This window comes from Rattus norvegicus, chromosome 1 (assembly GCF_036323735.1).
Source record: "Rattus norvegicus strain BN/NHsdMcwi chromosome 1, GRCr8, whole genome shotgun sequence".
In the NCBI taxonomy this organism is placed as follows: domain Eukaryota; kingdom Metazoa; phylum Chordata; class Mammalia; order Rodentia; family Muridae; genus Rattus; species Rattus norvegicus.
In genome coordinates, this window is record NC_086019.1 from 21,489,247 (window position 1) to 21,561,335 (window position 72,089).

The following is a 72,089-nucleotide window of genomic DNA, read 5'->3' on the forward strand; positions in this document are numbered from 1 at the left end:
ATTGCTCCGAAGCTTTAAGAAACTGCTGTCGAACACAGGCATCAAAGCAAGAGGAAAACCCAATGGACAGCATTATACTTTATAAAAGGAACTAGGATATGTTTTGGTATGGTGATGTGGGAGGAGTACCTCAATGGGCCCTTGCTGAGGCATCCCTTCCCCTGGAGGTACCAGCCACACGACCTGGGTATAGTATAGAGTTTATTTAGGGATAGGAAGGAGAGTATTTAGGAAGGGAGTAGAGGCAGGGAAAGACAGACAGGAAGAGAGAGAGAGAGAGAGAGAGACAGAGACAGAGACAGAGACAGAGACAGAGACAGAGACAGAGACAGACAGAGACAGACAGAGACAGAGACAGAGACAGAGACAGAGACAGAGAGAGATAGAGAGACAGAGAGAGACAGAGAGAGACATCTAGAGAAAGACAGAGACACAGAGACAGAGAAAAGAGAGGCCAGCCAGAAACATGTGGGGAGAAAAGGAGGGGGCAAAGGAAGAGGAAAGAGGGAGAAAGGGGTCAAAGAGGAGAAGGGACAGAGAAAGAAGAGAGCAAGGCAGGGCCAAATGGCCCCTTTTATAGCAAGTCAGGCCTACTTGGCTGTTGTCAGATAACTGCTGGGCGGAACAGTCAGCAGTGGGCACACAGACAAACACCTGCTCCACATCTCTGATGACTGGGGAAAGGCAAGTATAAACCACCAAGAGGTTTCAGCCCCCAATTGCTAGGATGGTCACCACCAAAAACCAAATAAACAACTGAATAAATAGGTAAGAAGACAAGTGTTTCCAAGAATATGGAGAAGGTGGATGTCAGGAGCATAGTTGATGTAGAACCATTGTGCAAAAACAGCATGGGGATTCCTCAGTAAAGTAATAATAATAAATTAAAATAGAAACGTAGAACTACAGGATGATCCCAGAGTCCCATCTCTGTGTCTACGTCCAAAGGCATTGCAATTGGTCTGTATAGGAGGATTCTGCACCCCTGTGCTCTCTGCAGCATAATCCACAGTAACCAAAGGTAGAGTCACCTTCAGCAGCCACTGGTAAACGAGCACATGAGGAAAGAGCGATACATGTGCGCAACAGGCCAGTACTTGGCCTTCAAAGAGAAGGAATTCTACGACGGAGACAGCATACGTGGTGACCCAGAAGGGTATTATGTAAGAAAAGTAAGTCGGAGAAAAATAAAAAAACAAAACAAAAACAAAAAGAAAAAAAGAAAAAAGAAAAAAGAAAAAAGAAAAGTAAGCCGGGCACAGGAAGACAAACCTGCAAGATCTCACTTGCAGGATAAAAGAATGAGTTATCAGGAAAGACATCAAGGTGATGTTAGTCAAATTTTCTAAGGTTTCGGTTCCAAGAGCAGTCAGTTCTGGATCCCTGGTCTGGAGCGCAGTGGTTGCAGGTAAAGCTGTGTGTTCTATGCTGGACGTGGTAACTAGATCTTATGTGTTCTCACTGGGAAAAGAATGAAAGAGGAGAGAAAGAGAAACAACAGTTGGGGGTGGGGGGATGACTGCTTGCTATTTTAACAAAATGTTCGTGAACTTCCCCTGGCGTGCAACTCAATATTCTTCTTGAGTCTCCTAGCCATTTGTTGCCAGAATCTAATAGACCAAATGCAGACATAGAAACAGGAATCCTAGTGTTTTCTACTAATCCGTACATCAGAGACATCTCCCAAAAGATAGAATCATGTTCTTCCTCTTACAACGCGTATATTTTTGCTTTTGAAAATTGTCACTTTTCTTAGAGTATCCAACACTAGCATAGAGCGGGCTGGTCCTTTTAATCACTTCTTAACTTCTCAGAGTTAATTTCTCGTCCATAGCTTGGTAGGTGTCGCTCAGGAAAATAAAATCCTGGTGAGGTTCTTAGTAATTGCTGAAAGGAGCAGACGCCAGGCTTTGAGAGCCTGAGCCTGCATGCCCATCCGAGAGTTGTGCTGCACTGACATCGGTCCATGCTCGACCTTTTTCCCTTGGAGTGTGAACGACCGAGAGTAAGCACGACTATTCATCTGTCAGTGTAATCTGAGAATCGCACGTGGAGCATAGCAGATGACAGATGCTTAAGAGACATTTTCTTTCTATATCAGGGTTCAATGTATTACAGCATCCCTGACCTGAAGCCGGGGGGGGGGGCGGGGGGGGGCAACACGGCTGGGCCACGCATGCCAAAATGGAAAGTTTAAGTTGCGATTTGTATTAAAGTGCCTAGCAAGTTCTAAGATAAAAGGAAGGATGCTTAGAAATCTGTGAAACTTAAGAGGTCTTATGAAGTGGAAAAGTTTTCTGGAATGTGTCATGTGATGCAGCGTCACATGGTGGGAGGACACGTGATGTTTGAAGAGAGTATAAATAGGACTCTAGACAGCGGTGGGGCTAGCCCTGCAACGCTTCGTTGGTCTCACCTCTTCACTTCACTGGGGAGACACAGCCGAGATCTTTTGGCATCCCAGCTGGTCCTGGTCCCCCCCTGATAACACCGACAGATTCTGCAGAGGTCTGGCAGTTTCTGCTGAGTCGTGCCACCACTACTGATTGGTGTCTGGTATCCTGACACTACTGAATTGAACTGCTAGTAAGTTGACAAACAGAGATGGCAATTGCCCCCAAAGAACTGCTTCTAAACAGGTTCACATCCCCTTGTCCTACTTACCATTTTTTCTACTCTACCTTTGGATGGCGGGCTAGACGTGTGTGGGGTGGGGATTCAAAGCTTTTGAGAACCCTTATTAAAGAGAGTCTTGAAATAATCTGAGCCTACAATCTTGCATCTATTAAATAAACCTGTTTTAAAATTCCAGAAGGCCACGAAAATATTTTTAAAAAAATAATTACAACAAAATTTCCACTCTGAAGAAATCAGAATTTTATTTCTTGATACAATCTTCTTATCTTTTGATTTTTATTTATGTGTATGCCATATGTGTACAGATGCCTTTGGAAGCTGAGAATTGAACTGCGATCCTCCGGAAGAGCAGCGAGTGCTCTTAACCGTTGAGCGAACCCCACCCCCAGCCCCTCTCATTAATAAAAAATTATATGTGACTTCAAGTTGTAAAGACGGAAATGCTGCTCTCTCAGATCACATGCAGGATACTAGTTCCCAACCACAGTAAAATGAGGGATATGCAAGGGAGAAAATGTCATCATTTAAATGACCTGTAAATACTGAGTGCAATACAGATGGCAACGGGGTTGCTAGGAGGTTGTGGAGGCGAACATCTAATTTTACAGCCCAGAGAGTTTTATCCCTGTATCGTGTTTACTTTCGTTTTTTGTAACTCTGCTATGGGGCATCAGCACTGGAAATGGGACTTGGAATTTGTACCTGAGCACACCAGTCCACTGTTCAGGAGTGAGATTTTATTTAAAAAATGAACAAACAAAACCAGAAAAACAGTGGAAGTGATCTTCCACGGGCCTACGATATTTTTGCTGGAACTAACCATTTAGTCCCAAGGCATACTGCAACCAGAACAGGTCCAGGATCCTGATAATTTCAACAGGTGTTTCCCAGGCTGCCTGCCAGGAACCGCAGGGGTTCCTGCCAGGAGTCACACTCAGAAAGAAGAGAGTCACCAGCTGGTTCCCTGGAACTCAGCCCCCCCAAACCCCTGCTCCTAGCTCAGAAAAGATCTAGCTGGTTCCGCACCTGCTGCCTTCCCAGTTGCTCTCTCCCAACTAACACTCAACAGTGCTCTGAAGGCGAGTGTGATTGAAACTCTGAGACTTCCAAATGGGGCTGCTTCCCTACTTCACCTCCAGACATTGAAGACAGATGGGGAAGTACAGGGAGTGAAACAGGAAGTGCGTCTGACTCAGTACAGGGAGTGAACCAGGAAGCACTTTTGACTCAGAAGCACGTGACCTTCCTAGGAGTTGGCCAGGACAGCCTGCTGGCTGACATAAGCTGGTGGGCTCGTACTCTGTTCAAGACAGTTTTTTTCTTGCTGCCTCGCTTTCTTATAGCCCTTCTATCCTGAGAAATCTTAATACCAAAAAGTGACAGACTTCAGAAGAGCCCAGTGATCCTAATCAGGACTGAGTTCCCTTCTGGTTCAATTTAAGATGGCTGGTTCCTTGATTTTTCCAGCTAGGGACTGACTAACTTCGCCCCAAAATTCTGAACGCAGTGATTCCATTTGGAGAGCCTTCAGCTTAGGATCTGTCTACTTCTTCATCTCAAGACCAGGGTCATAGGAGTTGTTCTGACTCTCTTCAGCTTCGACTAATTTCTAATAATTCAATTTCTGTCGCTATAACAGAATACCCGAGACGAATCAATGTATGAAGCACAAAAACTCAGGTTTCCGCTCACAGGTTTTGAGTTTCTAGTCCCTGTTTGGTGGGCCCTGTTCCTTTGGGGCTGTGCTATACAGAGAAAAGTCACTTACTCCACGGTTGTGATGTAGAAAAAAATAAGGCAATAAAAAAGGGGTTAGGGATGCATGCACCCCTTGGCAGGAAAGACTCACCTCCGATGATTAGTAGACCTCCCACTGGTGACACCTTCTTAAAATATCCACCAACCCCCAGTAGTCCTCAACTGGAGACCAAGACTACAGAGCATGCGCAACTAGGGGAACATGTGAAAATCTATCCCACAGCCGTTCCAGTTCTGGTCCCCAGACATACGTCTATCTTGACTTGCAAACAACCCTGCCCTGCAGGAGACTCCAAAACCTTCACTGCTCTGGCAGTATTCAAAGATCCAAGGTCAGTATCTTGTTTGCAATGCCAACCAAATTCAACTGTGAGCCTCTTCGAGAAAAATCACAGGCTTCCAAGATGCAACGGCGTAGGGTTAAGTGTCCCACTCCAAAAGGGAGGAAAAGAGGGGTCAGACTGGAGCAAGAGTGTTATCTTTACAGCCCTCAGCATCAGAGTACTGTGGAGGGCTGCAGATTCCCTAAGGTTTAGGGAGTTCATCCCTGCAGCTTGCTGGCTGCACCTCACCTAGCTATTTTCTGGGAGGGTAGTTCTACTTGCTATCTTCACTTCCCAGGTCCATGCTGCAGCATCCGTCTTCCTGGGGTCCCTATTACAGCTTTGGCCTTCATTCCCATTATTTAATACAGCAAGGGTTCTCAAACTTCCAAATGCTGTGACCCATTAATACAGGCCCTCATGTTGTGGTGACCCCCAACCATTAAATTATTTCATTGCTACTGTATAACTGTAGTCTTATTACTGTTGCAAATGATAATGTATGTATCTGATGTGCAGGATATTTGCTTTGTGACCCACAAAGGGGTTACAACCCAACAGGCTGAGACCCACAGGGTTAGAGCTTAGCCTCTTCTACCCATAAGGCCATAAACAAATTATCTTTCCACTTTAACTTGTCTATAAAATGAGGAAAATAATAACCTCCCATTTCACCCCTCACAGGGATGAATGAAAACAAATGCAGGTTAGGTGCTGTGAAGGCTGGTTCTGGGTCCAGTTGTCAGAGCTGAGGAATGCCCAGCTGGCTTGTCAATGCTCCTCTCGTGTGTCTGTGAGGCTATCTTTAAAGAGATCAGCCCAGGACACAGTAGACTAAGCAAGGAGGCTCCATCCTCACCCATTCAAGTGGGCACTGTCCAATCAGCAGAGAACACTAGGAGGGTGAGGATGGATAGATTCTGTCCTTCTTAAGCTGATGGAGCCATGTCCTTCTCGTGGACATCAGAGCTGCTGATGTCTCAGGCTCTCACACCTGAACTGGGACTTACACGCTCAACTCTCCTGGCTCCCAGGCCTTCAAACTTGTGCTCCATCACACTCTCAGCCTTCCTTGGTCCCCAGCTGGCAAGGGGCTAATATAGGACTTTACATCCTCCGTGATCTCCTAAAGTAATCCTCATCATAGATTTTTGTATAATACACATCTATATTCATATTAGTCCCTACATAGATGTATTTGTACGTGCCTATGTATAGAGCCTGTTGGTTCTTTTTCTCTATAATCCAGGGCCCAGAACAAGATGAATTCTACTACCTTTAATAATAATCACGTGTTTCCACACATACTACTCTCATCGGTGGGTTCAGTGGATGCCCAAAGAGTAGCTGAGAACTACGTTTCTATAGTCTCTGGTGTTTCAAAGAGCACTACCTTTCATCCTGAAATTTCAAGGGTAAATACCAACTCTAGTTTCTGAGAGAATTCTACACTTTGTCTAGCACTGATGTGAAAATCAGACCACAGGCTCAGAGCACTTTGCAGCCTGGTTTCTACCACTACTAACAGATCCATACACCTGAAGAAAAGCAGAGCTTCAGCTGACGAGACTCCTGTAGCTCCCATCTCTAAGCCTTTGAGTCTCAAAACCAGTTCAAGGTCTCCAACTTCCCATCAGCTATCTACCACAGGGATAAATCTATTGAGAAGCTGCTTGTGGGCCTCAGGGAGGGAGTCCAGGCACCAGTAGACTTAGCTACAGGACACTTGAACAATGCTTCAAATACATACTTTGAAAACCAGAAAACCAGAGCTTTTGAAATACACGGCGGAAAGCATACGTCTGAAAAGAATTTGAAATGCAAATGTATTGTAACAAAATAAAGTGCTAAGACATTGATGGACTGAGTCCCACAGGACACCCCTGCTGTGACTTTAATGCTGAGAAGACTTCACAAACACCCCTTTAAAATGGGAGAGCTCACTCCTCATTGTCAACCTGAGCACCCGCCATCTCTGCCTCCTCACCAAGTTCATTTACTTACAAAATTGAATCCTGGGTAGTGGAAACGCTACTCTAGAACAGGCTCCCCGGAAGGCTTTCCATCGAATGGCGTTCTTAGATCTTTGAAGGCAGACTTAGAATTTTCATGTTTAACTTTGCTTACATGAATACTGCACGGGGTAAACTGATTTAAAAAAAAAAAACCATGTATACATTTTAAAAACAATATGGAAAGGGGAATTCAATTTCCCTCTCTTCGCCTTAAGGACTGAAACCACTGCTAGCATATATTCATGGATGCCGCTTTGTTAGCACAAGATGAACAGAGAAGGAAGCCAAGGGATTGGAACATCATGTAGCGCCCTGTTATGGTCGCAATTGCCTGGGGGAATGGATTTAGGATGAGCAAAGTTTTGCTTGGTTTGTTAGGAGGTTTCAGTCCATGGCTCTGTCACCTTTAGATAGCTAGTCAACGAAATACCATGCGGGAGCCGGCGGAGGAGTGATGCTCGCTTCCGAGCAGGAATGGTAAAGAGGGAGAGGAAAGGATTAAGGTTCTACTGCAAGTAAGCCACCTCTAAAGTTTTGCCCAACTTCCCAGAGTGCCAAGCGAGGGACTGGGCCTCCAACATCTGAGCCTTCCAAGTCCCAGCTATGGCGCATTCTGGAATTTATGACAAGTTTTAACTACCACTTCCTAAATTCTATCTGAAATTTCTCATTATAGATTTGCATATGTGCTTCTTAAGCTCTTCCCATGTGCCAGCCCAGCTGATAGGGATGCCAAGGCACACAAGGAATCGCTAGACATTTCCTTTCTGGTAGGAAATGTCTGCATGGAATTTCTCACTAGTTTGGAAACTGACAAAAGAAAAAAAAGAAAAGAAAAGAAAGGAAAAGAAAAGAAAAAAAACTCAATGCTGACATACAAAAAACCTTGGGAAATATTTCCTAAGTCAAGTAGTCAATCGAATATGACTATCCAATGGTGATACAATAAAAATAATAGTTACTGGACAATAGTCTTAGAGAGTAGACCACTGAAGACTATCATGGTTGCATCTGCTATAGGCTGTGAGATTTACTGTAAATAAATATAAAATTATCTATTCTGTTTTAATCATATAGCTACCACAGTATTAAATATCAAAATAAATATTGTAAAGAAAAAATCTTGCTTATTGTCAGCATTTAAATTTCCATGGCTTATCTTCCTATGCATAGTTAAACAATTTCTTCCTAACAGAGGTAAAGGGGGTGTTATAAACAATATTTCATGTTAATGGATAATCCTATCCCAAGACACACTAAAATTCATGATAGAATAATACAAAAATGCTCTGGGTACAATTTTCTTCACCATATACGCTTATGACTAACTGTGATCTCTTGGCTAAAGTAGTATTTATACAGCCTGCTGCACTTTTGAAATATTTGCTTATGTATATTCATGATTATAAAAAGAATATGCTGGTTTTCAACAAACAATATTATGTATTAGCTTAGTATTTTTATTAGGTAAATAATCATCATTTATCCAATCAGCTTCCCTTTGCCATATTTGACAGAATAGATAAAACTGAATCACCGAGAATAAAAATAATCTACAAGAGTGGCTTCTGAATCCTCTCAGTTTTACTTAAATTGTAAAAGTGACACCTAAAACACAGATTCCCAGTGCCAGAATCAGATCATCTGCCCCTATACCAGCACACACTGTTCAGCTCTAAATCATGGGCTGAACAGAATGAGGTAGCATTGTGGACCATGATCAATATGTCAGCTTCCCCCTCCCCACCCTCTCCTCATTCTACAGTGATTGACAGCTAGGAATGCTGAACCGGGATGGAGAGCTCATCATCAGAAGTACCCTTCTGGAATGGAATTTAATAGCATCATCTGAATAGTGGTTCAGTCAATCTCAGTTTCTTTGCCTCTGGGGAGACAACACAGATGCATATAATTCTGTAAAAAAAAAAAAAAGCATGATTATTTCAAAGCCCTATGTTAACAAAGCACTCATCATCACTATTATCTTATTTCTTTAAAAAGAATCAAAAAGCAAGCTAACTTTTCCATGTTCTGTACAAAGCAGTGATCAGAAGCCACCTTGATCTCTAGAAGTTTCCTAGTGACCCAGAGAATTACGTCCTGGGTCTCCTGGTCTTGTCTCAGTTCTCTGAGACACTGTTACTTAGAGCTGCTACCATTGAATGTTGAGAGACTTAGAACCAACTAAGGCAGGGCTCACCAGAGTCAAGGAAGACAAAAAGAAAACCTCAACATCCAGATGCCCTCACCCCAACCCCAAGCCTGTCAAAACAAAACCCCTGAGAGTGAAGTGGCCCTGACTTTACTGAGAGGACAATTCAGATGTGTCTGCAAGAAGATTTTCAGGGAAATACTTTCCTCATCCTCGGGGATGAGGAAGTGGATGAACCCCCTCCTTTACTCTCTCTCTCCCTTCTTCCCTTCCTCCCTCTTCTGCCTTATCACACAGCATCCAAGTTTGCTTGTTGAGGTGGGAACAAACAGGGACACAACACAGGCTCCATTCCCACACCTCAGGGACCATCTTGTTCTGTTAGATCCTTCCTTCCCACACCAGAAGCAGAAAATCACCGAGACTGGGGTTTCTAACTGCTGCCACCAAAAGTATAAATTTTCCATTCAACTCCACACGCTGGGGAGGAATGAAATGGCATCTGCAGGAAGGAGTGCAATGGAGTGAGAAAGGAAGAAACATCCTAAAATCATCTCAGCCTCCGTCCGGCCCTGTCAGCAGAGACCTCGGGGCCCTTCTAGCACATTCTGAGACACTGGATACAAGGTATACAAGGTTTTCTTGGCAGGAAAAAAAAAATATGCTGTCTGTTTTCTAGGCACGAGTGAATCACTGGAAGAACTGAGCCTGGGGATACACTCCACTTCCTAGGGAAGGTCCTCACTTCCTGTTCATTTCCTAGTAAAGGGCCTTCCCTTCCTGTTTACTTCTCAGTAAACAGTTCTTTGCTTTACGTTGTCTCACTCATGGTATTTTATAAGAGGGCTGTTCTCTCAGATCTACCACCCACACAGTCAATTTCACAGAAAGCAGTGAAATTTTTTCACTCTTTTTTTCAGGTTTGGTCCTGGTTGGTCTCAGGCCATCCCTGGAGAAAGGAGCAATGCTCAGCACAAAACCAGAAACAGATGTAGGAAGCCAGATGTGGACCAGCTCAGGGAAATAAGGCACAGTCAATGGTATAACTCATGAGAGCTAAAGAGGAAAAAAAATGAGTTTAGATGCAGAATTGAACAGACTGAGAGGAAAGAAAAAGGCTTGTCACACAGTCTTGTCTCTGTCAACCAGCAAGATATTCTAACATTTCTTTAAGGTTGAGGAATTCCCTCGTGAAGACTGTGTGTGTGCATGCATGTGTGTATGTGTGTGCATTTGTTTCCGTGTGTGTGTGTGTGTGTGTGTGTGTGTGTGTGTGTGAGCGTGCACGCATTTGGTGTGTTATCTGCTTTACCCAGAGAGGCAGGATAGCCAAGGCCCAGGAAGGACGCAAACCTGATGAAATGAATCAATATTTTGGCCTCCTCTGACAACCACATGAACAAATGTAATCTGAAAAATATTATTAAAACCCATAGCCCCCAGACATTGTAAGTCTATGTGGGCAAAAGTAATTACAGAACTAATTCCTTTGTGTTATTGAAAATGCCTTTGGCTTGGTATTGATATGGTAAGAACAGCTATCTGTGAAAACAAATGCAGGCCTCCTATTTGCTTTAATTTACTCTGGTCACAATTCTTTCTTCCTTTGTTAAATCGCTGAGTTTTGCCCAGAATGCTCAATATGATAAAGGAGACGAATAGCCTGTGTCATCTCTGTACTCAGGGGTTTCTATGAGATAGGCACATGGCCTAATGGGTACTATTGGACAAAGGATATCTTCAGTTCTAAACCACCTTTGCAGCAGACTTGCCCAGAGAGCCTTTTAAAACGGCAGGTGCCTGCTCTCCACCCCAGAAAGCCTAGTTAAATTCATCAACGTGGATCAAGGCATTCATATATACTCAATCTGAGTCCATTCATTCAATAGCTATTCACTAGGAACTTAGTAAGAACCTATGATCAGTCAAGTTTCTTAGCACGTGAGAGTAAATAAAAGGGAAATGGGTTTGGAGAAACCACTCTTTGGGTAAGAGCACTTGCTGAGCAATCAAGAAGACAGAAGGTCGGGTCTCAGCACCCACAAAGTGAGCCATGAGTCTTGCACAAACTCTGAGCTGTAACCTCCAGCTCAGGGGGACAGGGACAGGAAGATCCCTGGGACTCACTAGGCCTCCAGTATGCCAAGAGAATGTGAGGCCCAGGTTCAAGGAGAGACCCTGCCTCAAAGGAAAACTCAGAGACCGAAATAAGACACTAGACTCCATTTTCTGGTCTCTGCGTGCTTACACAGGCACAGGCATGGAGTGTACACACACACACACGTGCACACACACACACACACACACACACACACGAACGCACACTCACAAATAAATAAGGCTAAAGAAATGTCTGCTCTTGCTGGGGTTCAAAGTTCATATCTAGCACCCACAGCACGTAGCTCACAACCACCTTTAGCTTCACCACCAGGGAACCTAATGCCCTCTTCTGGCCATTGTAGGAACTGAATGCTTGTGATGCACCTAGAGACAAACAGGCACACACACAAATACACAGAAAATAAGAACAAAAACATTTGAATAAAAAAAAAATAAGAAAACAAAACCAGCCATTGCCTTAATGAAGCTGACACCTAAGAAGCTCACAAACACTAAGTATAGCATGACAACAGTGGTAAGTCATGGTGGAAAAGGAAGCAGGAGAGAATGGGCAACTTAGGAGAGTTAAAGGGAACAGGATTTTTAATAGGATAGCTGGAAAACTAGAGTCATAGAAAAGAAATGGCTGGGGATTTAGCTCAGTGGTAGAGCGTTTACCTAGGAAGCGCAAGGCCCTGGGTTCGGTCCCCAGCTCCGAAAAAAAGAACCAAAAAAAAAAAAAAAAAAAAAAAAAAAAAGAACCAAAAGAAAAAGAAAGTAAGCCACAAAGCCACATAGAAACCAAGAAAAATACAGTTGAATGAGCATATATTAAAATCCTGGGCTAGGAAAATGGCCAGTCTGTGTTTGAGGAACAATGTGGAAGGCAGTAGGGTTGACATGAATGAAATCAGAGAAGAATTGTTGATAAAGGCCAACAAGGAGGGTCCCTGTGAGTCAAGACACAGACTTTAGGGCTGGAGAGATGGCTCAATGGTCAAGAGCATTGACTGCTCTTCCAGAGGTCCTGAGTTCAAATCCCAGCAACCACATGGTGGCTCACAACCATCTGTAATGGGATCTGATGCCCTCTTCTGGTGTGTCTGAAGACAGCTACCATGTACTTATATATGATAAATAAATAAATCTTTTTTAAAAAAAAAAAAGACACAGACTTTAACGTTTGCTTTGGGGAGACTTGAGCAGAAGTATGATCCTAGTTGAGCTTTGTACTGTCAGCCTCTCTACTGCAATAAAAACAGGCAGAGAGAACCTTGAAGGGAAAGTAACAGACCCCTTGGAAATCAGTTGGTGATCCAGTCCACAGTGGCTCGGGCCCAGGATGGCAGCCTAGGATGGGGAACATAGATCCAGGGTGCATTTTTAAAGAAGTACAGACAGGATTTGCTGATGGACTGAACTGTGGGTGTCAGAGAAACCAGGGAGCCAAAGTTCCTTCCCAAGCCAGAGCCATAGATAGAGAAGAGTTCCTTCCACAAGGGCAGAAAGAAAGACCCGGGGAAAATGCTAAGAGCATTTTGTATTTCAGATGTGTTATCTTTGAGTTGCCTGTTGGAGGAAGTGTTAAAATAGGTGTGGGAACAGAGCTCAGAAACACGTCTATGCTGGAAATATAAATTTGGCTTCAAGACGTACATAATTTAAAGAAATGAGTGTGGGTGCCATCACTAGAGAAGAATTCAGAATCTGCTTCCTGGTTCATAGATGAGTCTGTCTTTCTCTGTGTCTTCACAGGATATTTCTGTTCTGCACCATAAACCCTTGCCTTCATACCATGGTCAATCCTAACGTTCTCACTCCTGATACTAGGAAGAAGGACCACAATTGAGGAGTTGGAAGGAATGTAAACATCAAATCCACTGACAAAGGGCTCAGAGCAGATGGAAGTCATAGTTAGGAGGTAGAGCCCAGTGGCCTGGTTTCCAAGCTGGTTGTTATGCTTGGCACCCAAGGGCTCCTCAAGTCACCTCCTTTAACATAGACTCTGTATGGCATGGTAGACCCAGCACCCTCCTGAACTTCTTACCTCACCCTTCTGCCATCTGCTGGGAAATGCAGCTGTCAACAAACACAATGTGTTTGACTGATTGTTTCATAGAATCTTTATCAAAAACAATCAAGGCCCTCAATGGCTGCAGGCAGAACCAAGGTGGTTCATCTGTCTTGCTAAGCTCTGAAAACTGTCATGACTTTTTATGGAACTGAGCAGTAGATTCTGATAGTGAGACTCCATTGTTGGAGGTACCACATACACGAGTCATAGAATGTGAAGACTTCATACTGATAGGATAAGCTCCATCCCTACTGACTAGCCTTCACAGTGCTGAAGGATGCTATGCCTACCCCTGAAAGAAAAAGGTATTAGCGAACCCTGAAAAGTTCCAACAACCATCAACCTGGCAAGATATGCCCACTGGTATAATACTAAAGCAAGCACTTTCTGATTGGCTTTAAGGCCCACCTCACAAGATAAACCCATCCCTAACACCATTTTAGGAGCAAAGAACCTATGACTAGATAGATCTTAGACCCCAGGAAAGAATCTAATACTATTATTCTGCTAAGTAGACGTAGTGTTACTCCAACTCCTATTGGCTTATTGCTACACTCATAGGTCACTGCGTCTCTCAGCTCTCATCAGAGAAGTCTCAACCTGCTTGTAGTAGATGGCAGTTAACCCAGAGACCCGCAACTGGTCAAAGAGCAGAAAAAAAGACACTGTGGATTGATCAGCTCTAGATGAGACAGGTATATCATTCCCTCCCTCTGAACCATCAGGGATCATTGTGGAGGGTCAGGTGAAAAGGTCATAAGAGCTAAAAGGGGATGGATAATTACAACGAAACAGTGTTTTCCAGACACAGCAAAGCAGGTGCACATATAAACGCCAGGAAATTCTAACAGCATGCACGAGACCTAGACAAATTCAAGCCAAACAAAATCCCAGGGAGGGTAGATGTTGGCACAAAGTTACACCCCTAGCTGAGGAGATCTTGACAACTGGTAGCTACTGGGAAATAGGGTTAGTTTTGTTTAAGGATGTGGTGCCTGATAGGTCAACCATGCTCCATTGAATGGCCCCATATACAAGAGTTTGGGGGCAGCACAAATTGTCCTCTGGATTTTTAAAGTAAAAAGAAGACATAAAGCTGGCTGTGTTGGGAGATAGGAATGTATCTACAAGGAGCTGAGGAGGTGAGTATAGTCAAAGCACATTGTATTAAATTCACAAATAATTAATAAAAAATATTGCTTTGAAAAATCTACTTACCCCAAACCTACTTGTCATTTTAAGGTGCTAATAGTTCTGATTTATCTTAGTAAGTTTGAACTGGGGACCAGCAAGATGGCTCAGTAGGTAAACGTACCTTGCTGCCAAGCCTGACGACATGGGTTCCATTCCAGACCAAGGTAGAAGATGGGAACCAGTTTCCATATTTCTCTGACTTTCACAGGGGCACTGTGGTACAAAGATGCAACGTAAATTATGATTTGAAATACATGAGGATATTATTAACTGTGGTTACCATGCGGTGTAGTAGGTCTCAAAACTTATACACAATGTCTAACTGAAACTTTTCACCTTGCACCAGCATCTCTTACCCCTAAACCCTTTCCACTCCTACCCTCTGAGCATCTCCTCTCTCTTCTCTACGTCTATGAACTTGACATATTTTCCATCTCTGGTGTAAATGGGTTCTCTCAGTGCTTACGGCTCTGATCCTAGCTCATTTCACTTTTAAATTATATAATAATATTCTCTACATTCTTCCATGGTTATAGTTTGCTGAATGTCTCCCAAAGGTATGTGTGTTGAAATTCTGGCCCCCAGGGTTGAATAATGGGTTCTGTTGGGATCCATGGGGAAAGAGGCCTAAGAGAAGCCCTTAGGCCCCTAGGGGTGTGCTCTTGAGGGAGATTGCAGGACCTCAGTCTTTCCTTTCTCTTCTGCTTTCAAGGCACAAAAGGAGCAGTTTACTTCACCCTTCCAGCATTGCCACATAGTACATCCAACAAGAGCCTCAACAAAATGGATATTAGACCTCCAGACCTACAAACAAGAATCACCTGTTCTCATTATACGCTGCCATCTAGACTGTTTTGACTATATAAAAAGCTACCACATCCGCACTGCTACAAACTTCAGAACGTAGTCTTCCTAAGGCTACATAATGTCCCACAGTGTATAAATAGCGCCATCTTTGTGTCCATCCATCCATGGGTGGACTTTCGGGTGATTACGCCTGGCTATTGTGATTAATGCTCCAATGAGCTGGGAAGTGAAGCTACCTCTTTAGCATGAAACTTCCATCCCTTTTGCATACTTGTCCACCGTTGTTTTAGCTTTTGAGTCATGCTCGTGCCCTTTGCATAATGCCTGCATTCATTCTCGTTCCCTGACGATGTGCGGGTTTCTTTTTCTCTGCATCCTTAACACTTGTGATCCTTTGTCTTTTTAATAGTGTCTCATTATGGCTGCAGCTTGCACCTCCCAGGTAAAGAGCATTTCCTCCTATCACCATTGGCCCTTTGTGTGCCTTCTTTTTCTGAAATAGCTATGTAGTGTCTTTACCTGTTTTAAAAAAAAAATTGTTGTTTAATTTCATGTATTGCTACAAGGGCATGCCGAGGTTATAAGATTTGGCACATTTCCCGAAACGAGAATACCCTGGGTTCTGCATCCCGATGAGCTGCTATGTGCCTCGTAATAAGTAGAGGAGTGATTCATTTGCGAAGTAGCAGGGGGTGAGTCACAGTGACTACCTCACATTTCTCAGACAAATGAAAAGAAGTACACAGAGAGTCCGTCCACAGGCAGAACACTCCAGAAGGCAATCTCCATGCTCCTCCTACTCCCTTCCAGCTTGGAAGGGTTCAGTAAAGCTTCGAACATCCAGGCTGTCTAAGCAGAAGGAGACCAGGCAACTGTCACCCCCCAGAGAGCAACCGATAGGGAGAGAACTACCCACCGTGTGCTCGGAATCAAGGCCTTTCTTTTTTACAGATGTTCAGAATATACCGACTGACTGCCATTTTATTTAAACGAATATCCATGCCTTTCCAAAGGTTGTTATTTGCGTGGGTCAGGCAATGAGCAACAGTAGAGCAGCCCTAACCTGCTACTCCAAGGGCCTGAAATAGTTTTCTTGTAGCTGAACAAAAAGAGTTCATTTTATAGGGGTGTGTGTGTGTGTGTGTGTGTGTGTGTGTGTGTGTGTCTCACTGGCCTGGAACTCACGAAGACCCACTGGCCAGTAAGCTGACCACTGTGTCCCACCCCATTCAGCCATTAGAACCTCTCATCTCGACTCCTGACTTTTGAAAACATGGGTTCTGAGGACTTGACTGGTGGGTCTGAGGCTTGAACTCAGTTCCTCGTACTTCTATACAACACACTTTACTGAGGGAGCCTCCTTCCCAGCCGGATGTGCTGTTTCTTAAGCCGGAAGATACCAGTCATCCAAAGAGATGGTCAGATAGAATACTTGAGAACTTCCAAGAGAAACAAGGTGTGCTTCCCTAACTGAGCGTTACAAGCCAGTGTTCCACCCACATTTCCAGGCTCATGAATGGATACAGTTCCACTGCAATGCAGGGAATTTTCCAATGGAAAAACCATTCTTTCACGGTGGCGTGAGGCAGCTGCCCCTGGGAAGAGAGACAGCCTGGCAGAGGGACTGGAGTTTGTCATCAAGGCGCGTCAGCTGTTGCCTTTGTCTTCTAACCACTGACCAGTGAGTTACTAACACAGGACTGGGAGATGGAACTGCCTTTGGGTTCTGTTTGTTGTGCTTGAAGCCTCCTGTCTCTCTGTATGTCTTCTCTTTATCTTTGTTGAGCAGCATCGAAGTGGAAAGGGCCCATGCCTCCACACAGTCAGGTATAGAAAACCTGCACGTTCACTGACTAGTGTAGGAGACGGGCGGTGATGCGTGAATAACCACGCTGTTCACTGATTAATGACTCTGGGGACAATTAAGTCAGAGTCTCCCCTGTTTGATACTTACAGCTGCACTTCAGATGGGATAGCCACACTCTCGAAGTAGCACTGAGGAACCCAAGTAAGTGCTCAGAAAAATAGACAATTCAAACGATGTGATCTTCTGTGTTTCCAGAATGATAATTACGTTTGTTAGCAAGTTACATGTGGACATAATTTGAAGCCAGTCTGGTCTCCACAGTGAATTCCAAGATAGCAGGTTTACATAGCAAGTTTCAAAGGGGAGGGAACAGTCGATAAGGTTTAAACATTAGAGAAAGCTTTTACAGAGACTCTGAAAAGAGAATAGAATTGGGCAGGAAACATGAGAAATGTTACTCTTATCAATAATCAACAAATGTAAACTAAATAATGCCTTAGTCTTTGTTTATCAGATGGACAAGTGCTTCTCAGATCATTGGCTTTGCACAGGAGAGAGAGACAGGGGATTGGGAGGTAAGACCTTTCTGTCGTTACCTCTTCCCTTAGGGCAATGTCATAAAGGCCTTGTCTTCTGCACATTGGTTCTGTTTCTAGGATTGCCATTGACTGTTGTTATTGTTATTGATTGTTATTGATTGTTATTGTGATTGGTTGTTATTGTGATTGGTAGTTATTGTAATTGGTTGCTACTGTGATTGATGGTTATTGTTATTGACTGTTACTGGCTGTTATTGACTGTTATTGACTGTTATTGTTATTGATTGTTATTATGATTGGTGGTTACTGTGATTGGTGGTTATTGTGATTGGTGGTTATTGTGATTGGTGGTTATTATGATTGATTGTGATTGATTGTTATTGATATTGTTATTGATTGTTATTATGATTGGTGGTTATTGTGATTGGTGGTTATTATGATTGATTATGATTGTTATTGATATTGTTATTGATTGTTATTATGATTGGTGGTTACTGTGATTGGTGGTTATTGTGATTGGTAGTTATTGTGATTGATTGTGATTGATTGTTATTGATATTGTTATTGATTGTTATTATGATTGGTGGTTACTGTGATTGGTGGTTATTGTGATTGGTGGTTATTATGATTGATTGTGATTGATTGTTATTGATATTGTTATTGATTGTTATTATGATTGGTGGTTACTGTGATTGGTGGTTATTGTGATTGGTGGTTATTGTGATTGATTATGATTGTTATTGATATTGTTATTGATTGTCATTATGATTGGTGGTTATTGTGATTGGTAGTTATTGTGATTGATTGTTATTGATATTGTGATTGATTGTTATTATGATTGGTGGTTACTGTGATTGGTGGTTATTGTAATTAGTGGTTATTGTGATTGATTGTGATTGATTGTTATTGATATTGTTATTGATTGTTATTGTGATTGGTGGTTACTGTGATTGGTTGTTAGTGTATGTCTGCATCATTCATCTATTATTTGTCATAATGAAAAATGTATAATCTTAAATGTCAGACAATAAAAAAATCATAAAATAAAATAATGAAACTAACAGTGGACAATAGTACCATGCTTCATTAAAAAATACTTTCTGTATAATGGTATTAAAAACCCACAATAAAATGTTCAATGGGAGGAAAATGATGCTGCTCATTTTCCTCAGCTGTAGCTCAGCAATTGCTCAGTACATGCCCAGAACAATAGATTACAAGAAAATGCAAATAATTCTGCCGTATTAATGAATTTCCCTTTACAATATATTCTTATAACAATATCCCTTTCCCTTTGACTCTGTATCCTCCCCACCTCCCTACTTCCCAACCACCCAAATACATTCTCTCTCTCTCTCTCTCTCTCTCTCTCTCTCTCTCTCTCTCTCTCTCTCGTCTCATTAGAAAACAGAAGCAAATGGAACAAAAACAAAGAGACAAAGAAACACAAGAAGTAACGTAAATCCTATTAAAAAAAAAAAAACCACAAGCTCTGAAACCATAAGACCTGTAAGGTAAAACAAATGCCTGAAATGAGTCAAAAGTCCTTCAGAAATAACATTGATTTCTTTCTGTTTGGGCTACTATTGCTAGCCATTGCGGAGTCCCTTAAGTGAGGGTCATACACCAAGTGAGACTCCATTGGAGACAACTAATTTTTCCTTTGTGAATTGTTGTCAGTTGGAGATAGCTTCTGGGTTGGGGATGGGAATTGGGTTCACTCCCCATCTCAACACTAGGGCTTAGACCTGTGCTCTTGAGTTCATATGCACGTCAGTCCAGTTTTGAATAGAAGACCTTGTTTGCTTGGTGTCTTCTTTCCCCACTGACTCTTACAATCTTTCTGCCTCTTCTTCCACAGAGTTTCCTAATCCCAGGAAGGAATTTGGTGAAAACACCTTGTTTAGAACTGTGTGTTCCAAGGTCTTTCATTCTCTGCCCACTGTACAGCTGTTGGTCTCTATATGTTGGCATCCACCTCAACAGGAAGCTTCTCAGATAATGGCTGAGCAAGGCACTGATGTACAGGTATAACAGAATGGTTGTTAAGAATCGTGTTATTGCTATGTTCTTCTGGCAGTTTTCCCCTAGGTTCTCGGCACATGAGGGTTTTTTTTGGGGGGGGGTGTTCATTTCTTTTGTTTTATTAGATAGGGTTTGTATTTATAATTCAAATGTTATCCCCTTTCCCAGTTCCCCACTCTCTCATAACCCCTCCTCCTGCTTCTATAAAGACGTCCTGCCTTGCACACACCCACTCCCACCTCAACACCTGGGCATTCCCCTACACTGAGGAAAAGAGCCTTCTCAGAACCAAGGGCTTCTCCTCCTACTGATGCCAAACAATGCTATCTGTACATATGCAGCTGGAGACATGGGTCCCCCAAGTGTATGCATTGGTTGGTGGTTTAGTCCCTAGGAGCTCTGGAGGATCTGGTTGGTTCATATTATTGTTCTCCTTATGGGGTTGGAAACCCTTCAGCTCCTTCAGTCCTTTTGCTAATTCCTCCACTGGGGTTCCCATGCTTAGTCTGATAGTTAGGTGCAAGCATCCTCATCTGTATCAATAGGGCTCTGGTAGAGCCTCTTGGAAGACATCCATATCAGGCTCCTATCAGCAAGCACTTCTTGATATCAGCAATAGTGACTGGGTTTGGTGGCTGCAAATGGGATAGATGCCCAGGTGGGGCAGTCTCTAGATGGCTTTTCCTTCAGTCTCTGCTCCATTCTGTCCCTGTATTTCCTTCTGTGAAAATTTTGTTCCCACTTCTAAAAATGACTGATACATTCACATGTTAGTCTTGCTTCTACTTGAGTTTCACATGGTGTGTGAATTGTTTGTGTATTCCAAGCTTTTGGGCTAATATCCACTTATCAGTGAGTCAGTGAGTGCATGCCTTGTGTGTTCTTTTGTGACTGAGTTACCTCACTCAGGATGATATTTTCTAGCTCTGTTCATTAGCCTAAGAATTTCATGCAGTCATTGTTTTTAATAGCTAAGTAGTTCTCCATTGTATAATGTACCACATTTTCTGTATCTATTACTCTATTGAAGGAGTACTTCTGGCTATTATAAATAAAGCTGCTATGAACATAGTGTAGCATGTGTCCTTGTTGTATGTTGGAGCATCTTTTGGGTATATGCCCAGGAGTGGTATAGCCAGGCCCTCAGGTCGTACTATGTCCAATTTTCTGAGAAACCTCCAAAACAATTTCCAGAGTGGTTATAACAGATTGCAAACCCATCAACAATGGAGGAGTGTTCCTCTTTCTCTACATCTGTTGTCACCTGAGTTTTTGATCTTAGCCATTCTGACTGGTGTGAGGTGAAATCTCAGGGTTGTTCTGATTTGCATTTCCCTGATGACTAAGGATGCTGATCATTTTTTTAGGTATTTCTCAGTCAGTCGAGATTCCTCAGCTGAGAATTCTTTGTTTAGCTCTGAACCCCATTTTTAATAGGGTTATTTGACTCTTTGAAGTCTAACTTCTTGAGTCCTTTGTATATATTGGATATTAGCCTTCTATCGGATATAGGATTGGTGAAGATTTTTTTTCCCAATCTGTTGGTGGCCATTTTGTCCTAATGACAGTGTCCTTTGCCTTATAGAAGCTTTACAATTTTATGAGGTCCCGTTGGTCAATTTTGATCTTAGAGCATAAGCCATTGGTGTTCTGTTCAGGAAATTTTCTCCAGTGCCCATGTGCTGGAGGCTCTTCCCCACTTTCTCTTCTATTAGTTTGAGTGTATCTGGTTTTATGTGATGGTCCTTGATCCACTTGGACTTGAGCTTTGTACAGGGCAATAAGAATGGATTGATTTGCATTCTTCTACATGCTGACCATTGAACCAGCACCATTTGTTGAAAATGCTATCTTTTTTCCATTGGATAGTTTTAGCTCCTTTGTCAAAGATCATGTGACCATAGGTGTGTGAGTTCATTTCTGGGTCTTCCATTCTATCCCATTGATCTACCTGCCTGTCTCTGTACCAATACCATACAGTTTTTGTCATGATTGCTCTGTAATACTGCTTGAGGTCATGGATGGTGATTCCCCCAGAAGTTCTTTTATTGTTGAGGATAGTTTTCTAACTAATAACCTGGGTCTTTTGTTATTCCAAATGAATTTGCAAATTGCTCTTTCTAACTCTATGAAGAATTGAGTTGGAATTTTGATGGGGATTGCATTGAATCTGTAGAGTGCTTTTGGCAAGATGGCCATTTTTATTATATTAAACCTGCCAATGCATAAGCATGAGAGATCTTTCCATCTTCTGAGATCTTCAATTTCTTTCTTCAGAGACTTAAAGTTTTTGTCATACAGATCTTTCACTTGCTTGGTTAGAGTCACAATGACAAATTTTATGCTACTTGTGACTTTTGTGAAGGGTGTCATTTCCCTAATTTCTTTCTAAGCCTATTTAACCTTTGAGTAGAGGAAGGCTACTGATTTGTTTGAGTTAATTTTATATCCAGCCACTTCACTGAAGTTGTTTATCAGGCTTAGTAGTTCTCTGGTGGAACTTTTGTGATCACTTAAGTATGCTATCATATCATCTGCAAAAAGGAGGTCAAAGGGATACAAATTGGAAAAGAAGAGTTTTAAGTACTATAGTGAGTAGGTATGGAGATTGTAAACAACCTTGTCTTATTCTTGTTTCTATTGTAGTTGCTTTGAATTTCTTTCCATTTATGGTGATGTTTTCTATAGGCTTGCTGTAAACTACCTTTATTGTGTTTAGGTATCTCTCTTGTATCCCTAATCTATTCAGGACTTTTATCCTGAAGGGGTATTGGACTTTGTCAAAGGCCTTTTTTTTTTAATCTAGTGAGATGAACATGTGGTTTTGAGACGGTAGATGACATTTATCAACTTACCTAAGTCACACTGTACCATAAAGCTTACTTGATCATGGCAGATGAGCTTGTTGATATGTTCTTGTATTTGTGTTGCAAATATTTCATTGACTGTTTTTGGATCTACATTCATAAGAAAAATTGGTCTGTAGTTTCTTTTGTTGGTAAGTTTTTGTGTGGTTTAAGCATCAGGGTAACTGTGTGCTTGTTCTTCTGGTTCTATTTTGTGCAATAATTTGAAGAGTGTTGTTGTTGATGATTTTTGAAGATCTGTTAGAACTCTGAGCTGAATCTATCTGGCCCTTAGCAGTTTTTGATTGGGAAACTTGTGATTACTGCTTGCATTTCACCAGGCATCATTGGTCAGGTTAAACTGCTTGTCTGGTCTTGGTTTAACTTTGGCAGGTGATAGGTGATATAGAATTGTATCTGTTTCTTTTATATTTCCAGTTTGGGGGAGTACAGATTTTTAAAGTATGTCCTTATTTATTATGTCCTCATGATTTCCTCTGCATCTGTTGTTATCTCATTTCACCTCTAACGCTAATTATATTAATTCAGAACTTGTCTCTCCATCTTTCAGTTAATTTGTTAAAGTTTTGTCCAAGTGTTGCCTTGGGCATTCTAAGTAGAATGTGTTTCTAGATATTAGTGACTGTCATTAAAGCACAGAGATGTACAAGCTGTGGGTTTAGAGAGCTTCTTTGGAAAGAAGGAAAACCAGGTCTACCACAAAGTTTGATGGAATCTCTAGGGAATAGAGGTAGAGATGGAGAACAAGCCCCTACCAAAGGTCTACCATGGGGCTGGGGATGAGATGGAAGGATTTGCAATGGAATACAAGAAGAAGTATGCAGATCACCTATCTGAATCCCAGGCAGGTATAGCCAGAGGGTTCTCAGGTAGAGAGTGCCTCCATGGATTAGTGGCTGACACAGAGGAATGGGAATGGGCTACAATGGGAGGCTGAGAGGGTCCACAGGAAGGAGGAAAGCTGGGTCTGCTTTGAGGTTTGGTAGAGTCCCCAGAGAATTCTTTTTCCACTAAATTCTAATAGAAGGAAAAAATGCTTAGTGTTTCGTGAAAACAGCTCTGCTTACCCATATTAATTATTTAAGAATTATGTCTAATTAGCACATTGTTTAAAGATAAATAGTAGCTATAAAATAAATTTAGAAGCGTTTTAAATACCATTTTAACTTGTCAACTTCATTAATAACTTTAACTAGTATTTTCTCATATTTTAGGCATATATCAGCTCCCCTGGTACATATATGTATGCTCAAAACTATAGCAGTTTACTGTCAGATTGTTTAAGCGTCCTGTTCCAGACCCCAAAAGGTGCCCACAGGGCTCTAGCTCTTGTTTGAAACCTATAGTCACCTTGGATTCCAGAAACAGCAAAACTCACAGGACAGGCCACCCTTTAGGTGAAAGCAGTTATCATGAAGAAGGCGGCATCCTAGAATAGAAGGAGCTACAGTCTCCTGAAAACCAACTGGTATAGCTGCCTGTATTACGAATGCTAACTATATTCCACCCGCCTCCCCCCACCCCCCAAAAAACTGCTTCCAGTAGAGTGTCTGCACATAGCTTCTGGGAACCTGCCCCATTTGGTTCTGTTTGGTAAATAAAAATGCCAACAGCTAATTGTTGGGGAAGACAGAGAGGTAGGTTTTAGGATTTCCTGAGCTTGAGACCAGGAGGAGAAGGAGGAAGGAGAGATCCACCATGCCAGGAGAGTGTGGAGGGGAGGAGAGATGCAAGACAGAGAGGTTAAAGCTGCCATGTCAAGGAGCCAAGACAATGCAGCCTAGAGGGCTGCCCAACTGAACCTAGAGCGGCCAAGATAGAACATAGAATTAGTAAGAAAGAACTTGGGATTCATTAATTGATATTTCATTCAATAAACTGGCTCTCTTGTCCCCTAAGAACCATGCTTTCCTTCCAGGTAAAAGGTCTTCTTTATGTCACTCATCACAACAAGCACTGAGACAATGACAAAGCAAGCATGCCTTGATCAACACTGCCCCATTACTCCCTAAAGCTCAGTCAGCTACCAAAGATGGCCTTGGGGGTCACCACCCCCTTTATTTTTTCCAGTGTGGCCTCACCAAATACAATACCCCCCTTTGCCTTTTTAGCACTACCTATCTCTCTAATTAGCATATTGGAATAGGTGACCAAACTAAAGCTTGAGGTCTTGTCCTAAAAAGCTAGTCACAGTCATGGTTGGGAACTGTAGATTCTATGATAGTCTAAGAACAAATGAACTGTCTGGTTTTGAAAAGCTCCAGGCCTTTGCACATGTTTTTTCATGAACGCTTCCTGTCTTAGTTAGGGTTTTACTGCTGTGGACAGATACCATGACCAAGGCAACTCATTTAGTGGGGCTAGCTTGCAGGTTCAGAGGTTTAGTCCAGTATTGAAAGACCCACCCCATGAGTCTTAACTCAGAGCTGCAACAGAGTGGGGCTAGCTTGCAGGTTCAGAGGTTTAGTCCAGTATTGAAAGACCCACCCCATGAGTCTTAACTCAGAGCTGCAACAGGCTTGAACGAGCCCAGGCACGCCCAGATACCTAGGGCCGAGTCACCGTTAAAACTAACAGACCATAAAAGGAAAGGAATACAGAACAGACTAGGAGTACCGGATCTGGCAGGAAGGGATAAGTCCCTAGCCCCCCAACATTCAGGACGTCCCAGCCCGCACGTACTCTTTTACCATGTTACAACCTCATTCGAATATGATGCAAACCTGCCAATGTGTGTAGCTATACCTTATTACCTCATCATGTGAAATAACCAATCATATGTGAACATGTCTATATGCCTCGTTTAAATCCACCAATCCCCGTAACTATGCATCTGCTTCTGTACGCCTGCTTCTGCTTCCCCAAACCCTATAAAAGCCCCATGCTGGAGCTGCTGGGCGCGCAAGTCCTCCGAAGAGACTGTGTGCCCACAGGTACCTGTGTTTTCCAATAAACCCTCTTGCTGATTGCATCCGAGTGGCCTCGGCTCGGTCATTGGGCGCTTGGGGTCTCCTCCTGAGGGAAAGGTCCTCTCCGGAGGTCTTTCAGTATCATCAAGGTGGGAGCATGGCAGCGTCCAGGCAGGCATGGTGCAGAAGAAGCTGAGTTCTACATCTTCAGCCACAGGGAACCAGGAACAGACTGTGTATCCTCAGGCAGCTAGGAGGAGGGTCTCCAAGCACCCCCACAGTGACACACTTCCTCCAACCAGGCCACACCTTCTAATACTGCCACTCCCTGGGCCAAGCAAATGCAAACCATCACATTCCACTCCCTGGCTTCCATAGGCTTGTTCAAACACATGAGTCTATGGAGGCCATACCTAGACATAGCATAATAAAAAATACAGTTAGTCCAACTTCCAAAGTTCCCATAGTCTATAGCAGTATCAACAATGTTAAAAGTCCAAAGTTCAAAGTCTCTTCTAAGATCCATCCAACCACTTAACTGTAATCCCCAAATTAAGACAGGCAACCAGCTGGGCAAACTTCAAACTCTGCCATCCCCACATTTGATGTCAAAGTGATCTTCAGATCTTCAACTCTTTTTTCATCTTTGTTGATTGCAACAAATTTCTTTCTCCTGAGCTGGTTCCACTCCCGTTAGCAGCTTTCCTTGGCAAAGAACAGGAGGCTCTGGCATCTTTAACGTCTTTGGGTCTCCAAGGCAGCTTCAATGTTACAGCTTGTTTCAATGTCTGGGATCCACACATGATCCTCCAAAGGGCTGGCTTCACTTCTCTCAGCTCTGCGCTCTGTAGCAGTTTAACTTCAGGTTGATCCACTCCACACCGTTGCTGTTGTTCTTGGTGATCATCCCATGGTACTGGTGTCTTCAATACACTGGGGTCTCCCATTGCAACTAGGCTTCACCAATACCCTCTCATAGGCTCTCTTCATGGTGGCAAGCCTCGTTTGCATCACCCCTTCAGTTCTGGGTTGTCAACTGCAACTAAGGCTGTACTTTCACCAATGCCCTTCAATGGCCTCTCACAGTCCCAAGCCTCAGCTGTTCTTCATGACCTCTTCATGCCTTCAAAACCAGTACCACCTGGGTGACTCTTACACATTGCCAAGTCCAGCTGCAGCATGAGGTACAACCTTGGCTATCTCTGGAGTACAGCTTCTTAGTGCTCTCAGAAAAAACTTCCCTGAAGATTTTACCTGCTGTTCTCTTTCTTAATCACTACTAATTTCTTAGCTCCAGCTAACCAGCATCAATTGTCTCCTTCTCCTCTTGAATATAAAGCCAGAGACACATGGCCAAAGCTGCTGAGTTCTGCTGCTTGCAGGAGCTGGAACATGGCCCCCTTGTTCTATTATATTTCTAACTTCTTTACTGCCTAAGCTTGGCTGTCCTGAATCTTGTTCTGTAGATTGACCTTGAATTTAGAGATCTGTATGCCTGTCTCCTAGGATTAAAGGTTTGTACTAAGTTGCCTGAAGCTAACTTAGCTGGGTGGGATCTTTCCCCAAGGTCATTACTCCCTTAATTCAATTTAAAATCCTTGAACACAGGATTCAGCTCCATTTCACTTCCTGGTGTCCCTTTAACACTCAAACCATATATTTTGTATTTTTCCTTTCTCAACTTCCTTCTTTTCATTAAAATGCTCTTCAAAAGAGTGAACTTTAGTAACCACACAACAGAATTTGCACCAAGCTGTTTGGAGACTTCCATTTTCAAAGCAATTAATCTAAATCTCTTCACCTTAACCTCAGGCATACTCTTTGGACAATGGCAAAAAGCAGCGACATTTTCCTCCAAAATACCACAAAAAAAAAAAAACAGTCTCTAGGCTACCTACTGAAATTCTTCACTGGACCATCTTGGGCCAGGTCCAAACAGTTCAAATCACTCTCAGTAACAAAGTCTTCCACATCCCTACTAAGATAGCCCATTAAGCCCTATTAAAGCATTCCTCTGCTTTCCAAATCTGAAGTCCCCAAATCCACATTCTTCCAAACAAACGCATGGTCAGGCCTATCACAGCAATATCCCAGTCCCTGGCACCAACTGCTGTCTTAGTTAGGGTTTTACGGCTGTGAACAGACACCATGAGCAAGGCAACTCTTATAAGGACAACATTTAGTTGGGGCTGACTTGCAGGTTCAGAGGTTCAGTCCAGTATCATCAAGGTGGGAGCATGGCAGCATCCAGGCAGCCATGGTGCAGGAGGAGCGGAGACTTCTACAACTTCACCCGAAGGAAGCCAGGAAAAGACTGCATCCTCAGGCAGCTAGAAGGAGGGTCTCCAAGCCCACCCCCACAGTGACACACTTCCCCTCCAACAAGGCCACACCTTCTCATAGTGCCACTCCCTTGGCCAAGCATATGCAAATCATTACACTTCCCCAACTGCACTAATATAAGGAATAATTATTGTCAGTAATTATACTCATTACTAACAAAACTGAAAATACAACATAAGACGTAGCAACTATGTGAGAAAGATAGATACTGAATCACTGGAGCAATGGACTGAGATCAAGTATGAAGAAAAAAGTTGTCAGGACTTGTGGTGCTTTTCTACAGCTTCCAACGAACTTTCTACTCTTGCTCTTTAACCTTGACAGTTCATGGCAACCATTTACATGTGACCCTTATTTCCGCCCAGTCATTTTGGAAGTGATAAGGCTTTAAATTTTATTCTAACAACGTTCTACAAGATCGTCCACTTTAAATTTAGTTCTTGTCTACAGCTAAAACAAAGAATCATTATTTACATCACAAAAGAAGACTTACATACCAAAGGGTTCAGTGCAAAGGAGATTCTTTCACAGGGCTGGCTCTTTGATTAGAATTAAAATGCTTCCGTTTAGAACTAATTTATCTACCTGCACCCTTTCAACTCTTAGCTTAGGAGCCTAAGTATACTGTGCACATCTCATTATAATACCTGAACTTTCTAGGGAAAAAAGCCACTCAGCTATGACTCAATAAATCAGGGAAAGAGAAAAGAAGGCCCAGCCAAATAGAAGAAGACGAAGAAAGGATGGAAGTTAAAACTCACAGCAGCTCTGGAAAATGTTCATCCTCAAAAATCTGGGGGAACGGTCAAATAGAGCAAATCTATGTCTTGCTTATATACACTTAAATCATCATCCCCCAAAGACTTCTGAGGTCAGAGGTTCTGTCTAGTCTCCAATTTTTACCTAGCCATAAGTTTCAGCTATACATAGTGTTAGCCAGACCTGCCCCACTTTGAAAAATTCCTCTACTTTAATTGAGCTGTGCCTAATTCTAAAAATTACAGTAGATTGGGTCCTAGAACTAACATAACATTTTTTTCTAGATTCTTGCCTTCCCCATCCTCATTGGTATCTTATTCACGCAGTCTGGCTACAAGTGTATTCTATTGGCTTTCCATCAATCCTGTGCCATAGAACCTTTCTCCTTTCTCTAGAAGGGACTCTAGTCTCTTCAGAATACCCCTCCCCAGACTGCTGCCTATCTGGCTATCTTTCTACCTATGGTGTTAAAAAATTATTTTAATTAATGTCTTACCCAAATAGCAATTCACTTTAGTTTCCTCTTTGAACCCCAAACCTGAAACCATTCAGATGGAAATAAATAATTGGTGAACCAAAGAATTAACAATTTGATTAGGGAAATAGTTCAGTTGGCAGGGGATTACCTGACAAGCATGAGGACCTGAGTTTGATACCCAGAACATTATACATATACATATACATATACATATACATATACATATACATATACATATACATATACATATACATATACACATATACATATACATATACATATACATATACATATACATATACATATACATATACATATAATGTATGCAGGCTTGGTGGTAAAAACAGGCAGATCCTGGAGGCTTGCTAGGCAACCATCCATGCCTACTTACCAAACTCTACACCAGTGAGAGGTTCTGTCTCAGCCAAAAATGTGGATGGCTCTTGAGGGAAGACAAGCCAATATTGACTTCTGGCTACCTCATGCTCATACACATATACTCGCACACATTTGGACATGTATGATGCAGACAAGAGTCAGTGTGTAGTGCCAAACAGAGTGTTTCTTTCATTTCCACCTGGTGGATGTCCTAGGAACAATTCTGTCCCCTTGTCAGTTGTCCTTGGCTGACGTACTTCAGCTTCAGCTCCCTTAGCCCAGCCCTCCACACTCTAAAGAAAAGCCACACCCAAAAAATGAAGATATTAGCTTCTACAGCTTCCCTTATATTTTTAGACCCAGATATCTGATTCCTTCAGATAATACCAGCATGTGAAACACTTCTTGGTTCAGTTCTGTGCATTACCTAACACAGATCATATAAGGGGCTTTGAGTTTTGCCTTCTGTTTGCCTAAAGAATTATAGAAACTAGCCTTGCAAGATGAGAGGGTAACTATGATGGTCCAGCTGGAAGGAGGGGCGACTTGTGACAGACACTACACCTATCCATCATCTACCTGTCCCTGTCCATCCACGCCCATACCCCCACCACATCTGCTTCCATGAAACTTCCCTTCCCGTACGTCATGGTCTTCTTTTGTTTTAGGGTGGGGAGAAAAATGCAGCTCCTTACATCTTGTCATGTTCTGTATATGTGAATAATGATTTTTCTTCCCACCGTCTTCTCTTCCAACATCGACTTTTAAGCAGTAAGCAAGCAGACTGAGGTCTAGCAATCTCAATTCCCTCATTCTGGTGCCCCTCAGAAGATAGTTAGGCCGAGGGATACTGCAGAAATCAAGATCTGTCTCTGCTTACCTTGTAACATAAACAAAGCAAAAGCTCAAAATCACTGCTATTGATGATTTGACCATTTGCTCTCTCTATTGACGGAGCAATAAAATACCTGCTTACATTCAATGGTAACTAATACTGATCTCCTTAATGTTAATAATTACTAAGAAACGCTATATATACTAGCTAGTTTTATGTCAACTTGATACAGGCTTGAGTAATTTGAGAACTGGGAACTTTGAGAAAATCTCCCTACTGGACTAGTTGTTGATCACGCCTGAGGTGTATTTCCTCGATTGATGTTTGATTGGGGAGGATCCAGCTCACTGTGAGTGGTACCATCCCTGGGCTGGTGGTCCTGAGTACTATAACAAAGCAGGTTGAGCAAGCCATGGTGAGCAGCACCCTTCCATGGCCTCAGCATCAGCTCCATCCTCTAGGCTCCTATCCTGTTTGAGTCCCTGCCCTGGCTTCCCTCAGTGATGAGCTGTGGTAAGGAACTATAAGTAGAAATAAATTTCTTCATTCCCCAAGTTGCTTTTGGTCGTGGTGTTTTTAATCACAGAAAGAGAAACCAAAACTAAGACACTTTATAAAAGATATCCAAATATCTTAACCAGAGGACAATATTTTCATTATACTCTGTCTCTGTTCCTGTTTTCCTACCCACCCCAGATCAGAAACAGAAGCTTTTATTTTTCCAAAAGGAGGTTCACACCTGCTGATCTGCCTTTTCTCCCAGAAGACAAACAGTATCCTAGAAGCATAGTCCATGACTCCCTCCCAAGAGTTTCATGCATGGTTCTCAGAGGTGCAGAATTATTGCACACAATAGATTCCAGCTCAGAAACCTTCCAAACTAGACAGAAGCTGTGGTAATCCCTGGGGGATAAAAAGAGATTTCTATCCCTACCACCAAAGGCATCATCTCATTCCATAAACCTAGTAGCAGATTCCAAAAGGTTCTGCGGCTTCTAAATTTTCTGCATATATAGCCAGATGTCCATTATCTTTTAAAATAGAAGACAAGAAAGAGATAATTAAAATTCACAGATAATCAAAACCCCAGAATTTGGCCAGAAGTTACTACTATCTCACTGCCCACAAATTCTGGACCAGAGCATCCCAGCAACCAAATTACAGAGCTGCATAACTTCAATGTCAACTTATTTTTATCCTTGCAACAAGCCTGCCAACCTCCCCGTTTCTGCTGCCATTCATTCAGCCCTCAGATTGCTTTTCCAGCATAGGCACTTATTAGGCAAAGAGGAGAAATTCTCCTGTCAAGAGGAAAGGCCTATAAAACCATTCTCCAGAAAAGGGAACATGGTCTTTTAGGTTGCCATAGCACTGAGGTCCCGGGTTGATTTAGGTCCCTCACAGGACTCCCCGTGCATGCCTCAGTGATAATAGCACAAATTTGTTAACTAGCTAAGAAGGCTAGAATCCACTTGTGGTGGGCAGCATCCATCCAAAGAGCTTCCCATGATTCCCACTAACACATCCCTCGTGACCAACAAATAACAGCAATAGCAAAGTAAAAGAGGCATTAAAGCCACATTGAGCAATCCATGTGTGGGGGTATGTCCATATGTATGTCCACGTGCGTGCATTGGTATATGGAGGCCAGAGAAACACTGGGTGTCTCTCTCTGTCACTGTCCACCTAATACTTTGAGACAGGGTAGCTCACCTCTTTCTGTAGTGCTCGGCTTGGAGAGTTAGCCATTCGTACTTCAGGCTATAATAGAAGGGGAAGGACAGGCCAAGGGTCAAGTTCCCTTTCTAACAGGAAAAGGAAGAACATAACCATCTCATGAAACTGAGAATATTGCTGGAGATTGCTGTCCAGGGACTTCAGGCTAAAGCAGGAATTATCTGGCACTGTTAGACTCCAAAAGCATTATATTGGCACTGTTGGAGTCCCTGACCGCGTGTGCCTGTGAATCTTTAAGAACATGCTTCCACTTGAAATTTCGAAACAAGGACAATTATGTGACTGTCCTCTTTCCCATGATCAAAGTGCAGCAGCAAATGTTCTTTCTGATATCATGGCGGGGGAGGGAGGAGTGTTGCATGTTTAAAAGGCTTTTTCTCTTAAAATCTCCCTTTTTAGAAAATTAAAATTACCAAAGAGATGGCTGGGCAGATGACCCGGTGGTAATGAGCTTGCTTTGCAGCATGAGGAGTTCAGATCCCCAGAGCCTATACAATAGCCAGGCACCACAGCACACATGTATAATCCTCATGTTAGTCAGGCAAAGACAGGGGTAGCCCTGGGGCTTGCTGGACTGCCAATCTAGACAAACGGGGAAGCCACAGGATCAGTGAGAGGTCTACTAAAAAGAAGAAGGGGAGGAAGAGGAGGAGGAAGAAGATGAGGAGGAAGAGGAGGAGGAAGAAGAGGAGGAAGAAGAGGAGGAAGAAGAGGAGGAGGAAGAAGAAGAGGAGGAGGAGGAGGAGGAGGAGGAGGATGCACACACACATATATCATGGACCCATAAAGAATCATTCACACACAAAGTGCTGAGATGAAGTGTTTGCCTTTGGAGACTGATGGTGGTAGGTTCATATCCCTACTGAAATCACTCTAGACAGCTTCTCCATGTAAATTGACAGCAATGGATACTGTTCTAACTACGATGTGGTAAGGACTTGGAAAAAAAACTCACAAAAAAATAAAAATGGAAAGATTTATATGCTAAACCGTTTGAAGCACATAGTACAGCGCTCTGTAAACATCAGATACTGCTTTTCAGTCTAGTCGCCAAGGAACATACTGGAAAGCCATAGCAGTTGAGTCTAAATAGGTCAAGGATAAGAGAATTGAGAGGTTTCTCCAGTTTGTACCTGCTTCTTGGACTACAGGCCATCTTCGTTTTGCTTTTAAAGGAAAAATGCACAGAAAGCACTATACCTTTCTCGAAAAGTGCCTGTTTATCTTTCCATTTCTCTTTGTAAGGGTTAAGGTTACTTCTCAAACCTAGTCTATACTGGGCTGATCTTACTTTTTGGCGCCACCAAGTGGCTGTGTTTAACTACACAGAACATTTCCCCTGAGTTTTGTTTTAACAGAAAGGATTTAGGAAGCCCTTTAAAAGTCCCTTTCATGGGCAAGCCCTTGACCCTGCCAAGGCTGGACCCCCAGTGAACCGGATTGTTGGGGGGAAGGCGGTAATGGGGTGAGGATGGGGAGGGGAACAGCCATATAGAAGGGGAGGGGGAGGGGCTAGGAGGATGTTCGCCTGGAAACCGGGAAAGGGAATAATATTTGAAATGTAAATAAGAAATACAAAATTTATTAAAGATGAAGAAAAAAATAAAAAAAAGAAAAGAAAGTCACAATTTCTCTCTTAAAAAAAAAGTCCCTTTCATATTAGATGGAGAACTCCAACACAAGAAGGGAAACGACACCCTAGAAAAAGCAAGAAAGTAATTTCTTTCAACAAAACCAAAAGAAGAGAGACACACAAACATAATTCTACCTCTAACAACAAAAATAACAGGAAACAACAATCACAGACGCTACTTCAGACTAAAAGGCTGAAAATAGCTTTTTCCAAGCATATGGTCACCAAAAACAAACTGGAGTAGCCATTCTAATATCGAATAAAATTGACTTTCAACCAAAAATCAAAAGAGATGAGGAAGGACATTTCATACCCATCAAAGGAAAAGTCTACCAAGATAAACTCTCAATCCTGAATATCTATTCTCCAAAGGCAAGGGCACCCACATTCATAAAAGAAACTTTACTAAAGCCCAAAGCACACATTGCACCTCACACAATAATAGTGGGAGATTTCAACACCCCACTCTCAGCAATGGACAGATCATGGAAACAGAAATTAAACAGAGGCACAGAGGAACTAACAGAAGTTATGAACCGGGTTGGGGATTTAGCTCAGTGGTAGAGCGCTTGCTTAGGAAGCGCAAGGCCCTGGGTTCGGTCCCCAGCTCCGGAAAAAAGAACCAAAAAAAAAAAAAAAAAGTTATGAACCAAATGGATTTAACAGGCATTTATAGAACATTTCATCCTAAAACAAAAGTACACACCTTCTTCTCAGCACCTCATGGTACCTTCTCCAAAATTGACCATATAATCGGTTACAAAACAGGCCTCAACAGATGCACGAAGATTGAAATAATCCCATGCATCCTATCAGATCGTCACATACAAAGGCTGGTCTTCAATAAACAAGAAAAGCAACAGGAAGCCCATATACACATGGAAGTCGAACAATGCTCTACTCAATGATGACTTTGTCAGGGAAGAAATAAAAATAATTAAAGACTCATTAGAATTTAATTAAAATGAAGGTACAACATATCTGAACTTATGGGACACAATGAAAACAGTGCTAAGAGGAAAACTCATAGCTTTGAGTGCCTCCAAAAAGAAACTAGAGAGAGCATATATTAACAGCTTATATTAACGCTCTATAACAAAAAGAAGCAAATACACCCAAGAGGAATAGACATCAGGAAATGATCAAACTCAATGCCCCAGTTACACTTATACCTAAACCACACAAAGACCCAACAAAGAAAGAGAACTTCAGACCAATTTCCCTCATGAATATCAATGCAAAATTACTCAATAACATTCTCACAAACCAAATCCAAGAACACATCAAAAGGACCATCCACCGTGATCAAGTAGACTTCATCCCAGGAATTAGAGGATGATTCAATACAAGAAAACCCATCAACATAATTCACTATATAAATAAACTCAAAGAAAAAACCACATGACCATCTCATTAGATTCTGAAAAAGCATTTGACAAAATTCAACCCCTCTTCATGTTTAAAGTCTTGAAAAGATCAGGAATTCAAGGCCTATACAACATAGTAAAAGCAATATACAGCAAACCAGTAGCCAACATCAAACTAAATGGAGAGAAACTTGAAGCAATCCCACTAAAATCAGGGACTAATCAAGGCTGCCCACTCTCTCCCTACTTATTCAATGTAGTACTCAAAGTTCTAGCCAGAGCAATTAGACAAAAACAGGAGATCAAAGGGGTACAAATTGGAAAGGAAGAAGTCAAAATATCACTATTTGCAGATGATATGATAGTATACTTAAGTGACCCCAAAAGTTCCACCAGAGAACTACTAAGCCTGATAAACAACCTCAGCAAAGTGGCTGGGTATAAAATTAACTCAAGCAAATCAGTAGCCTCCTCTTCTCAAAGGATAAACAGGCTGAGAAAGAAATTAGAAAAATGACATCTTTTACAATAGTCACAAATAAAATATCTTGGTGCGACTCTAACCAAGCAAGTGAAAGATCTGTATAACAAGAACTTCAAGTCTCTGAAGAAAGAAATTGAAGAAGATCTCAGAAGATGGAAAGATCTCCCATGCTCATGGATTGGCAGGATTAATATAGTAAAAATGGCCATCTTCCAGAAAGCAATCTATAGATTCAATGTAATCCCTATCAGAATCCCAACTCAATTCTTCATAGAGTTAGAGAAATTTGCAAACTCATTCAGAATAAACAAAAACCAAAAGTTATCAAAAACTATCCTCAACAATAAAAGAACTTCTGGGAAAAATCACCATTCCTGACCTCCAGCTGTATTACAGAGCAATAGCGATAAAAACTGTATGGTATTGGTAAAAAGACGGGTAGTTAAATCAATGAAATAGAATTGAAGACCCAGAAATGAACCCACACACCTATGGTCATTTGATCCCTCACAAAGAAGCCAAAACTATCCAGTGGGAAAAAGACAGCATTTTTAATAAATAGTGGTGGTTCAACTGGAGGTCAGCATGTCCAAGAATGCAAATGGATCCATTCTTATCTCCTTGTACAGAGCTCAAGTTCAAGAGGATCAAAGACCTTCACATAAAACCAGATACCCTCAAACTAATAGAAGAGAAAGTAGGTTAGAGTCTCAAACACATGCGCACAGGAAAAAATTTCCTGAACAGAACATCAACAGCTTATGCTCTAAGATTAACGATCAATAAATGGGACCTCATAAAATTGCAAAACTTCAATAAGGCAAAGGACAGTGTCATTAGGACAAAACGACATCCAACACATTGGGAAAAGATCTTTACCAATCCTACATATGATAGAGGGCTAATATCTAATATATACAAAGAACTCAAGGAGTTAGACTCCAGAGAATCAAATAACCCTATTTAAAAATGGGGTACAGAGCTAAACAAGAATTCTCAGCTGAGGAATATCAAATGGCTGAGAAGTATCTAAAGAAATGTTCAACATCCTTAGTCATCAGGGAAATTCAAATCAAAACAACCCTGAGATTTCACCTCACACCAGTCAGAATGGCTAAGATCAAAAACTCAGGTGACAACAGATGGTGGTGAGGATGTGAAGAAAGAGGAACACTCTTCCATTATTGGTGGGATTGCAATCTGGTACAACCATTCTGTAAATCAGTCTGGAGGTTCCTCAGAAATTGGACATTGTGCTACCTGAGGACCTGGCTATACCTCTCCTGGGCATAAACCCAAAAGATGCCCCAACATACAACAAGGACACATGCTCCACTATGTTCATAAGTATCCCCATTTACAATAGCCAGAAGCTGGAAAGAACCCAGATGTCCTTCAACAGAGGAATGAATACAGAAAATGTGGTACATTTACATAATGGAGTACTACTCAGCTGTTAAAAACAAGGACTTCATGAAATTCTTAGGCAAATGAACAGAACTAGAAAATATCATCCTGAGTGAGGTAGCCCAGTCCCAAAAGAACATACAAGGCTTGCACTCACTGATGAGTGGATATTAGGCAGAGCTTGGAATACCCAGGATACAACCCATGGACCATATGAAACTCAAGATGAAGGAAGACTGAAGTGTGGAGGCCTCATCCTTCTTAGAAATGGGAACAAAATACTCATGGAAGGTAGAGCATGGAAGGGACTTGGGAGGAAGAGATGAGGGGGGCAAGGGGAGTAGGATCAGGTATGGGTGGAGATAGGAATGTTAGATAGAGGGTCAGGAAATTGAACATAGGAGTATAACAATGAGAGATGGGGAACTGGGGGTAGCCACCAGAAAGTCCCAGATGCCAGGAAGTCAAGAGGCTCCCAGGATCCAGCGGACATGACATTAGCTGAAATACCCAACAAAGGGGAGGGAGAACCTGTAGAGACCATATCCAGAGGTTAGACAAGGACCCCAGTTGAAGGATGGGGCCACCCAAGCATCTCTCAATTTTTAACCCAGAATTGCTCCTCAAGGAAATACAGGGACAAAGTATGCTGCAGAGACTGAAGGAAAGGCTGTCCAGAGACTGTCCCACCTGGGGATTCATCCCATATACAAACACCAAACCCAGTCACTATTGTGGGTGCCAAGAAGAGTTTGCTGACAGGAGCTTGATATAGCTGCCTCCTGAGAGGCTTTGCCAGAGCCTGACCAATACAGTTGTGGATGCTCACAGCCAACCATTGGACTGAGCAAGGGGTCCCCAAAGGAGGAATGAGGGAAAGAACTAAAGGATCTGAAGGGGTTTGCAAACCCATGGAAAGACTCCCCAGAGCTCCCAGAGACTAAAACACCAACCAAAGAGTACACATGGAGGGACCCAAGGCTCCAGCTGCATATGTAGCAGAGGATGGCCTTATCTTGCATCAGTAGAAGGAAAGGTCCTTGGTCCTCTGAAGGCTCGATGCCCCAGAGTAGGGGATTGCTAGGGTGATGAGATGGGAGTAGGCAGGTAAGGGGTAAGCTATGGCAGCATGCACCTGACCTGCAAGGTCCATGCCAGTATGGGTCCAGGGGCTAAGGGGAGGAACTTGACACAGGACTCCCAAGCCGAACCGGAAGCCGTCTCCAGTTGACAACTAATGGATGGCAAAGGAAAAAATCTATATTTTCCAATGCAATATCACTAGGTTTATGAACCACACTTCAGGACAGGCCCCAGAAATGGTTGACCAACATAAAACAAATTCAATGGTACGTTTATTAACTTTTTTTTCCCTGTTGCTTTGTTTTGCCATTTTTCCCTGTCTTATTTTTGTTTCTGCATAGCTTGCTTGTTATTTGTTTGTTTTTGTTTCTTGTGGGATTTGGGGACAGAGAGAGAACAAACTTACATGAAGTTGGAGAGATGGTGGAGAGCACCTGGGAGTACTTGGGGGAGGGAAAAAATGATCAAAATACATTGTATGGAAAACTTTTAATTAAAAAATTAGAAACTTAAAGGAAATAGAAATGTCAGTGAGGCCTCTGGACAGGAAGGGATCAGGGTCCTTTGGGGACTGGTGGTGGGTTCAAATCCAGAGCACACTTTCTTTATGCGCCTTTAGACCCATACAGTTGGAAAACCTAAGAAGAGAAACTTCTACCCTGAGTTATGAACACTGACTGGTGGTCTGGAGCAATCAACTCTTTGACTTACCATTGAAGCCTCTGAAAAACCATTCATAAAAAAAATAGTGTTAAGGCTTTTATAAAGCAAATCTCTCTTCCTAAGGTTTGATTGTCAATATGTTCATATTCGAGAGACCACCTTTTCCCTGATCATTTCTCTTCTTCTTCATCATCACCTTTATATCTTTATCCTTTCCACATCAAAGAGGACTCTAGCTGCTGTCATACAGGCTTCAGAGCTTTTCATCGTTATAAAATCTGAAGTGGAAACTTTGACATCCTGTGGTTTAAAATTCTCTCTCTCATTTCACCTCACACCAGTGAGAATGGCTAAGATCAAAAACTCAGGTGACAGCAGATGCTGGCGAGGATGTGGAGAAAGAGGAACACTCCTCCACTGTTGGTGGGATTGCAGACTGGTAAAACCATTCTGGAAATCAGTCTGGAGGTTCCTCAGAAAATTGGACATTGAACTGCCTGAGGATCCAGCTATACCTCTCTTGGGCATATACCCAAAAGATGCCTCAACATATAAAAGAGACACGTGCTCCACTATGTTCATTGCAGCCTTATTTATAATAGCCAGAAACTGGAAAGAACCCAGATGCCCTTCAACTGAGGAATGGATACAGAAAATGTGGTACATCTACACAATGGAATATTACTCAGCTATCAAAAACAACGAGTTTATGAAATTCGTAGGCAAATGGTTGGAACTGGAAAATATCATCCGGAGTGAGCTAACCCAATCACAGAAAGACATACATGGTATGCACTCATTGATAAGTGGCTATTAGCCCAACTGCTTGAATTACCCTAGATGCCTAGAACAAACGAAACTCAAGACGGATGATCAAAATGTGAATGCTTCACTCCTTCTTTAAATGAGGAAAAAGAATACCCTTGGCAGGGAAGGGAGAGGCAAAGATTAAAACAGAGACTGAAGGAACACCCATTCAGAGCCTGCCCCACATGTGGCCCATACATATACAGCCACCCAATTAGACAAGATGGATGAAGCAAAGAAGTGCAGACCGACAGGAGCCGGATGTAGATCGCTCCTGAGAGACACAGCCAGAATACAGCAAATACAGAGGCGAATGCCAGCAGCAAACCACTGAACTGAGAATAGGTCCCCCGTTGAAGGAATCAGAGAAAGAACTGGAAGAGCTTGAAGGGGCTCGAGACCCCATATGTACAACAATGTCAAGCAACCAGAGCTTCCAGGGACTAAGCCACTACCTAAAGACTATACATGGACTGACCCTGGACTCTGACCCCATAGGTAGCAATGAATATCCTAGTAAGAGCACCAGTGGAAGGGGAAGCCCTGAGTCCTGCTAAGACTGAACCCCCAGTGAACTAGACTATGGGGGGGAGGGCGGCAATGGGGGGAGGGTTGGGTGGGGAACACCCATAAGGAAGGGGAGGGGGGAGGGGGATGTTTGCCCGGAAACCGGGAAAGGGAATAACACTCGAAATGTATATAAGAAATACTCAAGTTAATAAAAAAAAAAAAAAATTCTCTCTCTCTCTCTCTCTTTTTTTTTTTTACAAGAATCAGAACCCAAGTAGAAGTTCAAATTAAACACTTTTTAAGATGTGTCAGTATACCGAAACCGTGAGAGCAGGATTTCAATATAATCTAATCTCATTCCATCTTGCATTACTATTCAAAATGTTGTCGTTTCTTTGCTCAAGAGTTGCAGCCATGACAGATTACTCGGGTCCATTCTCCCAGATGCTCAGGAGGCTTCGGAGAATCAAGACTGCTTTAGCAGCTTAGTAAGACTGTCCCAGAAATGCAAGTGAGCAGAGGCCTTGACACATAGCTCAGTGGTAAAGCACTTCCCAAGCCTGTGGGTCCAGGCCTTGGTTTAATCAGCGGTATCTCCCTTCCCGCCCCTCCCAAAAAGACAGTGATCCTTTTCAACACCGTATAATGAAAGAATCAAGTTAATGCTTGTTAACTTCCAAACTTGTTCCCAATTTACTCGATGACCATTTTATTGCTCATTGTAACAGTTTTGGTGTATCAATTTAACAGCTTTAAAAGTCACCCTTGGGCAGTGGTGCTGGGAGTCTCGTGTCTGTGGTGCGGGTTACTCGGAAGTCGGGCGGCGGCTTGAGGCTCAGCGCACAATGCAGGTAGCACATTAGGTTAGCAGCAGCAGCGGAGACACCTAGGCGATCACAGCCCCTGCACTGGTGCAGCCACCCTCGCCTGCTCTGCTCCGCTCTTCCTTCCTTCGCTCGCACCATGGCTGATCAGCTGACTGAAGAACAGATTGCTGAATTCAAGGAAGCTTTCTCCCTATTTGATAAAGATGGGGACGGCACCATCACAACAAAGGAGCTGGGGACTGTCATGCGGTCTCAGGGTCAGAACCCAACCGAGGCTGCAACTGCAGGATATGATCAACGAAGTGGATGCCGACGGGAATGGCACCATTGACTCTCCAGAGTTCTTGACTATGATGGCTAGAAAAATGAAAGACACAGATAGCAAAGAAGAAATCCGCGAGGCATTCCGAGTCTTTGACAAGGATGGAAATGGTTACTTCAGTGCAGCAGAACTGCGCCACGTCATGACAAACCTAGGGGAAAAGTTAACAGATGAAGACATAGACGAAATGATCAGAGAAGCAGATATTGATGGAGACGGACTATTGATGGAGACGGACTATTGATGGAGACGGACAGGTCAACTATGAAGAATTCGTACAGATGATGACTTCAAAATGAAGACCTACTTTCAACTACTTTCCCCCTCTAGAAGAATCAAGTTGAAATCTTTTACTTACCTCTTACAAAAAAGAAAAAAGTTCATTTCTTCATTCTGTTTGTATCTAGCAAAACTGAATGTCAAAAGTACCTTCTGTCCATACACAAAATCTGCACGTATTGGTTGGTGGTCCTGCCTCCTAAAGATCAAGCTCCCTACATGAGTTTTACAGTATAAATACTCGTACTACCTTATAAGGAAGCACTTAGTGAACTCCTTCAAGTTCCATTTGCTAATGCTTAACATACTGTCTGGGCTGGCCAGTTTCTCATGCATGCAGCTTGGTGATTGAGCACAGTCAGGCCTTTGTATTAAAACTGAAAAATGGGGGGCTGGGGATTTAGCTCAGTGGTAGAGCGCTTGCCTAGGAAGTGCAAGGCCCTGGGTTCAGTCCCCAGCTCCGAAAAAAAGAACCAAAAAAAAAAAAAAAAAACTGAAAAATGGAAAAGACAAATTCAAACTCTCAGATGGCTTCTAGTTCAACTGTTCAGATAAATCTCAGCAGCCAGTTTACCGCAAACAAACATTTAAAATTGGTTTACCTCAGGATGATGTGCAGGAAACGGGTGAAGGCTAAACTTTGAGACACAGCCCTAGAAGGAGGACAGTCCTCTTCTAGTGCCCCAATCCCATGGTGACAGTGACACCCTGGTGGCGAGCCCGAGTGTGATGGTTCACCACTGTGTGCACTGCATTGGAGTGAAGTGAACAAGGCTGTCACCAAATCACACACATTTTAATAAGAAATGTTTACTAAGGGAGCATCTTTGGACTCTCTGTTTTAAAACCTTGTGAACCTTGACTTGGAGCCAGCAGAGTAGGCTGTGTCTGTGGACACATCAACATTGCTGTTCAGGAAATTATAATTTATGTCCATTCCAAGTTGTAAATGCTAGTCTTTTATTTTTGTCCAATAAAAAGACCATTAACTTAAAAAAAAAAGAGTCACCCTTAATTTGAAGCAGTTTAGTCTCTCAATAATAAATGCATCAGTCAACTGAGAGACTGATATGGACATTTTGAAAATATAAATTCCAAGGTGGGTAAGGAAGGCATTCTTGTCAGAATCATCTAAGACAGGTGCAATCTTGTTTAAGAAATAAAGGGGGAGATATTGAGAGCTTTTGGTGCCACTCCCAGGAATTTGGCATTTGTCACTGGTCCTGGACAAGGAAGTGGGCTCAGAAAAGAATACTAGAAACAAGGGACATGGGGCTTCGCTGACTACTTTGCTGAATTACTACCTAATGTGATCTCTTTGCTTCCTACTTTACTTAATTATTACCTCATTTGATCCTTTTGCTTACTACTCTGCTTGATTATTTTCTTGTGTGGTCTCTTTGATCTAAGAACTGACCATGGGGTTTTTGGGGTTTTTTTTGTTTGTTTGTTTGTTTTTTGTTTTTTGTTTTTTTGGATATACCTAGAATGATATAAAAGCAAGCTAATGAGAAATAAAGCTGCTTCAACCTCTGCACTGGCTGGAGTCCTGTTATAATGTTTGTCTAATTGTCTTTGCTTCTTCAATCCTCATTCCCTCTCTTGAGACCCTGCTGACTGACTGAGCTGGCTTGGTCAGATGGCGACCAATGTGGGACTCAAGTAAGGAGGGTATACAGTGAAGGACACTGCCGAGAGAGGAGCACTCAAAGAGGAAAGTGAAAAGTAAAGAAAAATGAAAGGTAATGGAAAATAAAAGATTTCGGCCAGCAGTGAATAAATTTTGTAAAAGTCAAGGTAATGACTAGGTAATGGTAGGATGTATTTTGTCTATGTGTTAAGAGTTATGATAGAACATAGAGGAGCAGAGATAATTCTCATAGATGCTCTTAGTCTTTGGATCCTGATTAGAGACAGTTTACATGAGAGAGAGAATGGGTTTCAAAAAAAAATGTCCCCCCTGTCCAGGATGCTTTGTTAAAAGAGAAGGAAAGTGAACAGAAGCTGTTCCAGAGCTCTCCTAGGGACAAGAGGGAGGTCAGGAAACATCCTTCTCCTCCTTTGACTCCCACTGGAGGAAAGCTTGGTTCTGGTTCTGGGCCCCTTAGGTAGGATATTTGGGTCCCTTTGGCACATTTAGTTCTCATCCCTTTCTATTGTCTGTCCTCGGTGCACCAATCTGTCCATGTCTGTCAGTTTGTCTGTGTTTTTTTGTTGTGATTGTTGTTCCATGTTTCATGTTCAAAAGAAAAAATGGATAAGACTTTTATCAGCTGTGGCTGTCCACCCTTTGATTTAGTTTTAACTCATTTCCAAAAAAAAGGCAGTCTCAATTTGCACACCAAAAACTGATAAGTTACCCTGCACCTATAGATAGGAGTCAAGCACAGCTGGAGAAGCTCTGCCAGAGGTTGATTGTCTGTACAAGCTGCTCTTAAAGGGGCCACCAGCTTCTGACTTCTATGGTAAGGGAGCTGATGGCTGTTTCTCCTAGAAAATCTTTGTGATTGTGTCAACAGGTGCTCCTCCCTTAAAATTAGAGCTAGACGAAGTAAGAAAACTTGTCTAGTCTAAATATATAAGATATGTGTGGCCACTCCATGTTTGTTTAAATGTATAAGTATGTTCTTCATGTCTTGGTTATAGATTATTGATTATTGGTTATGATTAAAATGTTTTAACATTGGTAACAAAAAGTTGACTTAAAATTGGTGATTTAGGGTTAGAATAATTCTAGACAACAACACATGGTATGAGCCAACCCAGGGAAACAGGTCTTTCAAGATACCTCTAAATTGGGATAATTTTTGTCCTAGAAACCAGACTTATAAGAGATAGGATTAAAACAATGTTGCTTTAATGAAATATTAAAAGCTTGCACCATCGTGCATTCATATATAAGAACCGGCATCCAAACTTTGTAACATGAAGGTAATGCGCTTGGTATTGATTTTAGAGAGAATCGAGGACTAGTATCTAATCAATTATGGCAAAGGGATGTTACTGATATTTCTGATTTTGGAAAAGTAAAATATGTGCATGTGACTACTGATACCTTCTCAGGCTTTCTTGTTGCAACTGCTTTGACAGGAGAGGCAACTAAAAATGTAATTACTCATTACCTATGTTGTTTTTCTATGCTGGGTAGTATTACCCATATTCCTGGGATTCCTTGTAATCCTCAAGAACAAAGTATTATGGAATGGACCCCTGGATTTTTAAAACAATATCTTCATAAATTAAAAAGGGAGGAATTATGGCCCCGTACAAAGACAAATTTATTTAAATCTTTAAAAATTTGGATGCCGGGGGGGGAGGGTTGGGAGGGGAACACCCATAAGGAAGGGGAGGGGGGAGGAGGATGTTTGCCCGGAAACCGGGTAAGGGAATAACACTCGAAATGTATATAAGAAATACTCAAGTTAATAAAAAAAAAAATTTGGATGCCAAGGAACTCTACAACTTATGCCTAGGTGAAATGGAAGGATCCACTTACTGGCATATGTCATGATCCTGATCAGGCATTAATATAGGGAAGAGAACATGTTTGTGTTTTTTCTGCTAGCTGCCAGAGTGACTGGTGAGACATGCTGATGCTGGGACAGAGAATGATGCTGACTGTGAGCTTGCTAAGTGCCCTAACTATGGTGACAGGGAAGCTGTACTGGGCCTATGTTCCTGACCTACCACTGATACATCCAGCAGTGTGGTCTAGACCAGAGATTCTCGTGGTTGGATCTCCCTGGACAGAGGAGCCAACTTATAATAAAACCATGACTTTTTGGTGATGGGATTTCTGTTTGCTTTGTAAAAAATACTATGGGTGTATGTGTTTCCTTAAAATTGGATTTTTTTTATTAATTGGTCATTCCGAAATGACTTTTGTTTCTTCTATGGTATTTAATGTAAGTTGTATTGATTGTACACTTTCTAATTGTGTTAGTGTACTGAAATCTGGCAAGTCTGCTACGGTGGTCTATCAACCAGCTTTTGTTTTATTGCCTGTGAGTATTACAGGATCTTGATATTCTGGAAAAAGCCTTGCAAATATTGGAAGAAGTGAGTCAGACTTTAAGCAAAAGTGAGACGGTAGTGGGCTTGACCACTGCTGGTACAGCAGCTTTGATTACATTAACAGCTAGCAGCAGTTAGCCAAATGTAATTGTGTCTGCAGTTGATTTGAGACGAGACGTTAAGACAGCTACTTTTGTTAATCATTGAGAAAAAAAAATGTTACTAATGCTCTGAGTATTCAAGAAGACTCAGGCAGACATCTAGAACAACAAATTGGAGCTCTTATTGATACTATTCAAACTACTGGAGAGGAGGTTCAGCGTTTAAGAATAAGAAGTCATCTTGAATGCCATGCCAAATACCAATGGAAAAGTCAAAGACACTCGCAGGGTATTTGGCATAATTCCAACTCCTCTCTGGATAATTGAACTTTGTGTAAAGAGACCATGAATTTAAGGACTACAAAGCTCAAAGTAAACTCAGCCCAGGAATGCCACACATCCTTGATCATCCTGATTCGTGACTTAAGGTCAGTATTTCCATCTTGGTCAAGCTTCAAGAATGGCTTATATAGCTTAATCGTGTTAGCCCTCCTTGTCCTGAGAATACTTCTATTCCCGCCCATTGTTATAAAACTTGCCTCTAACAACAACAACATGTTGGCAGCCAAAATACATGGCTCGAAATTAAAAATGGATCCCCAAGAGTTATTAATCTAACAGGTTGGTGGCAAAGAGAGGTAATTTTCTGTACAGTGCCCCACTTACCTAAGACAGAATTACATTGTTTTTGGAAATGTAAATTCCAAGACCGGTAAGGAGGGCATTCTTGTCAGAATCACCTAAGACAGGTGCAATCTTGTTTATGAAATAAAGGGGGAGATATTGAGAGCTTTTGATGTCGCTTCCAGGAATTTGGCATTTGTCACTGGGCTTGGACAAGGAAGTAAGCTCAGATAAGAATACTAGAAACAGGGACCATGGAGCTTCGCTACTTTGCTGAATTACTACCTTATGTGATCTTTTTGCTTCCTACTTTACTTAATTATTACCTCATTTGATCCGTTTGCTTACTACTCTACTCTGCTTGATTATTTGATTATTTTCTTGTGTGGCCTCCTTCGCCACATAAGAAATACCTCCTTGGTATTTGATCTTGATTACATTGTCTTTGATCTAAGAACTGACCATGGTTGGTTTTTGGTTTTGGTTTTGGTTTTTTGGGGGATATATCTAGAATGATATAAAAGCAGGCTGGAGAGAAATAAAGCTGCTTCAGCCTCAGCACTGGCTGGAGTCCTGTTATAATGTTTGTCTTTGCCTCTTCATCCTCACTCTTTCCCTTGAGACCCTGCTTACTGACTGAGCTGGCTCGGTCTTGCATATACTTAATTTGTGGGTTCAGAGCAATGACAACTACCAAGACCTTATTCCACCAAACACAACGGGAAGTCTCATTTCTTTTACCTATGGGATCCATTTCTCCCCCGTTAAGTGGAAGAGATTCTATACTCTTATGTGCTGGGGAAGGCAGGACCTACCTCTTACAGTTGAGGGAGAAAATACAACAAAGCTGTTTTTGTCATATCTCTTGGTAACTTTGTTTAAGCACATGAATTTAGTTGAGTCGACTAGAAGCACTCACCTGAGCCTTTCTCCTGGTCAGTTGATTTTGTAAGGAAGCAGGAACAAGGAAGAAGCGCTAGTATCCTTGCATGGTGCGATACAGAATCACAGAGTCGCTCTGTGTTGGTAACTCCCGGGTCCTCCCCAGAGGTCTATGGGAAGGCTGTGTGTCATCCTGGCACTGGGGAGGCCGAGAAAGCTCCGTACAGCTCTCTTCCAGACAGTCTATCCAAATCTGCACTCCGGGTTCAGCAAGAGATGCCATCTCAAAACGTAACACGGAGAGCCACAGAAAAAGGCAGTCAACGTTGGTTTCTGACGGCTCCTATAACCACATCCATATCAGGTGACTGGGAGAATATTAATATTCTTCTACACAAGACCATAAAAGTCAAACTCTCTACTCCAAACCAAGGTTTCCCAACAAAGGCAGACACTGAGAAGACATCTCCAGGGAAAATATCAGCACAAAAGACAGGCCTAATAACCCAGGCTCTTCTGCACCTTCCTTAAGCCAGCTCGTCGGTGACATGCGCAGTATGGAACAGCCGCTGAAATGGAAGGGGCCTGCATTTTCAATTGGAGTGAGTGTTGCTTTCAAGGTGATCTAGTTTGCATTAGTTGATGTGGGAAGACCCATCACAACTGTGGGCAGGACCTTCACTTGCGTTTGATTCTAGACCGCGTAAATGGAGAAAAATGGCGTAAAATACAGGCTGGTTGCCGTTTCCAGTGCGGATGTGATGTAAATATCTCCTGCTGCCCTGACTCCCACTGCTGCCACAATGGACTAAACTTTGAACTGTGAGCTAAAATACACCCATTCCCTTGTTAGTTGCTTTTGTCGAACTATTTATCACAACAATGGGAGGAGAGACTGAGATAGCTGGGGTGCGGGATACCTGATTTAAATTTTAACTGGAGATGTTTGCAAAAAGTGCTGTACCACAAAGCACTCTATCTGAAATTGGTCGCACAGCAGAATAAAGGCGGTTAATGCTAGGAAGAGCCATTTTCCATTTGGAAGATCTCAACTGGAACAATCGCTATTATTCGAAATGTAAATAAGAAATACTCAAGTTAATAAAAAAAATAAAAATAAGAATAAAAAAAAAAAAAAAAAACCTTCAGCGAAGGGCCAGCAAGATGCATCGGCAGCTGAAGGTGCTTGTGGCTTTGCTCCCCAGAACCAATGTAAAGGTGGAAAGAGAAAAGCCAACAAAGTTGTCACACACCAGTAGTAATAACAATGGTTTTTTTTTTTTTTAGGTAGCAAGGAACTCTAGATTAAAAAATAATAAATCGTCTCAATTATTTCATGAAATCTTAAGAGTGCTTTACTACCAGGGAAGTGCCTTTGTCCCATTTGCTGAAGCAGTAAATTGTGGAGAAATAATAAATCTGATTAGCCATTCTTGTCTAGCAATAAGCTATGTTCTGGAAGGGGGCGGGACATCCGAGACTCATCACTGCTGCATCCTGTGGTTAATCCTTTAAAGGAAAAATATCCCCCACGCCCACCCCCGCCACCAAAAAGAAATTTTAAGTACCATTCAGCGCTCTGAAAGCTTTCAGGAATGATGGGCCAGTGGATAAATCAAATGCTTCCCTTCCAGAAGTTCAGTGGCTTCTGGGCTGCGTGTGAACCACCTAGTGCTCAAAGACCAATGCAGGAATACAGAAAGCTGTTTCCATGGTGATGAGACTTCCTCCTGGCAACCACTCACACCCCCAGCCTCCTCTCCTCTACTACTGTCAGGGGTTTAGATTTGCTGTAAAGAGCAGGGATAAGGATACCACAAGTGCAGCAGCTCGTGCTCCCGCTTGCGCTCTCGCTCTCGCTCTCGCTCTCGCTCTCGCTCTCGCTCTCGCTCTCGCTCCCGCTCTCGCTCCCGCTCCCGCTCCCGCTCCCGCTCCCGCTCCCGCTCCCGCTCCCGCTCCCGCTCCCGCTCCCGCTCCCGCTCCCGCTCCCGCTCCGCTCTCGCTCTCGCTCTCGCTCTCTTCCATCGTCGTGAGGCTGTTCTCCAGGTGTATCTGCTAAATGTCAAAGTCAGTGAGGAACCCTTTGCCCACATGTGGAGGTGATCAGACCGATTAGGATCTGTATTAGGTCGTGTTCTCTAGTAGAACAGGGTGATAGAATGATAAAGGGGGAATTCATGAGATTGGCTGACATGTTCATGGTCTAGGCAAATCACCAATCACTGCCTTCACCCTAGAGATGCTGAGAACCCAAAAGCTACCCGGCCCACAAGGCCAGAGGCCTTAGCAGCCTCAGTATGGTGGTAAAGGCCTGGGGGATTTCTGGAGGATCTTTAGTCCACACTAGAAGCCAGAAGCTGAGTTCTCAGACCATGAAGAATGTCAGCAGTCATGGCTACAAGGACAAGATAACCGCAGAGTAGATGAACATGCCAGCACAACCGGAAAGCAGTAGGCAAAAAGTGTGAGGTTTTCTATCTTGGGCCTCCTTACTCTGTCTGCCACTGAAAGATGCTGCCCATGATTAGGATGGGTCCCCCCATTTCCATTAAACCCATCAAGAAAATTCCTCAACAACTTGCCCGTTAGTTCATTCCGGGTCCAATCAAGCTGACAACCAAGATTAGCCAGCGTGGGATCCAACTCAAACTTCTCAAATTCAGAACACTCGGCCTTTAGAATTTATCTTCAGGACTCAGCCAAATCCAGCCTTTGGTGTCTGTGTGTGTGTGTGTGTGTGTGTGTGTGTGTGTGTGTGTGTGTGTGTGTGTTAGATCAAATCATGTGACAAGACAGCTGCACTCAACATATATTGTCTGGGGTGAGCTTGTGATCCTGTGGAAGAGCTGTCTTTGTGTGACAGATTGTATGACTTGCAGGCGTAAACATTCTTTCTCCTACCTGTTAAGGACTACCTTCAACAACATGAGGTGAAGTCTGGTAAGGAGACTTCAGCATGCAGATGTGGATATACTGTACGGCAGTAAGTAAAGGAAACAAAATGAATGGCATTAAGAATTCCATGGATCAATGAGAATCAGAGTGGTTAAGGAAGCTCTCTTATAAAGAAGAGACAGAAAATGAAAGAGAGAGAGAGAGATATGCTGTGCAAGTTGAAAGCATTGAAGAGACTCTCTAGATGATAGATTGTCCAATCCAAATGATCAGCCCTGGACACATGTGTACACAAACAAAGCTAAGTGGACTCAGTAGCTTGTATACAGATGTCCACATACATGTGTGTGCACGTATACGTATGAATATACATGTACCTAACAGAGAAGAGACATGAGTTGGGAGTGATGAAAGGAATCAGAGGGAGGGGGACAGGAATGATCAAGATGCAGTGATCATGTAGGAGATGCTCCAAAATAAATAAATATTCTCAGCCTCGGAGCCATCAGAGGACAGTAGAGGAAAGAGCCTATCTTGACACGCAGGAGACAAGCACTAGAAAAAAGTGAGTCACCTGGAGATCTGGACAAGGAGGAGGTCTGTTAGCAAAAGTGAGGGGTGAGTTTAACAGTGTCTAGCACGCCAAGGAAAGGGCATGCCTTTATTTGGGCAGAATGAACTCTCAGCAAAATGGAACCAATCTCCTGACAGCTTTGTTTAGGTAAAGTGAGAAATTCAGCCGCAGAGAGAGGAAGCTGACGATGGTCAGTGCCTCTCATACATATCATGCCTACTACATGCCCAGAGCTTCTCCAACAGTTGACATGAGCTAACTCACTAAATCCTAATAGCCACACGAAGTACTCTCATAGTGTTCCCAGTCTGGGGCTGGGGAAAGCTAAAGAACTGTGGGAGGAATTCATAGCAACAGGATTCAAATCCAGAATGGGTGTTTCCAGAGTGGAGTCTTTATATTTGGCTTCACCATTTTTATACATGAATAACACTGAGCTGGTAACAACTGAAATAAGCTCGCTGCAGGGGAACACAGAAGGTGCTCCATAAATGCACTTGATGCATACAGGATGGAGGAGTTAAGAGAGGAAAGGGGACAGATGAGGATTTCAGTTTCTAACATAAAGGTTCAAGGAGAAGAAGTCACTAAATATAATTTTATGTTTTCTCTAGGATGGCTATAAAGATCGTGCCATTAATACAGAACAAGAGGAGGAAAAGCCAGCTCTGGGAATAAGGTGATAAGTTCCACCTGGAAACAGAGCAGATAATGAATTTCATGAAGTAGCAGAGCAGTCACATAGAACCCCACATCCCACCTCTGGGCAGGTGTTCTAATATACAGAACCAGAACCCCAAAAGAACCAGAGGTTCTGTCCAAACAGCAGAGTCAATGCTTGGATGACATAGAAGCATTGGAGGTGGCAAAGTGTCTGTCTTGCACTGATAGTAAAAATAATATTGTGTCCTCTTCTGACTTGTGTGATAAATAAAAAATAAGATAAAATAAAAATCCATCAGTAGTGGCAAGGTATGAAACTGAACTAGCGAAGGAGACCAGTGGGAAAAGGTGAGGGCTGTTTATACTGCAGAGAAACTCTCTGGCACTGCAGCTAATGATCCTGGAGATCTTTTCCCTCTTTAAGGTGGAGGAGACAGATGTGGAAGGAGTTATTTACAAAAGAACTCAGATGGGAAGACAAACCAGGACGTAAGCTCAGGTCTGCCGCTAGAAAGCCCATACTCTAAATACCACAGACTGCAAAGGGTCCTTCCGTAGGCTTCTCTAAATTTCCTAAAAGACATCAAATACTCTGTCTGATTCTACAGAGTCCTCTGACACGCACACTACCTTAATAGGAAAGCCACTAGGAACTGCTTGAAAGACTCCAGCTCCAGGAATACTCACTAAACCTGTTCTTTCCAGACACTGCTCAGTTGAAGAAAATATAGAATCCCATGTATGCTAGAACATCCCCAATCCTCTGAAAATCCACAGGAGAGTTTTTCCTAATTATTCATGGTTTGTGGTTCTAGTTTATGATTTACACACACACACACACACACACACACACACACACACACACACACATACACACACACACATACACACACACACACACACACACACACACACACACAGAAGCATGTAGAAATTGTGGTTGCTCTGGACCATGAAAACTAAGAGGCCCAAGAATCACTATGTCTGGACTTCAGTGTTGAGGATAAAGGCTGTGATAATGTTCTGAAATACCAAAGAAAATCTGAGTTGGTCTGTTTTTTTAAGAATGGATGAAGTGGCACTAAATTCAATGAGAACTAATATGGAAAGTGGGTGCAGACAGACAGTCTCCTTCTTAATTGATTGTATTTCTCCACTGGCTATGTTTACTTTCAATGTGAACAGACTTTATGTTTAAATATCACATTAAGAGTGCTCTGTGATCACACGAATTTTCTTAGCCCATGTCTGTGTCAACTCTTTTCTTCCTTCAATTTCTTTATTAAATTCCTCCTTTTTCCCTCCTTTGTGTGTGACGATATGTGTGTAACATGTGTATATACATTCACATGTGTGATAGCATGTATGTGTATGCTACCATTCATCCATGGGGGTCACAGGACAACCTTGTGTGTTGGTCCTCAACTTCCTCCTGGTTTGAGGCGGAGTCTTTTGTTGTTTGTTACAGCATAGGCCAGGCCAGCTGGCCCACAAGCTTTGAGGATTCCCTTGACACTACCTCCCATCTCACCTCAAGAACACTGGAATTACAGATGCATGCTACCACACTGAGTTCCATAGATGCTGGGGATTGGAACTCAGATCTTCACACTTGCCTGACAAGTCCTTACTCGATATGCCATCTTCTCAGCCCATTATTTTCTTTAATTTTTTTATACTGAGTCACATGGACTCACCGTATATCTCACATAACAAAATTTCTTTATTTGAATTCCATTGTTGACAGTGCAAAGGATGGAATCGAAAGAAGAAAAAATATCTAGACATTGGGTTTGAAGAACTAAATGTCAAGCAATAAACCAAGGAAAATACCATGTCTGTAGACATTCATATTAACAGTGCTATAAGACGATTTCTTCTAAAAGCAAATGAAACCTGGGACCAGAAAACCTTTTAAACAAGAAGGGCTCCAATTTCTATGAAAATTTGAGTCACTTTTGGACAGTGGGCAAACAGACTGCAAAATGACAAGGGGTGCCTGTCTGGGCACTTCAGAAACCTCATGGTGGCTCTCTGGGAGCAAGGCCTCATGGGAAACTGTTACGGTAATAATAAAAATAGGCGTGGCTGTTTTCACACGTTACTGCTCCATGCTGGCCCCCTGGTACTCTCGGACCCAGGCGGTTGCTCCCTGGTGTTAGTTCTAGCACCACAGGACCATATAGGACTAACATTAATTTATCTCAGCGGTGGCTGGTTCAGTGTGGCACCATGTCACGTTAGCCTAGCTATCTTCTAGCCTCAGTGGTCTCTCTGCTCCCATTGTTAGTCGCCCTGGCCAGCCCTCACCAGCGGGGAACTCTGGTCCCAGCTACCCGGTAACATCAAGACTCAACAAACTGTAACCCAACAATCAGATGTATGTGTTAAATTCTCAATCTTTGATAAATCCACAGAATAAATTCACTGCCAATTAATAAAGATAGAAACCGCCAACAGACAAGATAAAATTGACCTAGACCACCTGGATGGAATCATCTTCCTCCATCGTCTCCATCTTGATTCCCTCTCTTTCTCCTTTTCTCCCTCCCTAAAAAACTTTGTCCCCACCTTATTCTTTTACTGTCCATTCATGGCCTTGATCTAGCAATGCCTTTCATATCTGCACCAAGAGATAGGACTCTAGTCTATCAGAGACATGGCTACTAGCTACACCATGAGAGGCCACTCAGAGTGATATGAAGGAATATTAATACAGTTATTGTCAGTCAGTACAGCTGAAGGTTTACTATATTAAGTGGTTAACAGAAAACTAGAGAAGGAACAATGGGCCAAGAAGAAACATCAAACAACAACCATGATTTTAAGAGCAAGAAATAGGTGTTTACCAAAAATTAATGGGGCCATATGCAGCTTTCAAACCTATGTCAATTCTGTAATATATGCCCAAAAGTCAATGTCTTGCCTTCATATTGAAAAGAGAATGCAATCTAGTGAAATACAAAGACCCTAAAGGTTGCATCTATCAGCATTTCTGTGCTTTGCTTAAGACAAATCAATATCCCCTCATTGAGGCAAACCCACTGACACCCCTAGGCATACTCTCCCTCTAAGTTAGTATTATATAACCTACTGTTAACTCGCTCATGTTCTCTAGGTACTTATCAGCCTGTCTCTACTCCTAGACTGTGAGATCCACTGAGCAGTCACCTATATCCTCATTTCCCAATACATTTCACAGGAGACACCTTTCCAGACATTCCCCAAGCCCTGGGAATGCCACCCACTCTTCTCACATATAGTAGGTAAAGTAGGGCTCCAAGGTTTTTGTGTCCTATGAATCACAGGATACATCTTTATTTAGAAATAGGAATTTTATAGGTAAAAGGAAGATTAAAAATTAAGACTATCAAACTGAGTTAAGCCAAGCTCTAATGTTAATGAGTGTTCACATAAGAAACCCCAAAAGGACAAAGACACATATACGGAGAGAGACTTTATGAAGATACAGGAGAAGCTGGGAGTTATGCTGCCACACACATACTTAAGAAGACCAGAAGCCACCAAAACCTGGAAGAGGGTAACAATTCCCTTTCGGACCTTTGCAAGGAAGCTTTTTGGAATTTCTGGCCTCCAAAACTGTAGAAATAAATTTCTACCACTTTAAGACACATGGTTAAGGGAAACAAACACACTTCCTTTCCCTGGAGACAAGATTCCTACCTATCCATAGGGTAGCCCTGTTGAAACCACCAGGCTCTGTCTCCCAGTGCCCATGAAGCAGCCTCCAGATGTTGGGTATGGATCTAAGCCAGACTGGCTGTACGTCTCCCTTGAAAATTTGGAAAACACTAATAAGGAGGTGCTCTTTTCTTATCCATTCTCCAGCTTCATGCAGGCTTAAACTTCAACTCTTTGCTCATAAGTCATCTCAGAGACATATTTCCTCAGTTTAATGTTCTTGTTAGCATACATTAGTATTGTTATCATAACAGGTTTTACTGTGTCAGAATGTGTTTTGATCATACACACACACACACGCACACACTCGCACATAACATATGCACACTGTCACACAGACGTGCACTCACACATATCTACTCTTCTCTTTTGCCTTCCCCTTCCCCCACTGAGTCTTTCCAGCTAACCTGCTAACCTTCCTTCATCTTCAGGCTTTCTTTGTAGTGGGTGGAGGAAGGACCTGATGAGTGTCACTGGGGTGGTTTACAAGAATACCAGCACATTGTGAGTAGCTACCTCACTGAAGAAAATGTTTTTTCTTCCTCCATCAACCTACAGATCTTTTGGAAGGGATAGAACCCCAAAAGCACCTCTTCCTTCTATGTCAGGGTACTGACTGACCAATGATGTAGAAATCTTAAATCCCAAACTGGGGTTTCTACCCGGCCTTTAACCATTTAGTTCCCAGATAAAAGACACACACAACCTTTATATTTACAATGAGCCTTGATCAATACTAAAACTGGGTACATATCTACCCTCTGTGCTATTAAAATCTATGTCCTATCAATAACCTCGAGTTATTACTTACTATGTTTCATTTGGGCTGCTCTTAACTCCAATTGGCCAGCCCTCAGGGCCATGATTTTGTGACTCCTAACCCATGGCAACTTTTTCTTCCTCCTCACCTTCCTCATGGTTTTCTCTCAACTCCCTAAGCTCAGGAACCCTAAAACCTGCCTATATCTCTTCTTCCCAGTTAGTAATTGTCGGCATCTTTATCAGAAATAATTTGGGGGCAAGGTCACATAGTGTCACTTAGGTCTACATGCAGACTTTCTCATCTCTGGAGCAACCAGGTCTTGGGATTCACACTTATCATTACAATACACAACAAAAGACCAAACTTCAACAGACCAATCGACTGTGGTTCTTATATTGGCAATCACTGTCTTAGACACGGATTCTTGACCTTTCTGTCAGACTCCTGCTTGTCATGACTCAGCATCTTTTCTTCACATTATTTTTCTGTATGGCCTTTCTTTTTACCTGGTATAATTTATTAATGTATTTGTTGCACTTTGTCCCTTGACCTCTCTTCAATAGTGTGCTTTCCACTACAGCAAGAACTTGTCAACCTATCACACTGCTGTGTTTCTAGACCCTAAAACTCTATCATACACTGCTGCTTTACAGGAAGACAAATGAAGTTGACGTGAAAGAGATACGAAGGAAAAAGATGAAGAACATAGTTTCTTGTCAGAGTTCCAGGACCTTTTAACCTGAGGTATTTGAAAGAAAATGACTCCCATTGGCCAATAGGGAGTGACTCTATTAGGAGGTGTGGCCTGTTGGAATTAGTGTGACCTTGTTGGAATGGTTATGGCCTTGTCAGAGGAGGTGTGGCTTTGTTGAATAAGTATGTCATTAGGGGGTGGGCTTTGAACTCAAGCTCAAGCTAGTTCTCTTCCTGCTGGCTTCAGATCAAGATGTAGAACTCTCAGCTCCTTCTCCTGCACTATATCTGCCACCATGATAAGAGTATACTAAATCTCAAACTGTAAGCCATCCCCAATTCAGTGTTTTCCATTATAAGAGTTATTGTGGTCATGGTATCTCTTCATAGCAATAGAATCTTTAACTAAGACACAATCCTTCCTGAAATATGGAAATATTTCTGCCTTTGGTTCTGGGTGTGAGGCACATACTGATGAAATATGCTCATTTTTAATTGGCTTATGTTTCTCTAACTCATACTAAACTGAAAGGAGATCTAATATGAATGGGGTTAGTAGGATATACAAGATATTAGAAGGATATACAAGATAATTAGAAACTAAATGGTTAACTGTATAATTTAACTAATTAATCTAATATGCTTAACAGGGTTGTCTTGAAAGTAATTAATGCAATTTAAAAATTGAAGAACACATTTGCTACCTTCTGAATTTATGTTCTTACCACTATCTTAAGTATCTAAAATTCAGTCATTGCACATTGTAAGAAAATTCTATTAAATGTTCCTGAGAAAATGGAAACTTCAGCCAAGAGCAATTTTAACAGGCACTAAATGTCCAGGCTGTCCTGAATATGTATAAATTCATCCTCTCATTGAAGGGCAAACAGTAGAAACACAGGAAATTAAAGAATAAGATTGATTCCAGAAGCTTCTCTGTTGATCTTAGAGGAAGTCTTACATTCCTTGCAAAGTATGTGTTTTATATCAGTGAAAGACTGAGCTGTGAGTGATGTTCCTGAATTCACTCCTCCCATGTGCCTCTGTAATTTATATGATCAAGAGCTTCTTGTTTTCTCACTATTTGTATCTGAGTCTTCTCATGTTTTGTACTGACCAAAGAATGTGGCATAATTAATGTGTAACTTTGCCATTGCAGGCCTCCATGCCAGAGGTTTTCCAGGGAGATCTCTGGTCCTACTAGGTTTATGGGTCCAGGAGGAAGGAAGAGAACTCAGGCAGCCGTTGTTCTGCCTCCATTTCAGGCTGGTCTTAGCCAGCAGGAGACAGACTAGCCAGCGAGGGGTGCAGGAGGGCTTCTGGTGGCGATTTTGGGAGAGCAGATCTCTTCTTCCCCAAGCAACAGTGTTACAACAGAAGCTCTCATATGACAGAGTGATTCTTGAACATCTTTAATTCTGAACATGACCCTTAAATACAGTTTTTTGGGGGTGGGTCACCTCATCTATATAGTTGGGGGCATGGTCCTCTCTCTATGACTGATCTGTCTTGAGCCTATGTGACCTGTGGTAACATCCCTACCTGTGGAGGAGGGGCTTGGGACAATGCTCTACATGACTTGGTCTGTCTCAAACCTTTCTACACGGGTTTGTGGGGGGCTGTAGCTAGTGAGTCCCTGATCTGGGAGACTTGGAATGCACCTGCCTTCCCTATTAGGGTTTCTGGGGATTTGACCTGTCTTGACCAGGAATCAGGAATACCTTTCACAACTCGCAGCCCCACATGCCATAAGTACACTGTATTCTCTCTTAGAAATCTGCCATTTCTATGTTAAAGAACATGACAAGTGACTTTATGTTCCATCAATCCTCTCAAAGTAGACCTATGAGTGAGAGCTTCTTGACATAGCTTATTTTACATGACCTGCTAGCTAACCAAAGACACATGAAAGAGTCTATATAACCTTGGCCAACCTGACCAAACTCATGAGGTCTAGTTTGTTGAACTTTAGAGTGGCTTGTTACACAGGCAGTGTAGCATTTCATCACACCAGTCAACCTAGGAATCCCAAATTCGACAATATGTTGTTTTCCAAAATCATGTTTAAGACTTAGATTCTGATTTTACCTTCTCCCTGATATTTATTGAGAGGCTATATTATACAAATTGTTCAACCCCCACCCCCAAACTTCTACTTCCTGTTTAACAGAACAGTACCACAAAATAGGATGGGATTTTTAAAGATTTTTCTCAGTGGGGTGAAGGATACATATACTATTCTTACCACCTCCAATTTGGTAATCCCATTTTCTCTGTCCCATTCATTCACATGCCACTGACTCCTGGGGGCCAAGTGTTCTGGAAAAAAGGTTAAGGACAAAAATGCAATGAAAAACTGACATGGAGAGGGAACAATGGCTAGAGAAAAAGCCCAAGAACAGAACATTGTGATGAAAAATTCAATAGAAATTGGAAAGGGGTTGGGCTTTGTCTTTGGGTTTCTATTGCTATGAAAAGACACCGTGACCAAGGCAACTCTTATAAAAAAAAAAAAAAACATTTAATTGGTGCTAGCTTACAGGTTCAGAGGTTCAGTCCATTATCATCATGGTGGGAAGCATTGCAGCATCCAGGCAGACATGGTGCTTAAGGAGGAGCTAAGAGTTCTACATCATGATCCACAGGCAGCAGGAGACCTCAAGCAACACTGGGTGTAGCTTGAGCATAAGAGACCACTTAGCCCTCCCCCACAATGACACAATTTCTCCAACAGGATCAAGCCTACTCCAACAAGGCCACATCTCCTAATAATGCCACTCCCTATCGACCAAGCATTCAAACTCATGAGTCTATGGAGGCCATCCCTATTCAAACCCCCATGGGCTTCTGGGCCATAAAATGTAGCAATGAGATAATTTATCTTATTTTTTGTTCTCATTTGTTTTATGCCTGACTTGGTCTAAGAAAGGGATGTGGACACATGCTGACAAAAGCAATACATCCCCTCATTGGAGGGATTGGCTATGGAAAAGAGGTACAGTATGGGGTGCTTGCCTCCAGCTTCCTGCCTTTGCCTTTGCAGTAGCATTTCTGCACTATAGTAAGAAGCAACTTGTCAGCTAATCGAGCACATGAAGACAGGGATTGATTGGAAATGGCATAAGTAGAATTCTTCCAGATTGTTAAGCTCCCTGTCAGTTGTTGATGAGAGAGATTAAAGGATCCAAATTCTGTGGGTTAAGGGTCTCTAGCTTTCCAACCAATGAAGATTAATGTCACCCATAGGCACTAGAGATTCTGATAGTGAGTGGGGGAGGGCAGAGATAGGAACAGTGTGTGTGTGTGTGTGTGTGTGTGTGTGTGTGTGTGTGTGTGTGTGCATGTGAGCCTGCCTGCCTGTCAGTTTGTCTCAGGAAGGGAAGACAAGACAGTAGCCTATGAAATGAGTAAACTCCCATTTCTTCCTTCCTTCCTTCCTTCCTTCCTTCCTTCTGCCCTTCTTTTCTTTTTTTCCTTTCCTTACTTCCATGCTTTCTTTCTAGAACTTAATCTATAATCATTATTGGTAGCCTATTCTAAGAAATATCTGAGCAGGACAATTTTTATTACAATATTGTCTAGATTTCTCCATATATTTTAGCTTGGTACACTTTGCAGGGCAAAGAGGCAGATTAATATTATGTTATGGCCCCCAGAGCAGATGTTATTTGCAAAAGCAACTACTGTTTTTCTGAAACTTCAGCCATTAAGAATATTATGTTTCCCAGGGGTCGTAAAAGCTACATGAGAGCAAAAAGGGAAAATTAAAAATGGAGCAGGGAAAAAAATGGAGCAGGGAGCAGGAGGGGAAGAGGAAAGGAGGTGAAACCTATATAAATTCATGTACACCCTCCCCTGAAAGGAGCAAGCACATAGGAACAAATGCTGCAGGTTATACCCAGAAATGGTGAGTCCTAGGCAGAAGTGAACCCAGCCACAGAAAATACTCCCACATTCTTCTTTTCATAAAGGTGCATACAACCAATCTTTATGACCCGAGTTTGATCTCCAGGATGCACGTGGTAGAAGAAAGCAAGCTCCTACAAGTTTGTCCTTTGACCTGCCCACATATGCCATGCGTGCACACTCTCTCTCTTTCCCTCACACACACACACACAAACACACACACACACACACACATACACACATACACGCATACACATATACACGCATACACACATACACGCATACACACATACACGCATACACAAATAAAAAAACGTGACTTTGAAATCCACAAACAGAATTTTCCTGTTCTACTCAAACTCCTGCCTCTGCTGTCCTGATGCACCCCAGAACTCCACCACAGTGGCTGGGCCAAAGGTGTCCCTTGTCACCAGCAGCAGAAAGTGACACTCAGGGAAATAAATGATGTGTAAGGTTTTGTGTTTATGGGATTGCTAGAGACTGCTTTGTGGCATGGAGAGCTGTCTTTCTCAAAGTCAGAGATTGCTTGTAACAAAATCCTTTTTGCCTGGCATTGAGTGTGGGACTCAGTGAGTGGTAGAGTATCTGCCTAATTATGTGGAGCCCTGAATTCAATCTCCATAATACACATATGTATATACACACAACACACACTGACACACACATGTCCATGCACAGCAACACACATGTACACACAAACACACACATATACCCAACACACCGGAACATAGATACCTTTTAGAGGGTATTTGTATCTTTTCTCTGTCTCATCTCAATCCATAGTAATGCCATCACGTGACAGAGCCACAGAGTCTAGCACAATGCATAACGGAGTAGGAACTCTAAATTCTGTTGGTGCTGTCACTCTTGTAAGGTGAAGCTATTCTGCATAAAACTTCTTCTCATGGATCAAACCCATACAGAAACACTTCTATCCTATCCCATATTCCCTCCTCGCTGAAGATCATTTTAGTAGCAGGTTTGAAGACCACTGTATATGCAGCAAGTTTCGAGAAACAGGGACACCAGTCAGATTTTCTGAGCTCTTGCACATTTGTGGGCTTGTCACCATTCCCTGGACTGGCAATCTATCTCCAGAGCCCGGGTCTCGTGTTCCAAGGGGAGGCGTGCAGCAAGGACCCTTCTCCTCTGACCTGATGTCAATGGGGACATTAAAAATGGAAACCACTGCTCAAATGCTATCCAGTCTCTTCAGAGAGAATGACAAGGTAGCAGCCGTGGTGGCTCTGAGGAAAATTGACTTAAACTCACAGATCTGCTTCAAGCAGAAACTGCAGTTGCCTCTGTTCCTCACTGAAAAATCCACTGAAAGCAGAGAGGGGAAGGTTATACTCCTTCCTGCATCCTGGTTCACTGGAAATCACAGACTTCAACCTATCCTATTCATTGGTTCCCAAATGTAACGCAACAGCTGTTTCTTACAACTCTTTGCATCTAACTTTTTATATAAGGCAGTTTATTCTTACTGGTAAATACTTTTAATATGTGTGTTCGAGTTGGCTCACTAAGTTAGTGTGTGACAATATTTTCCCAACAATGTTAACACAGTGCTACTTTGAAACCAGTCATGGTTCGAAGATTTATACCACAGAAAATGGCACATGCTACCGTCTAGGGGTTTCCCCCCTGTGACATAGCTAGTTGATCCATACTTAGTAGCATAGCTTTACGGAAAATGACAAGCAAGTGTCCAGATAGTGGGTGCTTCAGCAGAAGAAAACAATGGTGCAGGAGATGGGGAAATGGCAGAAGTTTGTCTGGTGGGAGAGCTCCAAGGCAAAGAACGCCATCACCTGGCCATGAGGTGGCGCAGCTGGTCAAGGCACTGGCAACCTGAGTTCAGTTCCTGAAACCCAAGTAAAAGTAGGTGAGGACTAACTTCACAAAGTTGTTTTCTGACCTCCACATATGTGCCACCTCCCCCCCCCACCCCCACCCCACCATACACACACACTAAATAAAGAACACAAAAAGAACATTGTAACCTATGTGTGGTGGTTTGAATAGGTTTGGTCCGTGTAGACTCATGTGTTTGAATGCTTGACCCATGGGAAGTGGTACTATTAGGAGATGTGGCATTCTTGGAGAAACTGTGTCATTTCGGTTAGGTGTCAGGGGAGGTGCTTTGGAGGTCCCCTCCTATGCTCAAGCTCCACCCAGTGTGGACGAGACCCTCCTCCTGACTACCTTTGGATCAAAATGTAGATCTCTCAGCCCCTCCAGCACCATGTCTGCCTACGTACTGCCTTGCTTCCTGCCATGATCGTCATGAACTCTGAACCTGTAAGCCAGCCCCAACTAATGTTTGCCTTTATAAGAGTTGTCTTGGTCATGGTGTCTTTTCATAGCAGTAAAGCCCAAACTAGGACACTAGGTAACCATTTCAGTTGAACGATGGGTTTTGTTTCACTTCAGGCTGCAGAATTCCCCTTCTCCAGCTACCTGGAACACCTAATTCCATATGCCTACCTTAAACTTGGAATGTATCTTCCAACTTCAAAAGCTTTCAGAAAAGCCTCCATCAAGCTGTACCCAGATAGGACTTTAAAAAAAAAAAAGAAAAGAAAAGAAAAGCTTTACAAAGACATCAGCAGCTTGGTTTTTTTCCTGTAAACTTTAGGAAAGTGATTCACCATCAGGTCAAGATATTAGCTTTCAAATACAGCCTCGATATTTGGTGTATTAATTTAGCTCTTGAGCAACCGAATCCTTAAGGTATTGAAAGTAACATATTGCTTCTAAGAAACAAGTATTGGGGAGCTTTGCTACTGCAAATGTGAGGGTAACTTCATGCATGCCTGAGCTCACAAGGAGGAAGTCTAAACCATTTTTCCGTTGTTTATTAGAAAGTAAAGAGAGTTGTGATGTTGGAAGTAAGTAGTGACCAGTAAACAAACGGTAAGCATGAAGCACGAATACCTTATTCCCTTACAGCGCTGGTTTCCAAAGAGTTCTTAGAACTCACACAGTCGGCCAAACCTCACAGTGCACCTTGATTCTGAACCTCTGTGGGTAAGATTCCATCTATTCAGCAGTGTTGGAGGGCTGAGAACTGAAGAACTCCCGGACTAATTGTTAATTTGCAGGCAAGAGCAAATGTGTTGGTTTTCTATGAATTTTCCCTTCGAGAGGACACTTCCAGACAGTGTAAAGTGGACAATATGAATACACTTAATAATGACTAAGTTCAGATATATCTTACTCCATGACCTCCAAATTATAATATAGTGGATCGCATGAGTAGTTGCAATTCTTCATTCCTCCCACAAGTTAGACCTCTTGCCATGAGATTCCCACAAATTGTCCACTTTCCATCCTCCCTGACCTCAAGTTCAGCACCATAACTCGATACATTAGTTGCTTTTCCTCTTCTGTGATGCTAACACCAGACAGGAACAGAAGAGAAGAAGTGAGTTTTCCCGGGGCTTAAAGAACTTTCCATCTGTCCTGTCCTGCTTAAGGGCACTCACACTAGTGGGAGTGGCTAGGGGGGTGCTCCTCGTTTTACAGCGGACCAGGGAGGAGAGAGCAGCTGGAACTAGGGCCCAGGCTGGAACCTTCAAAGGTCTGCCTTCAGCAATTCTCTTCCACCCGCTGGCGTCCAACTCCTAAAGATTCCACAGTCTCCCAAAATAGCCACCAGCTGAAGAATGGGAATTCAAAGTCCAAGCCAGTAAGATTTAAGCCATAACACAGTGTTGAAACATAGGGACAATCGTACCTGCTTCCATTCGCTGTCTTGAACTTCTTATCATCACCAAAAATGCATGTTTGAGCTCTTCCTCTACTTACAAGGGGGCTAAAGACAAATAAAACCATTGTGAGCCGAAACTGCACCAGTGAGAAGCACATTTAATACACCCAACACTGGCTCTTACTCCTCAGTGACGTGGTACGCTACGGAGTGTTGGCTGTTTCCTTTGTGACTATGTGCCTGACTGTGAGTTGTGGCTCAGCTCACTGCTACTGCCCAGGAGCCTGGGAAGCAAATCAAGACTCACAGCACAAAGAATGGTTTCTAGTGCAACCTCTTTCACTTCCACAACGTTGTAATGTCAGTCTAAGTCAATTCATTGTGTCTGGGGAGTTTCTATACTCCCAGTAGGAGAAAGGGACATGAGATATAGAATTGCTCCAGATAAGAAGCTCTGGCCATGCCCAGCTCAGGACAGAGCCATCAGCCACTATGTGTGTGCATGCGCGCGCACACACACACACACACACACACACACACACACAGAGGCATGATGACTGAATCAAACCACTCATGTGTTTATAAACTGCAATACCACACAGTGATTATAAGGTGCTGAATTCTGATGTGGTTAAGACACAACTGCATCACTAACTAACACATGAATGCAAAACATTAGTCCTTTTAACTTCTGCTTCTTAGAAAGTAAAGAATTTCAGTGTACCATGGATTGGTTGCCTGACCAATATGTAAGTTATCTTCAGGCACGTGTCTATCTTATGTACAATTCCCTTAAGAATCAACAGTATCATATACATCAGTCGAGTCCTTGGATTAACTCAATACAAGAAACAATGGGAGGTCAGGCCTGGTAGCCCATGCCTATAATTCCAACACTAAGGAAAACTAAAGCAAGAGAAGCACTGTCAGCTCAAGGCCAGCCTGGGCTACATATTGAGTCTAGCTAGTATAGTTATGTATTTTATGTAATATAGCCTGCTCTATTCCTGTGTGCCACCAAGAACATCCTCCATGTTCAACTAATTGTCTCTCCTGCCAGACCTAGCAAAGAACCCTGTTTCCCTGAGACTCCCTCTATGTCCAATCATGGCATCGGCCCTGGGATTCAGAGCTAAGCACCTACTTGCTAAGGAAGAATACTTTTGTTCTTAAATCATCCAAGCCAGAAAGATTCTCTCCGGTTGGTGCGTTTTACTCGAATATGGCTTAAGGATAATGTTGCTGTGAACTGGATACATGATCAAAGTATCACAGAATGTCGCCAGAAGCCACCTGTACTATAGGCCTCTGTCACAATGAAGAAATCTCTTGCTCGGGTCAGTTTTCTGAAGGAACGCTGCTGGCTGTGGCTGTGGGGGACAGGCGCAGATTAGAAGCACACTTGGCTGGCAGAGCAAGCCAGCAGCTGCCTCAGCTATTTCTGCAGACTCTTCTTGGTGCTGTTTTCCCTGCACAACAGAGCCCTCCTAGCTCCCAGAGTCCAGTCCCTATCACAACTGCCTCTGGCTGCCCTCCGACTCTCCTGCTCATTATCCAAAATTACCACTCTGCCTGCACCTCCCACCATTGTAAACTGCAAATTACATTCCCAGAATCTCAGTTAAATGGTGGAGGAGAACAATTCAATTACAGGAACCCACATGGTTCGTACATTCATTCAATTTGCATTTCTTGAGAGAGCTTATGATTGAAATGTCAGTCACCATTCAACTTGCATTTCTGCACTGATGTCAGATGTGGTACATGGTGTGACATATAAGGACATAAATGCCGCTTACAGACCACCCAGGGGAAGTAGAGAGCTGCCTTGCTCCCAGAAGCACTGTCAACTCAGACAAATTTTAATTGGTGGAAATTAAGCTATGGGAAAAGGGAATGGGGACCAGATGGTGGGAAGGTGAAATTTACCTAAGTCCTAACCTTCAAGCTATTTTCCTATGCTTATGAAGTAAAGAGGGAAAAGAATTCACAAAGCAAATTTCTCTTCCAATACAGAGAGAAGGGTTTCATCAAACTCCGTGCCTTCATTGCTGTAACCCTGTGGATAGTCCTAGACATGGTGGCAAGAGAGCAAAGTAGACTAGATAGTAAATGAGAGAAAATAAGTTCTTCTGTGTAGGAACTGGGTCAGTTACATCTCTGTGTTCTCAACATGCTCAAACACAGTGTACTGTACAAAACTAATCACTAACGAGCTGTTTGTCACCTAGAGAAACTAGAGCTCTCTTTTCACAAAGACACGGGTGCCCTCCTGCCCCGTCATGTGCTGAATTCTACATGTTTAATATCCAACGACCTGAATCACAAAATACACAAACCACTGCTCCTGGAACATTTAATTATAGCCTCGAAGCAAGTTCAACATCTTCTCAGGTTGCCCCTTCCTGTATTCACTGAATCCTGACTGCATTATTAGTGAGTGATCTCTAGAGTCACAGAAGTTATGGAATATGTCCATATATTAAGGGAATTGATTGGAATGACTTACAGGCTGCAGTCCAGCTAACCCAACAGTGGGCAGCTGTGAATGGAAAGTCTAAGAACCTAGCAGTTGCTCAGTCCCACAAAGGCTTGTTGTTTCAGCTGGTCTTCTATATAAGCTGGAAACCTGAAGAAGTGGGTTCCAACAGATGTGCTGGCAAGTAAGTGCAAACAGGAGTAGAATGAACCCTTCCTTCTTCCAATGTCCTTATGTAGGCCTCCAACAGAAGGTGTAGCCCAGAGTAAAGGTGTGTACCACCACATCTGGACCTAAGCTGTACTTCACTTGGAACTTGCTCTGTTCTAGGTTGGCCTTGAACTTAGAGAACAGCTAGCCTCTGTCTCCTGGGATTAAAGGAGTGTATCACCTGGCCTGGGTCTAAGCTTTTTATAACCACTATACTTCAAGATCCAGATCAAAAGTCTGTGTCTTCCAGCCTCAAGGACTGGATCACAGGTGTGCCCTCCACTTCTGGATTGTAGTTCATTCAAGACATAGTCAAGTTGACAACCAGGAATGGCCATCGCACTGGGTTTCTCTGGAAATGGTGGCATAGGCAGCTGTCTGAATAAGCAGACTTCCACTAATCTGGAAGTTCCACTGATGTTACTCAGGAAGTTTTGAGCACAAGATACCTTCCTGTGAGTTACATGGATTTCTTTTTTCTTCCTCTTCTTCTTCTTCTTCTTCTTCTTCTTCTTCTTCTTCTTCTTCTTCTTCTTCTTCTTCTTCTTCTTTTTCTTTTTCTTTTTTTTCGGAGCTGTGGACCGAATCCAGGGCCTTGTGCTCGCTAGGCAAGAGCTCTACCGCCGAGCTAAATCCCCAACCGCTACATGGATTTCAATATTAAACTCTTTCATATTTCTCAGTCATTGTGGTCTTTTTTTTTCCTTTAAGGATATAGACGATCTATGGCAGCAGTTCTCAACTTTGCTAATACCTCAACACTTTCATGTAATCCCTCACGTTGTGATGACCACCAGTCATAAAATTATTTTCTTTGCTACCTCACAACTGTAATTTTTCTACTGTTAAAAATCATAATGTAAATGTCTGTGTTTTCTGATGATTTTAAGCAACCCCTAGAAAAGGGTAATTTTGGAGAACAACTGATTTATAGCCAAATATCAGTAATAAAATTTCAAAAGTAGAAACTTCTAAAGAAAATCCTCTTGAAGAATAGAAAATCCCATCTGGGCTATCATAAACTATTTAACAACAACAACAAACAAACAAAAATGAGCATTAGGCATGAGAAGCCTTTAGAGTTGTTGGTCAGGGTTGTCCAAGAGATTCTCAGAGCATAGGCTATTGTTGTTGCCCTTGGTTGCATCCCAGATGTTGAAGGTAAGTCCATATTGTTAAAGACATCATGTACTTGGGACACAAGACCTAGAGGACTTGAGCTAGATCTGAAGTGATAGCTAGTTTGAGGACTAGCTTTCATGGCACTAAGGAAGCCACTGATTGTCCTACATATCTGTAATTCCTATGAACTAAAACAATGACGAGCAAGGCACAGTATATCTAAGGGCGCGGTAATGGCACACATATCTTGGCAGTAAACAAAAGCTCTCTAATTGACTTAGAATGCTCAACAAGAGGGAAATCATGACTGGTTCTAGAAACCTAACTCTTTAGAGTTAGTGAAGTCAGGGATCTTTGAGGAGAACCTACAAGTGCTGCTTTGCTAAACAACGTAATTTCTGAGTGTGTTCTAGTTATCTTTATCCCCACAAATAAACAACAGATAAATAAAATTCTCACCTCTCATCAAAGAAACATCTTACAAGAGACAGATACTATTGTAGAACACAATTGACCTGAATGCAGAGAACAAGTGACCCTTTGGTCCCCAGTCCCAGTACCTTTAGCACAATTCCTGTATGTAAGTGTCTTAGTTTGGGTTTTACTGCTGTGAACAGACACCATGACCAATGCAAGTCTTATAAATGACAACATTTAATTGGGGCTGGCTTAGAGATTCAGAGGTTCAGTCCATTATCATCAAGGCATGGTACAGGAGGAGCTGAGAGCTCTACATCTTCATCTGAAGGCTGCTAGCAGAATACTGACTTCCAGGCAACTAGGATGAGGGTCTTATAGCCCACACCCACAGTGACACACCTACTCCAATAAGGCCACACCTACACCAATAGGGCCACACCTTCTAATAGTGCCACTCCCTGGGTCAAGCACATGCAAACCATCACAGTAAGGCTCAGAGAACATAGCAAAGAGGAGACAGGAAGACTGTAAGAGAGAAAGAACAGGAAGTTTTCCATGGAGAAGCTATGCCCATGTAATCTCATCATGATGACTGCCTAACAAGAGCTAAACAAGGATGATATCATTACACAAAGAAAGGGGAATCCTACAGAGCCTCAACCCTCACTAAAGAACTGTAGGCAACTGAAGAATGCTCATGGTGAAAGAACTAGTTTACACAAGGACGTGCCTCCAGATTGGTTATCCACTATCAAAGTGGCCAGCTCTGAAATTATATTCATAAAGTAACATTATACAAACTGAACAGGTTATATTTCTATATTTAGGAATGCATTATGTGTGCATGTGTGTAGCAACAATTAAGAGAGGCCATGAGTTTGACAGAGCAATGAGGACTGTGTGTGAAGTGGGAGTAGGGGTAAGAAAAAAATGTAATTGCAGTGTAATTTTTTAAAAAAGAATCAACATACTGAAAAGCAGTGGGATATTGTTATTTAAGGAAAAATAAATGTTGTTGGTCAAAAATTTAAAAAACAAACAAAACAAAACATAAACAAAAAGGAAGGAAGAGAGGAAATATAACTTCAGTCTTCAGTCCCAGAAGATCTGACATTCTCTCTGACTTATGTGGGCACTGCACACACAGGTAGTGTATATGCATACATGTAGGTAAAACACTAAGAAACATAAATTTTAAAAAATAATAGAAGAAATAAAAAAGAAAAGACGTGCTGTTGAAGAGCAAGTGTATACATGTGCACGTGTGCCCATGTTTAGACCTGATCCCACCCATCCAGGGCCAGCAGACAAATTATCTATTTGAAACAAAAAGGAAATCTGGTTCAACACAATTTAGTTAGCCAGTGTTGGTTCAAACTTCTGGAGTCTGACACCAGGCAGTTTATTATAAGCTTATTTATACACGGTACAGTTTGAGGGAGGGTTTCCTGGTATAATACAATACACGAGGAGGCATAATCATGTTGAAACTCTTCTCAAACTACATATTCTTCCAAGAAGATGGGTTCTAGAGATAGGCTACATGTGTTACCACAAGGGCCTAGGAGAGGATCTGGCCTGGTCTCTCATACAGATAGCGTAGAGTTGATTTAAGCTGTTAGGTACCTCCAGTCCCGGCTGTGGGAGCTTGAGAGAGACTCTGGCCATACAGTAAGGCAAAGGTCACTTGATTATTAGCCGCCTCCATTCCCTGCCTTCTGGGAGGAAAAAACAGGTTATACATCTTTCCTGTTGAATCCTGCATGTTTAATAGTCTCCTTAGTGTTTATCTGTGAGCACAAGGACCTTTGCGCTCCCAACAAACACATGCTCACAAAAAAGTGAATAATGAAGATAGGCAGGAGTAATTATGACATTCAAAATACAGCTATTTTTGTATTTTTAGGCAATTCTATTTTAGATCAGTTCATGCCTGCCTCAACTTACTTATGCCCTGCCAGATTATTGGAGTAGCAATTAGTATTTAAAACTTCCATTTTTCCTGCTAAGACTGAACCCCCAGTGAACTAGTCTATGGGGGGAGGGCGGCAATGGGGGGAGGGCTGGGAGGGGAACACCCATAAGGAAGGGGAGGGGGGAGGGGGATGTTTGCCCGGAAACCGAGAAAGGGAATAACACTCGAAATGTATATAAGAAATACTCAAGTTAATAAAAAAAATAAATAAATAAATAAAAAAAACTTCCATTTTAAAGCGACTTGGGTAACGCTGGGAAGAAAATATTCTTAAAAATATAGTAGATGTTCAGAGTGTGAATTTTCAGCCTCACCCCTCATCAGAAAAGCTTACCTGAGAGTGAACCATTGGACTTTAGCAGGACAGCGTGGAGTTGCAGGATGACTTCCGATATGTCAGTGACCTTGAGTAATGAGATGCCTCTGTATTAGTAACAGAGTGATGGCCCCATCACATACCTGGGTGTGACGTGTCTCCTTTGTGTGGTCTTAATAACATTACCTTCCAAAAAGATTTATGTTATGTGTTCCGGGGATTTTGTTAGCAGTTATGCATGTGTACTAAGCGTGGGCACTACCCTTTGAAGTCAAGCAGAGGATATCAGAACCCCTGAAAGCACAATGGTTGTGGGCCACCACATAGGTGCTGGAAACCAAACTCGGATCCTCCTGTGAGAGCAAGTGCTCTTAACCATGGAGTCATTCCCTCAGTGCATGACCTTTGAACTCAATGGTAAATTGACGGAAAGGAGATAACTTTCAAAACAACTTTCTATAAAGCTCAAAGACTTCAAGGCCCTGATTTTTAAAATGTTCTAGGTTTCTTAACAGTAGCCGAAGTCCACACATTACAATTAGAAATAAGATTTTATAAAACCAAAAGAGAGTAGACTGAGGCCTTATACTGGGCTTTACAAAGCTGCACTTAGGAATGGACAAATGCTGATTCATTTGGTTTCTTGCTTCCTGAGACAAGGTTTTGATATATAACCTAAGCTGGCCTGAAATTCCCTAGGAAGTCCTAGGTTGCCTTGAACTAATGTTCACTCTGCTTCAGTCTCCCTGGTGTCAGGACTGCAGGCAGGTACTCTGTCTGACTTGAATAAAACCTTTGGGGTGCTTTTCACAATAACTACTCACCTTTTGCTCTCCAAAAAAAAAAAAATTACTGATCAAGAAGAAAATTTTCTAGGACTAAATAACACCAAGTACAGACATAAGAAGGTAAACTGTATACAAATACAAAACAATAACAACCAACCAGCTCACAGCAGGGAACATCTCTGGGCAGAACACTGTGTTAAGATCATCCACAATAACCAAGAGACAGGGCCAACCTACCTGTCCACCAGTGAATGAATCAACCCATCAACGAACAAATCTACACAATGTATGAATTACTATTTATTTTAAAAAGGAAATGCTATAATTTGTACCCACACAGAGGAGCCTGCAGAATGTTATGCTAAATAAAACAATCCAGGTCCCAAAAGGCAAATACCACATAATCCCACTTCTATATGGAAATAACAAAAGTTAAATCCATTACAGCAGACAGTAGGAGGGGGTCCCAAAGGCTGTGGGGGTTGGAGGGAGGGTGAGGAGTCAAGGAGACATTGATCATAGGACGAAAACCTCAGTAGAGCAAGAGGAATACTTTAATAGATCTATTACATATCATAGTGACTACAGTTAACTACAGTGTTTCATATAAAATGGCCGAGACTATTTTAAGTATTCTCATTCCCCAAAATAAATACATGCAGTCATGCGTGCCAACTCTATGGTGATTCATCACAGTTGTCAACTAGATGTGACCTAGAATCACTTGGGAGATAGGCCTCCAAGTATGGCTATAAGGTTTTCTTGATTGTTGTTTAACTGATATTGGAAGAATCATCTTACCTTATAGGTGGGAGGGTTCCCTGGGTCAGAGATCTTGGACGATGCAAGGTGGAGAAGGGAACTCAGCATTAGCAAGCGTGTGTGCGCCGCTCTCCTCTTTGGCTGTGGATGTAATGTGACCAGCTGCTTCATCTGCCTCTGTCTCAACTATTCCAATATGACTGGTCCTCAAACTATGAGATGTAATAAGCCCTTTCTTATAGATGTCATGGTTTTGAGCATTGTCTAAAGGTTATCCTTGTGTTGTTCAAATGCTGGTTTCTCTTGCCCTCATATCTTGTTTCAATCTGGACACAGCATGGTAAT

General features: G+C 42.3%; 1 long non-coding RNA gene and 1 pseudogene across 1 annotated transcript; one reads left to right on the forward strand and one right to left on the reverse strand.

Annotated features, from left to right (window-relative positions):
- Positions 1-8,182: 8,182 nt before the first annotated feature.
- Positions 8,183-14,522, reverse strand: LOC134482582 (uncharacterized). Its single transcript, XR_010058869.1, has 2 exons — positions 14,375-14,522; positions 8,183-8,647 (listed from the first exon to the last, which is right to left on the reverse strand). It is a non-coding gene; the product is annotated as an uncharacterized LOC134482582 (long non-coding RNA).
- A 25,860-nt stretch (positions 14,523-40,382) lies between these two features.
- Calm1-ps2 (calmodulin 1, pseudogene 2) lies at positions 40,383-41,084 on the forward strand (annotated as a pseudogene).
- The last annotated feature ends 31,005 nt before the right edge of the window (positions 41,085-72,089 follow it).